Source organism: Aedes aegypti, chromosome 2, assembly GCF_002204515.2.
Source record: "Aedes aegypti strain LVP_AGWG chromosome 2, AaegL5.0 Primary Assembly, whole genome shotgun sequence".
NCBI classification, from domain to species: Eukaryota; Metazoa; Arthropoda; class Insecta; order Diptera; family Culicidae; genus Aedes; species Aedes aegypti.
Genome location: NC_035108.1, coordinates 253,018,432 through 253,090,520, shown reverse-complemented (window position 1 = coordinate 253,090,520; position 72,089 = coordinate 253,018,432).

Sequence of the window (72,089 nt, the reverse complement as noted above, 5' to 3'; positions counted from 1 at the left end):
AATTTTTGATTAGAATTATAGCAGGATTCACTTTAGTGATTGCCTTCAGGATATAGTCCTTTAAAAAAGCTGTTATATGTGGAAATACTAATGACTAACTTATCAAACGAATACTTGAAAGAACAGCCTATTTAAGAAAAAAGGGCAATCATCTGGTGAAATGTTTGCAACTATGACGTGAATGATCACTGTAACAACGTTATGATATGGCACTACCTATATTCATAAGAAAGGAAAATATTTGTTTAAAAACAAAATTGAAATATGAACACCACCAAGAAGTCCAAATACCGGTGATCACGCAGCTGTTCAGCAAGACCATATTGAGGGTTACCCAGTAAACACAAACTCGTATACGATAGCGCATAAGAGTACATAAGTGGAGATGATATACGTACATGCGCCATAAGGCTGCATGCAAAATGTACGTATATCGCCTCCACCTTTGTACTCTTATATCTTATCATATACGATCATGTGTTTACTGGGTACGGGTTCGAATTCCTCCGGTGGCGGATCATATGCATTGAGCATTTCCTTGGCGTCCCTGAAGGAGGCAAAAAATGTTGTGGGTGGTTGTCTTCAAAATGTTTCAGCCCATACACAATATGTAGAATTTCCATACAAAAAATGGTATGAGGGGGTGGGTAGGTGTCAAAAATGAACAATTTGAATGAACCCTTGAACTACGAAAGTGCCTACTGAGCTGATAAACAGGCACTGTCTCAGAAAGAATGAGAGGAAGATAGTTGCCAACAAGATATTTTGAAAAAATAACTGACATATAAAAGAAGGTAAAACATATGATGAATATTTTATCGACGAATTGTACGCGCCATTAATTACCAGTTTTCATTAGAGACGCATTTTTGCCCGCAAAATAAGATACTGCACTATATTTTATACTATTCGGGGTAATGGCTCATTTGGGGTAGTGGCGTTCGGGGTAATGACCCATTCGGGGTAATGGCTTTCGGGGTAGTGACCCATTTGGGGTAGTGACGTTCGGGGTAATGGCGTTCGGGGTAACGGCGTTCGGGGTAATGGGATGGAGCCTTATAAAAATAATTGAACATATATGGGATGTAGGGACCCAGATAGCCGTAGCGGTAAACGCGCAGCTATTCAGCATGACCATGCTGAGGGTCGTGGGTTCGAATCCCGCTGGTCGAGGATCTTTTCTCGATTCCCAGGGCATAGAGTATCTTCGTACCTGCCACACGTTATACACATGCAAAAATGGTCAATCGGCAAAGAAAGCTCTCAGTTAATAACTGTGGAAGTGCTCATAAGATCACGTATCTGAGAAGCAGGCTCTGTCCCAGTTGGGACGTAATGCCATTAATCACGTAAGGGGTTATGAGGGGAGGGGATTCTGAGATATCTTACGTGGTATACAAATTATTTATTTATTTTCTTACAAAAAATCATACCATAGAGGAAATGGGGGTTGAAAAATCACCAACATTGTCGTACTTAATCAATGGACAGCCCCTTATGTCTTTCAAATTTACATATAAATTTCTTTGATGCCATATTATATAGGAAAAAGAAGAGGTCTGTTCAACTAGGGGTGACCCATTTCGCATAAAGACGTTTCGCATAAGGACGTTTCGCATACGGCCGTTTGGCATATTGGACGTTTCGCATAAAGCAGTTTCATACAAGAACAGGTAGCATTTTAAAGAAGGCATATTATTATGATTATGCCAAATGTCCATTATGCCAAACGTCCGTATGCGAAACGTCCTTATGCGAAACGTCTTTATGCGAAATGTCCCACCCCCCAACTAGGGGTTCAACTCTCTTGAGTACGTATTCAACTAATCAAAAATTCCAGTTGTTGCTAGGACGTGGCCAGAGCATCTCTCGATTGTTGAAGGATAAGTCAATCTCGTCCTACAATCCATGCTAAGTTTGAAAACTCCAAATGATTGGTGGACTAGAAGGCGTCAAACCTTATTGAATCGTATATGACTTGACACCTACCATGTATCGTAGGTGCTCAACATTAACATAATGTCGAAAATTCAACTTTGAGGCTATTTTGAGTTATTTAAATTGCTTCAAAATACAGTATTTAGTTTATATTCCAAACATTTTGAAAATAAACAAAAATCAATTTTTGTGTGTTAATAAAAACGGAATCATTTGTTGACGAAATCGGAACGTGACAAAATCGGAGCGTGACAAAATCGAAACGTGATAAAAACGGAACATACCTGTATCAGAAAATGCACTCCGATAATACACCATCATTTTACAATCATTTTTGTTGTGGAATGATCCAATACGCAACTCAAAACAGTTGTGTAATAAGAATGCGTTGCGTAATGAATCATTACAGCACTGGTTTCAGTTGCGTAATGACTATTCCCGCACTTCATACTTCAGTGCAGCAAAGTAGGCCGTTTCATGACAGATTGGCGTGATGAAAAACAGCCTATTACGATGAAAAGTTGCAAAAAATCATATTATGTTGCTTGGGGAAATGCATTCAACTTCAAATTACTTAAAAATTAAAATTTTGTTCAACCGGTATCAAATATTTTTTTGAAAATGGTTTTCAATCCCGTGAAACATTTTTACGCTGGTAGATTTGTTGATATGCAGCTCGCTTTTCTTGAATACCAAAGCTAACTTCCGAAGAAAAAAAATCTTAGTTCCTCGCAAGTTCGATAATAAGCGCGTTTCAACACACCGCGTGATGCACCTTCCCAGACTAAAAATGCGCTCTTAACACACTTTATGACTGCAAGCAGAGGCTGACCGAGCAGTTCATGGTTTCATTTAACAGCTTGCGCATGAAGGCACATCGTGAGGTGACATCTGATTCAGTGTGTGCCTCCTCGATATGTTTTATTTTTGTGGGTCGGCAATCAAACTCGAGTAATTAAACTTATCTGTGCATGACAATTCCAAAGTGTGCTATGTAGGAATGTGGCGCGTTCTGTATATGTTTGCTCGGTGCGATTGAAACCGGTCCTAGATCGCACCAAAGCCGGCATACACTCCCGTGCAAAAGTTTGGGTTCACCCCCTTAAAAACATGCAAAAGTGTTCTGTCCATATCTCTGTGATTACACGTCCAATTGAAACACTCTAAGTCGCATTCGAAAGGGAATACTTACATACTTACTTCGTATGTATTTTTCCAAAAACATTCTTTGAACTTTGTATACTAAATTTTTACTTAAAGTTGTGACATTTTTCAAAAAAACACACTACAAAATTATATCTTATTTCCTCAGAATTGGGTCGACCAAAATTTTAAATCAAAGTGTCATTAGAATCGTAATCTTATATTCTTTGAAGAGACCCCACGAAATTTTGGTGGAAAAATCTGAAAAGTATTCAAAATCAATGAAACAGTCAGTCAAGTCATCGTGCAAAAGTTTGGGTTCACTCCTCAGTATGGTGTATCGTGCAAAAGTTTGGGTTCACCTGAAGTTACTGACTGTTTCATTGATTTTGAATACTTTCCAGATTTTTTCGCTAAAATTTCGTGGGGTCTCTTCAAAGAATATAAGATTACGATTCTAATGACACTTTGATTTAAAATTTTGGTCGACTTAATGCTGAGGAAATTAAATATGATTTTTCAGTGTGTTTTTTGAAAAATGTCACAACTTTAAGTAAAAATTTAATATACAAAGTTCAAAAAATGTTTTTGGAAAAATACATACGAAGTAAGAATAACTCTTTGCCTTTCGAATGCGGCTTAAAGAGTTTCAATTGGACGTGTAATAACAGATATATGGACAGAACACTTGTGTATGTTTTTGAGGGAGTGAACCCAAACTTTTGCACGGGAGTGTAGGTGGAGAACGTTGAATCAGAGTGTGAGAAAGCAGGAGATCATCTGAAGCAACCAGTTGAATTAATTTTATGATCAGATTGTTAATAGAACTCAATTAACTGCTGCTTCCATAAAACGTGTGAGGAGTTGAGAAGCATGCCGTACGAATTGTGAATGACATTTTACTTATGCTTTTAAGGTGAAACAGTTTGGAATCAACTTCTAAGATTGCACTGAAACTTCAAAGGCACAAATCACACGAAGAAAGCATCCAACAACTGTGAAATTTTTATTTTGGCTTTGTGCACTAACAGAAAGCTTAAAATAAGAAGATCAGAACCGTTTGCCAACTATTTCTCCAGTTTTGTGCTTTTGAAAACGTGAGTAGTGGCATAATTCGGCCATTGTGACGGCCATCTTTGGATTCCGAGATGTTTCACCTTAAGACACCGCTATCCATCTGGCATTACATCTTGCTGAAAAAAAAAACCGTTTCTCAAGGAGTGACAACATGTTCAAGCTTATTGTAGTTTCAACTATCAATGATAATCTACTTAATTAAACTTTCTTGATAAAAATGTTAAAAAATTCCATCATCACTTCCATATTTTTGATTTTATTTAAAAAAAATAGTTCTCACTTCTTCCAAATAAGTCCCACGTGAATGGTCAAAAACGTTCTCGGGTTCAGGTTTTACTTTTAGAATTGTTATTTCCTTATTCTGAAAAACGTTGTTCAATCTGCATTCTGCCATATAACTTTCTTAGTAGAATGTGAAATTTACTTCACATTAAGGTGAAAAGTTAATTCAAAGAACATTTCATTGAATTGCTTACACACAAGATTGTGTCAAGTACAATTGTTTAATATGATGAATGAAAACAGAAATTATATGTACGAAATCTGTTTTTACGAAACTACTACTAGAATCTATCCGAAAAGTTATTTTAAGTGCATGAATACACATAAACCTCTTTTTTATATAATAGGTAGGGGGTACGTAACGAAACATAAAAATTCAATCATTTCGTTACTTACGTATATGAAACTCAAACCCGCCAAATTCTTTCTGTATGAAATTTCCTAAATAAATATTGAATAGACTACAAAGCATAAATGTTTGACAAAGCTATTTGTGAAGCTATTTATTCTGTATACCATTTTTCGCAAGCGTAAGTAGTGATCTCTCGAAGCATTTATAACATTTATACTCATACAGGCTCATGAACATATATTCCGCCAAGTTTTGAGTCCAACTACCGTTCAAGGTTATACAAGAATTTTCAGATCTACAAGCGTAAATAGTAATCTCTCGATGGTTTATGAACAATATCTTTACCCATATATACTCCAACCTTTAAGACTGCTTTAAGGGGGTCGTAAAAAGAATCGTTCGTAAAAAAATCAGGATGATAATAATGTTTTTGAAAAAAAAATGCAAGATGTGGAAATACTGATCCGAGATATTCGGCAAAGTTGAAGCATGAATTGAGAACTTTCCAAAATGGCCATTTAAGTGTTCATATTCTGACCACACTGCTTGGTTAATATAAAAAAGCCAACTATTTTTTTATCATGCACGGATGATTTAGACTTTATGGTATAAATTAGAGTGTTCGGAGGTCAATTGAAGTGAAAACATCTACGACAACTAAGATTTTAGAAAACCACGTTTGAAAATTAGAGCTGACGTAACTTTTAGCTCAGAGGTCTTGAGGTTTTTCTTCCCCTACCAATGAATTTCGAAGATAATGATACCGAATGTACACCAAAATTGAAAACAGTGTTGCATTCTATACAGTCGGACGAAGCACGAATCACGTTATGTCTAAACCAGCAGAATATGCAAATCGAATGTACCTTAGATTTTTCTTCACTAGAGCTCAGTATTTGGTCTATAATTTCGTAATCGGAAGGTCACAAAATATTCAATCGATGAAATTTTTTCCATACATTTTGTATGGACTGAAATGGGTAGAAAAACATTATTTTCATTGATTTACATAGTCTGTATATGAAAAAATAGATAAAAAGTGGAAAAAATGAAAATTTCTACTAACTACTGGGAAGATTATATAGCTGAAGCTTGAACACCAGGCCATCATGCCAGACATTGTCGAATGCTTTTTCGACGTCGAGCAGAGCCATGGCGGAGGTTTTGGATAGGGACTTGTTCCGTCTGAGGATGTTGGTGACTCGGGACAGTTGGTGCACGGTTGAACGACCGCGTCGAAAACCAAACTGTTCATCGAGTAGGACGTTGTTTTGCTCAACAGAAGCAAGTAGTCGGCGATAAACTGCCCTTTCGAAAAGCTTTGATAACGCTGAGAGAAAGCTGATGGGGCGATAGCTTTTGTAAGAAGAAGGATCTTTGCCAGGTTTCCTGATGGGGACGACTTTAGCTGACTTCCAGGACGATGGGAAGTAGCTAAGCCGGAAGCACTGGTTGAAGATCACCACGAGGTGATCGTAGAACTGGACACTAAAGTGCTTGAGTTCCATGTTCAGGATGTTATCGAAACCTGGGGCCTTCATGTTTTTGGATTGTTTTAAATAGGTCGACAGTTCGTAGGCTGTGATCTCCAACTCCTCCGAGAAGTCGTTGGGAATCTGGTGGTTGTTGTTGGCATGCTCATTAACGGCAGCTTCATATGGACTGATGATATTGTGTCCGAGATTGTGTGAGCTGACGAAATGTTGACCTATTTCGGCTGCCTTCCCAGACAACCAAAATGTACGTTTGACGAAATCACCTGGAGGCTTTGTATGTGCAAAATTTTACTTATAAGATGTCGCGAAAAGGCCTTCTACGTACAAAAGTGGAGGCGATATGCGTGCATATATTATGTGATGAATAATAACATACAATGCGAGTGCATAAATATTCTACCGAAACAACCTGTGATCTCATGCGACTTAACTTATGATAACAAATGTTGATTTGACAGCTGCTACGGATTGATTCGACTTACTTTGTACGAGTGTACGTGACGAAAAAAAATGTACAAATGAACTCAGAAAATGTTTTATGCGAGAAGGCTCATTAATCTGACGAGTTTGTCCACGGTGTTTTGCGGGTTTGATGTAATTAGTATGAATAAACGAGTTGTAACGTGAACTTTCATGTGATTTCTGGTTGTCTGGGTTCTCAGCAGGCGTTATCAAGCGATCTACGGGGCTATTGTTATCTTGTGGAACCAGCGGTGAAATTGGTCTAGGCTAGGTTTTTAAAATTTTCGTGAGCTTCCAGAACGGCTGAGCACAGTCTGGGAGAGCGCGGATCTTGTTTGCGAAATTTTGATTTCTGAGGTCCAACATTCTGGCCTTGGTAATTTTGTTCATCTGATTTACATCGGATTTAAGGGCAGGCAGCCCAGTTCGCTAGTACTGCCTGTGGATGGTGTTGCGAAGTCTGAACAAATCTTTAGTAAGTCTATCGATTGATATGTTTTTCTAACCTGACTGGTTGCCGGCACGTGTTGTTCCCTGGCCTGGGAGATCGCTTCTTCGATGGCCTGCAGCTGCCGATCGACGTCATCGGTTGACTCGGGTCGCACCTCGTAGTCGACGTGGGTGTCGACACACTGCCGGAACTGGTCCCAGTTGACGCGATAGTTGCGCCGAATCTTGAAATGCCAGTTGACCGAGGACCCAACTTCAACCACCACCGGATGGTGGTCCGAGCTGTGTTCCTGGTAGACAACCGGATGGGAGATGCTTACCATGTTGGTGATAAACAGGTCGATGATGGCGTGGGCTCCTGATGTGCTCAACCGGGTGGGAGTATCCGGGCCCAAGATGTTGAAGTGGCCCTCCTCCAAGCCTTGCTGCAGGATGGCTCCATTTCGATTTCTTCGGAGATTCCCCCAGGCTTCGTGCTTCGCGTTGAGGTCGCCAGCGATGATGTACCGCCCGTGCCGCCGAGTTTGTTGATGTCCTGTCGTAGGGCCGTTGCCGACCCGTCGTTGAAGTTCGCTTGCGTTGGATAGTATGCAGCGATGATGGTGATCGGGCCGTCCGAAGCTTGCACTTCTACTCCTACGGCCTCCATGAGCTTGAGCTGCAGGCTCGGCAGGAGGCGGCAGTTCACGTTGTGGCGCAAAGCGATGGCGACTCCCCCTCCTTCAGAGCCGGTCCAATCTAGCCGCACAAGTCGATGGTTTGGAATGGAGACGCTCAGCTCAAGCTTGAGGTGCGTCTCCGTGATGATGGCGATGTCGATGTTTTTTCATCGAGAAAGTCGACGTGCTCGATAGTTTTGTTCCGGAGGGAACAAGCGTTCCAGTTTGCGATCCTGGTGATGGCCTCACGGGCCATACTTGGAAAGGAAAGCAAATACCATCGAGTTGGCGGCGTCGATCTGTTCCGACTTGGAACGGCAGGCTCGCAGCCGTTGGAACAAGTTCCTGGTGTATTCCAACATTTGCTCCGGCGTGTACCGTGCCATCGTCGGAGGGAGGAGAAGTACCGGGAGCACTGGGTCCAGGATTCGATGGCGGCCGCGAGGCGTTGCTGAATGGCGGGGGCCGGTTGGCGGGATGCCTGCCGATGGGTTGGTGGAAGCGGTGGCAAATTGGGCACCTGGTAGCGGGGAGTCGGAAAGTGCTCCTCAGTCAGCGGTGGGGGTGGTTGGCGCTGGCGTTGCCGTCCCAGCTTCTTGGCGGATGCTTGCTGTCGGATTGCCAGGAACTCCGCTCGTTTAGGGCAATTACGACTGTTGCCCTCGTGGTTGGCGCCGCAGTTGGCACACTTCGGTTCAATGCCCTCCTCCATCGGCTGGCATGTTGTCGTGGCGTGCGCGCCGGCATATTTGCCACAGCGGGGCTTCATGTGGCAATTCCTCGTCCCGTGACCGAACGCGAGGCAGTTGCCACACTGCGTCACGTCTCTTTTCTTCGCGCGGTAGCTCTCCCATTCAACGAAGATGTTGAAGAGCGCTCTCACTCTCGTCTTTCCCGCCATGGTGGTGGAACCTTTTTCCAGGTGGGCCAGGTACAGGTTGTCCCGGTATCTTCCTCCTTGCACTCGCCGGATGGGGAAAACGTTCGTCGGCTTCAGTCCGGCCAATACCATCTCCTCGATGAAAGCCTCCGGGGTGTATTCCGGATGCTACCAGGGGCATCCTGAGTGTAAAACTCCAGCACCTTTGCCTTCAGCAGCTTGCCGGCCTTCTCGTAGTCATTGCGGGAGTCGCACATGATCTTCGTGCCGGTGTGGCACAGCTTGAATAGTGGCTTGATGTTGAGCGCCGCTAGTTCCATCCGCAGTGCCGCGATCTCCGTGGTCGCCGCGAACAAGGGGGCAACCTTCGTATTCTGGGGGACTTGGTCTACTGGCAGGGACGCAAACTGATTGATTGTCAGCAACCTGCTGTTGTAAGCCGCAGGGTTGGCATCTTTATTGCGGGCTCGCTTCGGGGCGCTTCTTTGCCCGTTGTCGGCCAGCGGGACAGGGTTCAAGGCGGAATCCGCCTTCTCTTTTGGTCGCGACCCATCGCAAATGCTTTGGGCCGCGGTTGTTCTGCTGCTACTTGCTGCAGTGAGACTCGCTCGCTAGCCACACCAAGAAGGTATGATAGCGCCGGGGAGCAGTCACGATATCGCGGAAAAAATGAAAAGTGCACTTGCACACAAACTTAAATCGAACTTCGGAAACGAGCGATCGTGTTTTTTTTTTAGTAGTGTTTTTGTTTGAGTAGTCAGCATCCTAAGAAATTTTCCTGGTGGCAAACTATCAAATGTCTTGGCTCAAAAAATAATAGCGGGCACAATTTTCCCGAAGACGCTATCTTTCCAAGTGGCTAGGTTCCTGCTATATCCGCAAAACAAAAGAAACCCGAATTTAGTACTTTACCATTTAATTTCACTAGAGATTGTATTCTTTGACAAATACGCGTATTTCGACCTCAACTGTAAAGCCGTCTTCAGCGTTGTGTACTAGACTAGAAGTCGCGTCTAGTACACGACACTGAAGATGGCCTTACACATCACGATTTGCTTGTTCTATAACTTTTTACACTGAGTATGAATTGTAAATCATAAAAAAATACCGAACTTTCAGCTTTTTTATTGAAAACTTCTGAGGTTCAGCAATAGTTTTTACTTTTTACTGAACTACGGTACCTGTCAGACTCAATTTTGCAACAATACCGAACATGCACGCATGCGGGAATACGTCAAATGAGAATCTCCTGCTGTAGAATAATCCGGCGCCATCGGGAGACACGTACACGACAACCAAACTGTTCCTGTACCTATTTTGCGCTTTCTCGTGGTAAATAGTTGAAATTTAGTGACAAACTCAACTATTTTAAGCAACCAAAAATGCTCAGCATCGTTCATCACGATTTTAACTGCTTACGTTGGAAAATTCAGTTGGTTTCCATACAAGAGGTAAATTCATCTGCATCATTGAATTTGCCCCTTGTATGCAAACCATCCAAATGATAATGATTTTGTCACACATTTTTTGATTACTTCCACTGAGATACGAGCATACGGTAGATGTTTATTCTCACGAAAAATGCTTAATAAGGGGCATGTCCATGTCGATTGGGTTTTTATTTATAGGTATTGTTTTTGAGAAAACAAAAACAGAATCCGGAGGAGCAAAGTGTGAAACATGGACAACTGGGAAGCCAGTAAAAATGCTCTACAATTTTACTGACTAAGTCAGTAATTTCCATCAATCAAAACATATTTTGGTTTGCCGAGTTTTTTCGGTAATCGTAAAAATTACCAAAAAATCCGTAGTTGCAAAACCCAGTAAAATTTTACTGGGGTCGGTAATCTGAATTAGCTGTGTACAGATGAGGTCGAAATACGCGTATCTGTCAAAGGATACAAACATAACTACATACATATATACTCATTAAGATATATTCCGTCATGTTTAGTGTACAACGACCGTTAAAGGTTATACAAAAACTTCTTTGAGAACATTCCTACAAATCTACAAGCGTAGATCTTTTAGAGGAGTAAGAACGTGGATGATATTTATACGGGCCTTGATTTCGAAACTTATTCATTAAAAAAAAAAATACAAGTTGTACTTGTAGATCTTGTAGATCTTAACTCAAAGGAGTTCAATGATTACCGGGAAATGTTGAACTTGGTTTACCAGGATTGTATGAGCTCACACAAGTATAAAACTTGTTGATTTATATATTATTGGTTACATGCCTGAATCTTAAGACATGTCTGATCTGAAGACGTAAGCTCGACGGAGTTCTTGAATAACCCTAGAAAGCCGTAAGACTTAAAACTTCATAGAATATGTTCGTTTCAATCTATTTGGATAAGAACTTTATTCATAAACCTTCAAGTGATATCTGGTTATATTCAAAGATACGAAGGCCTATGCTAACAGAAGATTTTGGATAATCATTCTAATTAAGAATAAAAGATCACAGGTTAAGCTTGAAGATCTGAAGGTCTTTACTCAAAGGGGTTCAATGATTACCGGAAAATGTTGAACTTATTTTACCAGAATTGTATAAATAGGCGTTGATTTCGAATCTCGATAGCACATTTTCGGTTGAGCCTGTTTGGGTGTTAAGCTTATTCATTAACGCCAGTGTTAATGCGTTAACCGTGACCAACGGATGAAAGGAACAAAACCACTGATTCTGCTAGTCCACTGTGCATTACTACTTTATTTCACTACTATTTACACTACTGTTCACTATTCACTTTTACTTATACTTTCGGATCACTTTCGGTCGATGTAAATCACGCGGTGATTAAATCAAGACTGAATGTGCGGTCGGAACGGTCGCGTATTTAAATCAACCCGCACGCGCTCTAGAGTGTTCGCGTCATAGCGCGACACGTGTTTCAAATGCGCGTGGAACATTCGTTCGCTGCTGTTGTGCACATTATGCGTGAAGATTTTCGTGTAGAAGTTCTTAATTTAAAGGAAAACTTGAATGACCTTAGATAAGCGTTGAACTGAAAACACAAAATATCATGGTCGAATTAGAATGATAAAGCTTCCTATGTGAACTGATTATTAATATTAATTTTGCTAGAAGTCCGATGATAATGCCAATTTTCCGATTTCTATTGTCATATTTTTTCAAAGGTCCTCAGCAAAAATGTAATTGTAAAAAATGGTTATGACTATATTTTGCTTTCATTAAAACCTCTGCAATTATCGTAATGCAGCGTAGTTTTCAGAGAAATTTCTGAAGAAAGTAAGTTAATCTCGAAAAATCTCCACAAGATTCATGATGGATATTTGTAGATGAATCACTGCAAATTTTTGTATAGAATATTATAGGAAGTTCAGATTAGTTTTACCTAAGTTTTTATAAAAGGAAATACATTTTGAAAATTCCATTGGAAAATTATTAAATCATTCATAATTTATTCAAAATGATCTCATTATTTTTAAGAATCTTTTTAAGTCTTTAGCAATCATGCAAAAAATATGACATTTACAAAAATAAATTTAAGAAACGAACATTTCCAGTTATTATAACATTGTCCCATTTGGCCTCATTATTCTATTTCTATATTAACTAGGATATCTATCTATGACAATATTGAATATGACCAATGTTAATGTTGAACATATTTACTCAAACAATTCTAGAATTGTTGGCAGCCCTCCAACAATTTCATTTTGATCGATCATCTCTTTGAAGTTATAAGACGAATTCCATCCAGAATGAACCGAAAAAAATAAAAGCCGTTCTCGTTAATCTTCGATTTAGATTTAATTTAACACATGCTTCCAGTATGGTAAAACAAGTGTTTTCCATAGATAAATCGATCATTTTGAATCAAGAATAACTTATGAAAATGACCTGTAAGTTTCTGCGTGAAATTTGTTTGAAAAATTCTAGTTCAGAAACTGTTTGTATTCAAGAAAAATGATTTGAGGAGAAGTTGTAGTGAACCGTTTGGACAACAAGAAAAATAAATACACTGTAAAAATATTTTATTTTTTATCATAGATTAATTCACAAATAAAACTTAGATTTTAAATTATACTAAAACCAACTTTCAAAATGGAGACCTAAAAAAATGTTTCTCAGAGAACAACTTTTGGCGGATTGTTGTTAAAAACGTTCTAATGATTTAATAAGAATCTTGAAATTATTCTAAACTATAATGATTATCATGATCATTTCTCTAGTTCCAGTAGAAGTGGCCATTTTCGAGTTATTCCAAGTTTAATACAAAAATATTTTGATTGAATAATTAAATAGGCATTTTCCATTGGTTATTTGCGGTAATCCATCAAGCAAAATAAGTCGAAAACTTATTGTTCTTGATGAAGAATCGCAAAGATTAATAAACATGGCCTACTTTAATATTTAATTAATAAATATTTGCAATAAACTTGAATCAATTCAAAAATGACTGCTTCTAGAGAAGTTATGAATAATTTCAAGATTCTTATTTAATCAGCAAAACGTATTTATGTTGACAAACCTCTTAAATTTTAAAAACACACCAATAGTTGTTCCTGGAGAAACTTTTGTATTACAAATAGTTTCATCATGAAACTTTGTCTGTAACATCTGTTTCTTATTAAAATTCTATGGTAAAAAAAACAACATGAAAAATTTAAATTTTATTTTTGAATTTTCCATAATCAAAAATGAAATATTTTTCAGTGTATATTTTTTTTCTTGTAGTCTAAACGGTTCACAATAAGTACTCCAAAGAATATTTTTCTCAAAAATTAACAATTTCAGAACTAGAATTTTCCAAATAGGTTGCATTCAAAAACTCATAAGCCATATTCAAAAGTTATTCTTTAGTCAAAATGATCTATTAATCTATAGGAAACACTTACTCTACACATAGTGAAATGATGAAAAAAAAAATTACTGTAAATCGAAGATGGTCGAATTATGTGACTGACCGATTTGACATGGAATTTGTCATTAGCTTTCACCAACAATTCAGAAATAATATAAGACTTTCCCCAATCACAATCCCAATTTTCCTAAATATTTTGCTAGAAGTCATCAATGATTCAGATGTTATCTCAGAGTTTCATAATGTTCATACCAGAAGTTGGAATAATCCAACAGTTTAGTTTCTATTTTTGTTTTCGAATTTTCAACTTTTTTTTTCGTTCAAAAAAATCATGTGGTCATATGGAGAAGGGGGGGGAGGGGGTTTATTTGCCAAAACCAAGCAGAGCTACGGAGGGCAGTCGAAAATCTGAAAAAAATAATACTACGCGGTTTATGGAAGACCAGTAAATGAAACTTACGTAAAAAAGAGGTTTCATAAAAAACGGTTTGAATGTAATCGGTCAATGAATACTTTATTCTTTCCAGTATGGTATATTTGACGCTAGTGGTAAAAGCGCAGCGATTAAGCAAGACTAAGCTGAGTGTCATGGGTTCAAATCCTACCGAAATTTGCAGAATAATTTTAGTTTGATCGATTCATTTTTATGGGATGCAATGGACCTGTGCACGGGTTCACTATTTGACGTTTTAGCGGTGCCGTGTTATTTACGTGACCAAGACAACGAGTGACTTCGGCACCGCTCAAACGTCAAATTAGTGAACTCGTACATTGATCCATTGATGGCATTTAAATAAACTTCTTCTTCCTCAACATGTGGTTCTGTTCATATAGAATAAAAAAAACAATTTGTGGTCCTCCACCGACAAAACCAGTATAACATTTCTCCCCGACCCGTAAGAGCTGCATTTAATTGGAATTCCAAACCAAAGTGATCATCAAACACCCATATACAGCATCAAGCCAAAGAAACTCAATCTAGCAACAACGGATTAAACCAAAAGAGCGAATGTACAAATTCTTGAAGATGGAATCGCTGATCTCAACCCTGACCAAAAGTAAGCCGTTCTTCTCCATGACCACAGAACTTGTACTGTCCCTGTCATCTTCATCTGCTGTGCATATAAAAGTCGCAATAATTCAATCCTACTTATTCGTTATGGCAACACAATCCGCGTGTGGTTTTCCACAGCTCATTTTATTGCGGTACACCGAGGAGACCAAACCGGAAAAACTAAAAACCACCAGGCCAAATATAGGCTTGGAATGTCGCATTGCTGGACTCTCTCTCTGCTGAGATGGCAGAGACCTGTCTGATTGAAGATACTGGTTTTAAGATTTTTGCACAAGCCCGATCCCGATCATCAGCTGCTGGCTTTCCGATTGTGTCGATGTGATGTGATCACAACAAGGTTTCATCAAGGTTGTTGCACTATCATGGCAAGGCCATCAACGATTCGTGTCTGTCTCAACTGGATGACTTTCATTACGTTTCCTCCCGTGTGCCTCGCTTCCGAACAACTCTCCAGCAACAATTTTTGTTTGCGTCATTTTGACGGATATTCAAATGAGCTGTGTAGTTAGTTTCGGTTGGTTCTGCACGAGTGAGCTCCTTCAGCTCTTTTTTTGTGTTCTTGGTCTTCCAAAAAGCTTTCATATGAAATAAATGGCTTTCCATGAAGACGAGATAATTTATCTGATATATGTGTTGACTTCGAACCGTGCAAGTCAATTTGCAGCAAAACCTCGCTATAAGATGGAAACGGTGCAGAGCCGCTTCCCATGCGTGTTGCTTCTATGTGAGAGACCTCAGTCGATTCAAATCCCTTTAGATACGGATATAACCAAATTATAAAGGTGTTTGCATGCATACGAAAAGCCAAGGGAACATTGCCTTCCAGAACTGGATAAAATAGAAGAATGACTATTATCTACTGGTTTATTCATGATCGAAGGAGATTGTGGTGTAGAATTAGGAATGGATGGTACATGAACCATGTGATGATAGATGCCACAATTTGTTTTACTTCTCAATCTGGCAGTATGGGAGGAAACAAAAATTACCGAGAACTCAAAAGTGCTTATTTGAGGCTGTTTCTGAAAGATCTCTTAATGGAATCTGAAGTAAAATTTTAGGAACAACCTCAACAGCAAAGTTGGAAAAACTGTTGGTGAACTTATTAAAGAATTTGTGGAAAGAATCCTTGCTTGGTGTTTTTGAAAGACAATATCAGTGAGACTCCTAGATTGTTACCGGCAGCTTCATTTTTTACCACTAAAAAAATATTCAAAACGTGATAACTTTTTTGTTTCTTGATATCTTTGCACCATTTTTTCACAAACTCTCAGTCTTATACGAGCGTATAGCCGTATATGAGCGAGATAAAATAATGCTGAAAGCTCTACGAGAACTGTTGATTCGAACAGACGCTATGGAACACGTCTTGGAAATTGCGGAGAAAATCTCAGGAAATTTACCAAAATTCTCCATGGTGGTAACATACTGCTCGAATCTTCAAACAACATTGCTTCAGAATATTGATGAAATGACTCTTGACGATGTCGTAGATGATCCAATCAACCGGTCCATGTCATGTGACGAAACGTCTTTCTTTGAAGTGCTGGACGAGGTGAACAGCTCAATAGCTATGGCTCCTCATAGGTTTGTCGTCGGAGGAAATAAGCGCGTGCAAATTGTGGAAGGCACGTCTCGTATGAACGTATTTACTCCAGCAGCTTTGCCACATGTATTGAAGCGCTTGCCGAATACAATATGTGCCCAGCCCAGTCGAAGCAGTCCTAACATCCATTCTGTCGGCAATAACACTAGATCGCCCAGTGGAAGTACTCTCAAACCTAACAACCCTTATCTCAAAGTTGCAAATGGTGCGCTCCAAGCAATTGACGACGAATGTTATTATGTCACTCCTTTCACGCCAGATCAAACGGAAGACGACATCAAGCTGCACGTGTGTGACATCACTAGTGCGGATCCCTCAGTTGTCAAAATTACAAAGCTGGTTCCTCGTGGGAAAAGCATGAAGAACTTTCGTTTGTATCCTTCAAAATATCGGTTTGCAGATTCTATTCAGGTGTTGTCAGCGACAACTGGTACTGATCAGAAGTCGATGAATGTCATTCTTCTCCATCACCGGGACGCTCAGTATCAAGCACTTTGGAAGCCCTGGAGCCCCCCGTCACAATCCTGACCATCCAGCCAGCGATCATCAGACGTCCCGGTCCTGTGTTTGGGACGGGCCTTCAGTTGAGCTTACAAACTGTAGTATTAGCTTCCAAAATAGCGTTTTTGGCGACCTGTCTGTTATACATTTTGTACACCCTCATGTGAATATAATTTGGACAGGGGCGTTATCTCAATATTCATGCAATGGTTTGTTAAAAAGACGATCATATCATAAAATTTTAGGAGTTTACATGTGACTTATGCATTTTCTTCGCTTATCGTATGTGTATATTAGTGATAATCGATAATTTCATGTAGTGCAAGCAAATACCATCGGATCCACGAAAACGCCTGCAAGTATGCATACATGTAACATTCCAGTGTGTTTCATCAGATGGCTAAATTATATCAACTGAACAAACACCATAATCTATTTTGGACATCACCTGATTTATGCCATATATACTCATGTTAAGATTTTAGATGAACTTAGCTTAAATTTTAGACATATTTTATCATGTTGCCACTTTTAAACTTTTTATGAATGCCAATTCTGAGCGCTATTATTGCATTTAATGTATGTTCTTGAACTGCACATCCTCTTGCATTCGTAGGTTTCACAGATGTTCTGTTGATACTTTTATATCCTGCAAATAAAGAATAAAATAATATGTTAATCAGTCCACAGTCCGGGAAGTCTCTCTCTTCTGCACCTACGGCAGCCAGTATATATAGCATAGAAATCCAGTAGGTGCGAACTAGTAAGATGTACCAGAATAGTAAAGTAGTGTAAAAAGCTTTCTTAAGATAGGTAGATACAACAGTCCTTTCCCCTTTAGAAACTTTCTAATAACTCTTCAAAAAGGTAGTTACACGTTAAAACAACTCAACCGGAAATTTATCCAGAAAATTCCATCATTTTATCTTCAAAAAGTGCCTTTTTGTTCATTTCATGGCTACAATAAAGCATTCAAATCTTTGGATATTACTCTCAACATTACATTTGACAACTTCATCAACACTAAAGAACAATTTCATTCAACTCATGATACAGCAATCGCTTCTTAAAAGAACAACTATGTTCACAATACGACAATTTCGTCAGCTCTAAAGAACCATTTAGTTCAACTCAAATTGGCAATTTCACCATACTTTCCACAAACAAATAAAATTGGCAATTTCACCATACTCAGATAAATAAAATTGGCTAACTCGCCACCTCAAAGAAAAACAATAATCGTCAACGCACGTTTCCATGATCCTCGTCGCCACTTTTATATCCTGCAAATAAAGAATAAAATAATATGTTAATCAGTCCACAGTCCGGGAAGTCTCCCCTTCTGCACCTACGGCAGCCAGTATATATAGCATAGAAATCCAGTAGGTACGAACTAGTAAGATGTACCAGAATAGTAAAGTAGTGTAAAAAGCTTTCTTAAGATAGGTAGATACAACAGATACAATTTACAATTTTGATATTTTTGAAGCCAATTTGTAATTGTTATGGGAATGGTCATCATTAATAAGCACCATTATGTATTAATAATGCAATACATGATTTCCCGTACATATATTCCTCACCATCTCATTGAAAATGAGCATAGAACGACTAGCCTGTCCAAATTATATACATGTCCAAGTTATATACGTTACCCTACACGAACGATCAGAGCAACATGCTGCCAGTAATTTCAATCGCTTCCAGCTCCTTTGCATCATATCCCACCTTCAACGAGCTAACCAAACCAACTGGCGTGAGCAGCATTGTCCCAGTTATCGCATCAACAAAGCATCATCACTTGGCTCTGTACTACCAGAACGTCAGGGGTTTGCGAACCAAAATTGCTCACCTGAGGCTGTTACTGAGTAGTTGTTCTCGAGCTGTGAGAACCTCGAGAAAATCGCCGCACGTATAAAATTGCGTGAGAGGTTTCTCTATATAACAGCAATCTATATTCCGCCAAACTCCAGTCCCGACCTTTACTCTGCTCATGCAAATGCCATGCAGTTTGCTATAGATCTTGCTTCAGTGTTCGATGTTGTTATGTCCATTGGGGAATTCAATCTTCCCAGTTTGCATTGGCAACTAGATAGCGATACGAACGGTTAGGGCAAGTGTTCCCTTAGTTGTGGGTGTTCCTATAGTTGCGGTAGTACCGTTTTCACTGATTTCATTATATTAGCCACCGAACCGACACTGCCAATCGACGTATTGACTTGTTGATACGCGGAATAGTTGAAAAGAGCGTTCAAATTGCTTCAAAACTGATGAAATATCACTAAAATTGCTAAAACTTTGCTTACTTGTACCAATAGTTGCGGTAAAGTGTTCCTATAGTGGAGGATCCCATAAGAAAACAACGGATACCGCAACTATAGGAACACAAATTAAAAATTTACCGCAACTAAAGGAACAGTGTACCAATAGTGGAGGTATTATTTTTCATTGACATGTCGTGGATTACTGCGATGAAATCATTTTTCTCAATTAGTCAATGGTTGTTACTTCCCGTTACAACATTAACATGTGCATTAATTGCGCTTTTTGAATTTAGACGGTTTAATGAAGTTCAATCGTGCTTAGTACCTCCACTATTGGTACATCTACCCTACATTCCCTCGAATATGTCCACTAGTGTGAGATAAAGTTTAGATTTTCGCTCCAGTCCACTTTTTGGATTGCATTTAGGTTCCATAACAACGATTTTTCTTAGCAAAAGTAAGTTTTCCCATAGTAAATACAAACTTTGAACGGCTGGCGCTAAAATATAGTTTCTCCGATCGAGCTGAAATTTCGCACAGTTGTTATGGAACCTAAATGCAATCCAAAAATAGGACTGGAGCGAGATTCTAAATTTTTCATATAACCATGTCCCAGGCTAATGTCCACTGAACATGAGCGTCCAGAATTGCTTAATATCAATCATATCAGCTGATGGCTGATGGTCTAAAACTATCAATATCACTTGTGAACTATCAATATCACTTTGATTTGGCATCCAACAACGGTGATGCGACATCGCACTCTTGATCAAAATCACTGTAGATTGAATGATCACGTGGTCATTATCTATGCTATTAATGTTTTTCAGTTACCAACATATAGTTTCAATCTATCTGCAACACTGTCGAAAATATCGTACCGATGAATTGCCATTTTATCTGCTTAATTTAAAGCTAAACTTAACCCATCAGTGATATCCATACCGTGGTGAATCAAAATCCGGACGGTACCAATACACTGTGTTATATTTTCTCGTTTTCATGCGCTTTTTGAATAGCGCCCTAACCGTTGATTTTAGCGATATAGTTTGTTCGGAGAAGTTTCTTGGTATATTGAAGCGCAACTTTTGACGAAACAAGTTTTGTGATCAATCCACCAAGCAGTGAGATAGACAAACTATTTTTTCAAAACATTTAGATAGACATATAGTGTCTTCGGCAAAGTTGTAGAATTGGCAATTTGAAACAACTTTGTCGAAGACACAATTTTTCTATCTCTTATACTTTTTGATATATATGGCGTTGTGTGTAAATGACCCCTAAAAATCATATATTTTATCTTAACTTTTTTCCAAGATTTTTAACATTTTTTGTGTTTTATACAAAGTTGTTTGCCATAGAAAAACCCGTGTTTTTGCCAAACATATCATCACCCTATCTTTTAAAGTAACAAAGTTATTCATGAATTACTCTTTTTTCAAGGGGTAGTTTAGGCCTCTATAACTGGCTTTGGCGCAAAATGGCGCAGAGAACTCTTACAAATCATGAAAGTACTATATCTCCCCTGTCGGCAGTTGATAAAAACTTTTGTCTATAAGCGTCTTTGCATGGGTTTTTACTATCAAACAAATAAGCCTTATTAAAACGAATTCGACTGATAATTCTTTTACTTTAAGAGATAGAGAGGTGGAGTGTTCAGCAAAAACATGCGTTTTAAGATGTTTAACAACTTTTTAGAAGACATGAAAAATGTTAAAAATCTTGTAAAAGAGTTGCGAATTTTTTAACTTAAAGTACACAAATTTGTATAAAAATCGTTTAAAATCATTTTCGTTTATGACTTTTTACTTAAATTTTTAACATTTTTCATGTCTTCTACAAAGTTGTTAAACATTCGAGAAATATACGGTAAACATCTGTTTAAGTGTGGAAAAGTGTTCGTCCGGATTTGGATTCAAGTGGTTTTAAATCCGGACATTGAAGTGGAATCCTATAATTTTGTGGTGTTAATACATTTTTTCCAATAAAAATCAAGACAAAACATCAATTAACACCAAAACATGCTAAATAAGTGATAAGAACAATTCAACACATCGTTGAGTGTAGTAAGTGCAGTAATAATTGCAGTTCAAGACACAGGCGTTTCAGTTCAGGTAACCAAATAACAGTTTTTTTATTACATTTAAATGTTTTAGCTATTAAAGCAAATATGCATTCTTGCTATCATGTTGTGTCTGTTTCAAAACATTTAAGTGATTGATTTTCAAAATTCATGTCAAAATGTAGCTGTCCGGATTTCGATTCAAAAGTGTACGGATTTACAGACATAACTAGCTGAAAGTGTCCGGATTTAAAGACAAGACAATCCACATTGTTTTGACTATTTTAATAGTATAATCTAAATTTTTATAAGATAATTCCTCATATTTACTCAGATCTGGCATAAAACTATTAATTTGATGAAAAGAATTCAATAAATTACGAAAAAATCTCATTACAAACGGGGTTCAATTATTTGTGCTTGCTTAAGTGTCCGGGTATTGATTCACCACGGTAGTCTATCGTTATCAATGCTTTGGTGATGGAGTAGACAACTCTACGACCTTTCATAGGTGTTACGGTATGTTGTGGAATGTGGATGGAAAGGGTAGTGCCATGGGATACGTTTGGTAGACGTTCTGGCCGACAAATATAATAGTTACGCATTGCGATCGTGCGCTGCTGATTAGAACAAACTCACCAAATTCCTCTTCCAAAGGTCCTCTGTAATCTGCCGCAATTCACCAAGTGGGATCCAAACACATCCACAGTCGTCCGTTCAGCTGATCGAAATCAATGTTTGCCGTTTTTTCTTTTCCACATTATTATGTTTAAAAGCGATTCAGACACGTGTAAAACAAGAAGGAAAAAAGCTGATATTTTCACCGACCAAATTAGAAAAAAAATGAAAAAATAAGGAGCCGAGACAAAACTTGGCAGCAATAACAAAACACAGCGCACAGCCTACTGCTTTTTTGTCAGATCACCTTTGCATTCACCAAAAAACCTTAATAATTTTTGAATTTCTCTATATAGGGAGTCGATGCCGGTTATGGACCCTTTGTGTATGGACCGATGCACGGGTTCACTAATTTGACGTTTGTGCGGTGCCGAATTCACTAGTTGCCATGGTCACGTAAATAACACGGCACCGCTCAAACGTCAAATAGTGAACTCGTGCATCGGTCCATTATGGACCCCCTACAGAAAAACATAAAATTCACACTCAAAGCAACCTTATTCGTATGAAAATCCACCGGGAGAACTTCGATTGCATTGTAAGTCAGCAGTTTCAGGCAAAATATTTGGTTTGAGACGCATAAACACAGGTATTTGAACAGTTTTGTAAATGAAACCACACAAGAGGGTCCATAATACGTATTTCCAGGTGGGTCCATAATAGGCACGTCAGCAGCGAGCCGGATTACATGGGAATCAAATGGAGGGTCCATAATAGGAACCGTCAAATATGTAAACATTCCAATTATGGACCCCGGGAGGGTCCATAATAGGCATTTGGACAACAGTTTTCCAAATGCATATTTCGCTGGGAAAATCGAATGATTTTGTAAGTTTTATAGGCGTAATATAAAGTAAAAACATTGAACTTGTTGTTAGACTCCACAAATCGTATATGCGCCTGAGAATCATTGCGGAAAAGCGTCGAGAATTAATTTCAGCTACTAAGGGGTCCATTACTAGCATTGAAACCTATGTCAACTGCCCGATTCCGGTCATCATAATTTCCGAAAGATTCTCGAAAAAAATGCGACATTTGATCAGCTCAGAGTCAGCCTTCTCAGGGTCGGCACTATTCATGCTTGAAGCTACTCACAACCCAGTTCTAGGCAAAAGCGGACAAAGGGCACAAGGAACCAACTGACGTTCATGCAGACCTTTCCCTTATATAAATAATTAAAAATTTTTATTTTAGATTTTAATTCATTTTTGTTGTGTGGGTTAGTAAAAGAGTTAGTTCGCTGCGGCCAATTGTAGTGTTGGAGCTCATGCTGGCGTGTAAAGGAGGGAGAAAGCTTGTCATGGACATACCTTGCACGGGGTCTAGAAGGGTTCCTCGATGCTTCTGGTGCTCGACTCGGAGGACCTTGCCGTGCTGTGGACGCAATTAGTGGTGGCCAACGGAAGCTGTAGACTTGGTAAACCTTCTTACGATGCCACGTAAGGGTTGCAGTCCAACCTGGAGTTCGTAGGGAATGCCGGTGCTGTGGATCAGAATCGCTTGGCTACCGAAATCGAGGATGATACCTTCCGGGCCCTCCGATGCAGTACGAGAATGGAGCTAGATGGCCAGTTCGGGAAGAGTCCTCCTCATTGTAGTCTGGGGAAGCTTTCCTTACGAGGCCACGTGGGCTTGCAAAACCAACCTTCCAGCCCTCCGAAGCAGTCCGAGAATCGACAAGCGTTGAGCAGTTCGGGGAGAACCTCCGGAAGGTCGTTTGGCGAAGCCTCCTACTGGGGCGGTCGGTCAAGGCCACCGGTGGTCAAATCTGTAGGTGGAGCTTGAATGTTGGCCGACGCCAACGGGTGGCGCTACTTTGACGGACCAATCGGATGACCGATTCCTTTGGACTTCGATTGGCTCAGGTGCTTGGACTCACCAAACTATTTCCTCAAATTCTGTTCTGTATACTTAGCGGTAAAAATTACCAGGAGTGAAATTTTACGACCTAACCGTCGTCACAACCGATTTCAGTTGCGTATTAACTATTGCCAAATGAAAAATAGCTTAGTACGATGAGGAATTGCAAAATAGGAATCCAAAAAGCAAAATAGTAGTTTACGCAACAAGTTGTAGAATGATGATTTTTATAGCACGAGTCGTACATTTATCCAACCAGGCTCACCAAGTTGAATAATTACGACGAGTGCTGTAAAAATCGAGTTCAGCAACGAGTTGCGTACAACATATTTTTTGCAATTTCGTAGAAGACCACTTGAGGATATCAGAAATCATATCGGAATGCATTCACCAGCATTTTACGATTTCTGAAGAATTGGCTTGTAACGATTCATTACTCAACTCAAAACAGTTGCGTAATGATAAATCGTTCCGTTTCAGCACAGTTGCGTAATGATTATTACCGCATTGCATAATTCAGTGCAGGAAAGTAGACCGTTTCATGACAGATTGGCGTGATGAAAATCAACCTATTACGATGAGAGAGAATCACTGAAAATTTGTATAAACACAGTACGAACGAAACGTGTAAATTTCTGAGACATATAATGCACATAATTGGAGCGTGGAGTATCATGGATATTTACATGATATGTCAAGTAAACTTCAATTATATATGATGTAATCCAGCAGGATCCTCTGTGGTTACATGACATATAACACATTTTTACATGATTTCAGACTTAAATTCACATGACGTCATGTTTACACTGCATAAATGAAGTTAACATGACGTGTAATCTTCATAATTTTTAACTGTGAACATTTGTGAAGGAAACATAGATTAATTCATTGGGAAATTAGCAAATCATTCTTCATTTATTCTTAAATAATTTCAAAATGTTTGTAAATTCCAAAAAAAATTCATCCATTTTCATAGGCATCAAATGAAAATTAATTTTCTGATAATCTTCTGTCACCAACATCAGTGGGACAGTCAGAACGCATAATTTTGCAAACGACTAAAGCCAAAAACATGTTTATGTCTTGCACAAACAAGCTGGATTCTGCTTGAACATGTTCCGTGCAAAACATCATACCTTTCAATCAGGTTGAAACCATTGAACGGCGTTGGTGTGAATGGAGCCGTTGTTTCCAAAGTGCTGTATCTCAAAGCACAATTATTATGACGAGTTGTCAATCGTGCTCTCGTTCATCGAGAGTATAATGCTGCGGCGGCAATGAAATGAGACGAAAGGAAACACCTTTACCTTCATGGTGGTTAAAAACGTGGCAGTATTTGGGAAGCGTCTTTTAAACCACCGCTTGCAGAGAAATTGAGCCGTGAGAAATGTCAAGCCGTATTTGAGCATCGAATTAAGCTAAGAGCACTAATTTACGCTGGAATGTCAGTTCGTAAGGTTTGTGTTAAACGCGAGAAAGACACTCAATGGAATTCGATGGGGTATGATGTTTTACAAGCAGCTAGTGAATGTGAGAGTAATAGATACCTAAACTGCGCAAGCAGGTGTGCTATTAGTCCAAAAATTAATCTTGGAACTTTCTTCTAAAACTGATTAGGGTTTGCTCTAAGAATTTTTGGAAAAAAAACGAAACAAATTGAAAAGTTCAAAGGGTAAGCAAAAGTATTCGACTAATATAAAATTAATTTATTCTTTTCCTCTAGAACTCGTTTAATATAATTATATTTTTAAGGAATTATCTTGATAATTGTTACACCTCGTCAAATTCATACTCGAAATCCTTCATCAAATGCAACCAGGAATTCAAAAAGAAATCTTCGTTTCAATACCTCTTCCTATTTTCTTTCTGGAATTGCTAAGATTATCAAAACAATTATACAGGAATCATCTCACGAGATTTCCAAGAATTTAATCATGAATATCACTAAAAACATATTTAAGCATTGTATTGATTCCTCAAGACACTCCTTTAGAGATTTCTCCTAACATTGTTTTATTGTGGATACCCCAAGCAATTCTCTTAGAGATTTTTCCTAAGAATTCCTCGTTGAATTCCACTGAAATTTACTCTAGGATTTTTCAGTAGTTTGCAATAAGTTCTTTAAGAATACTAACCAAGAAGGTGTGGGGCCTTCCTTAGCCTTCCTTAGTTAGAGTCCGCGCCATCAGCAAAGCCATGCTGATGTTGTCTGGATTTGATTCCCGGTCGGTCCAGGATCTTTTCGTAATGGAAATTTCCTTGACTTCCTTGGGCATAAAGTATCATTGTACCTGCCATCGTAAAATGCAACTTTGGCAAAAAAAGCTCTCAGTTAAGAACTGTGGAAGTGCTCATAAGAACACTAAGCTGAAAAGCAGGTTCTGTCCCAGTGATGAAGTAATTCTAAGGAGAAGAAGAAGAAGAAGAACCTAGAAGTTTCTCCCGGAATGATTTCTGGGCCTCCTTCACGAAGTTTGCAGAGAGCATAAGATAATTTGCTCTTGAAACTTTTTCATGCATTTTCAACTGGGGCTACTGAAACAATTCCGAAAGAAATTCTTCAAACAATGAATTCCTAGAGAGTTTTTAGAGAAAAATATGCAGAGAATCTGAAATCCAAAAAGAGAAATATATTGAAGAAAATTTGGAGCAGTTTTTAAAGAAATTCTGAATGAAGTTTTAGTATGAATGGCTGTAAAAATTTCGGTGAACTTAGGTCCTCTGAGTAGATTTTGGTGTTAGGTCTGGAAAAAATATAAAAAATCATGCTCTGCTAAATTTCCCAGACAAAATTTTCTTAGAATTATTAAAGGTAAACTTTCAACTTTGGATGCAAAGCATTAAAGATTCCCAAATCTATTCCACAGGAAAAATACCAATGGAAGAATATTTGATGGAATTCACTTATACACAAAATGTTTATGGAAAACTCCCAGAAAAACTACTATATGTATCGACTAAAGAAATATCTTGAGATAACGAAATTTTGAAATTGCATGCCCACCTAACAGAAATCCTAGCTAGCTGATGGATACAATACGCTTAATTTCTAGACACTAATTCTCTACACGCTAGAAATTATTGTGAAAAGTTTGTTATTTGTGGGCTTCGTAGCCGTGCGGTTAGCGGCGTCAGTCGTTTAGGCGTATTGCGCTACGGAGTGTGGGTTCGATTCCCGCCCCAGTCGGAGAAAACTTTTCGTCAAACGAAAAATTCTTCACTGGTCCACTGGTCGTTCCATGTGTCCGTTGTCTAATGTTAGTAATGTTCAGTCTGTGCAGCCTTTGGCTGAAGACGGTGTAAATTGTCTTTTAAAACAATTCTCTTGTTTAACAGATCACTCATTACCGAAAATTTGCGCCCCTCAGAGGAGGCGGTCTTGTTGCCTTTCGTGAGCTCATAAATAAGTCGATACCTATAAAAAATGCCTGACTCAAAGTGGTTGAAAAAAGTAAGCATATCCGGACAAACGAAGGATAAGCTGCTTGTTATAAAAGGACTAAGGAATGCCACTGCAGGAGGGCCGCGCAGACGTTCTGTTTGAAGAAGATAATAGATCCATAATTCTGTCTACTGCACATTAGTGTGGTCACCAAGCCGAAACAGGAAAATTAGGTGCAATGGAATGGATGTCGCCTTTGCCTGTCGGCTCAAGGTAGAGAAACGAGCATAGGTGGCATTTTTCGAGCCTGCCATGTATGAACGTCGGTTGTTTTATCATTTTTATGACGAATGCGGGAACAGTGTTGCCAAGTGTTTCTGGTTCCTCCTTTTTAACACGAATTCACAGCGAAAGAGTGCGAATAAAATGCTATATGGCTGCTAATATATTAGTTTTCAGTGCGCAACGTACCTTCGTGCTGTGCTAACATATACTGCCCATAAACGCATAATTGTCCCATGTGGATAGGAAATCCAGTAAACATGGGACTGACATGCATTTATGGGCAGTATATTATTTCTGCCCTCGATAGTAATTTGGATGTTAACATTTCTAAACATTTTACGACAATGCTCTTGAAACTTTAACAAATTCCATTGTTGAAGCAAGGGGCATTGCAACACCTCAATGTGAAGAAAAATTCGAATCCGTGATTATAGATGATGATCTTAAACTTTTGGTCCGTCTTAAAACGTGTGAATAAGGCAATTTCAACGCACTCGCGATCCTGCTATGAAATGCCAGGATAGTACACGACACTGAAGACGGCCTTACAGTTGAGGTCGAAATACGCGTATCTGTCAAAGGATACAAACTCTAGTGGAATTAAATGGTACAGTACTAAATTCGGTTTTTTCATCTACTTATAGGTATTCTACTAAACAGCTCGAAGATTTATAATTATTTGTTCTCAATTAAGGTGAAACATCTCGGAATCCAAAGATGGCCGGCACAATGGCCTACTCACTAGACTGGCCCTTAAACAAAAAAGTTGTAAAACTCAACGGGGCACCCCCTAGATATGAGCCTTAGGGTAGGAAAAACACTCTCTCAAAATTTCAACTCAATTGATTGCTTCACCAGCTGGCGCATTCGATTTGAAGTTTGTATGGGATATTCGTCTCAAATATATTGAAAGATGATCCTATGTCACTGTTTCGTTCCGTATACTAATTGTTCGCGTTCAAATAAGCCCAGAATGACAAATACACTAGTTGATACCCTAATGAACATAATTGCAGAAGGTTGTATCTGGATTTAATCTCATTTTCATTACTCTTTCAGTTGTTGAAAGTTAGGCTTAGATCAGGACTCCCGTACAGTCACTTATATGCATGCGACATGTGCCTCAGCTCGCCCAGCGTCATAGGTGGCTATGATGCGCTTAGTGGCTACCTCCAAGCTATGTTGAAGAAATACAAGCAGTATTGCATGATATACTTCTGATGGTTAAAACACCATCTTTATTAATTTTAATCATGGTACAATCTTCTACAATATTCTTCTCTATTACATCAAATAGTGTTTTTGACATTCTGGGTCCAATTGAACGCGATCATCATTTTTCCTGAACCAAACAGTAGATGATGTGCTGTTGCTCATATGTTTGAGCTGAAAATCCCATATTAACTTCAATTCAATTGCGCCAGCTCATGGAACAACCAAATGAGCTGAATTTTTCAGAAAGGCTTCGTCTAACCCCAAGAAATAATCCTGGAGGGTGCCCCGTGGAATCATACAACTTTATTTTTCTCCCATAGTGAGCTGGGCCAGACACGTTTCAAAGGCACAAAACTGGAGAAATATTTGGTAAACGTTTCTGATCTTCTTATTTTAACCTTTCTGCTAGTGCACAAAGCCAAAATAAAAAGTTCACTGTTGTTAGATGCTTTGTTCGCGTGATTTGTGCCTTTGAAGTTTCAGCGCAATCTTAGAAATTGATTCCAAACTGTTTCACCTTAAGGTGAAACATCTTGGAATCCAAAGATGGCCGTCACAATGGCCGACTTGTGCCCCTACTCACGTTTTCAAAGGCACTAAACTGAAGAAATAGTTGACAAACGTTTCTGATCTTCTTATTTTAAGCTTTCTGCTAGTGCACAAAGCCAAAATAAAAAGTTCACTGTTGTTGGATGCTTTTCTCGCGAGATTTGTGCCTTTGAAGTTTCAGTGCAATCTTAGAAGATGATTCCAAACTGTTTCACCTTAAGCAACACAAATTTTGAAAACAAAATTTCTCAATTGGAGCCTGGTTCTAAGCCTTTTTGGAAATAATCTGAAATATTGAAAAATCCTCAGAAGCCAATTTCGGCATTGAATTTTCCTCTTTCAAATTAACACTAACTAACCACGAATAAGCTCAAAGACTTGCTATGCAGTTTGAGGCGCGCACAATTTTAACTCTCAAACCCCCAACGTCTGACTTTTCATTAAAAATGAACTTTAAAAATCATAACATGGCCAATTATTAATCAATTTTGGATCTTTTGGTCTCAAACGAACCGCATACTCCTCAAGATTTATTGTGTTCCGGAAGAAATGAGATTGGCCACTTGGTTCCGGAGTTATACCGGATTCAAATGGGGTATATTCGTTCCGGAAGTGATAGTTCACCGAGATTTTTCAAGATAAGCGGTAAGAAAATTATTCATTGGGTACTTTCTATAAGTGAAAAGCTGCCAGAAGGTCGAATGACGTTGGTTCTCATTGATTCTGGCCATTTCGGATACCCGGTCACCTGGCACCGGTTCCTGAATGTACCCAAAGAGGACATTTTCTGAAACTTAAAGAATACTACCGTGCGACAGCTCAAAATTCATGATTTTTCACCCGGAACATCATAGCTTTTATGCCAAAGACCAGTATGAGGTTCTGGCCACATCCGGATACCCCGGAATCGGTTCCGACAGGGCCTCAGTGGAATACTTTTGTAAGCCTACTCACTCATATCGTGCGACGGCTCAAAATTTATGAATTTCAACAACATCACTCTATAAAGCAATGTAAAGGTTCTATCCAGAAACTTGAAATGGATACTCTTGAAATCTTGGCGCCATACTGAGGCTGATTCGAAGAGTGACCATAAGGAAACAGAACCTGGACTAGGAGACAGAGCCTGGACGCAGAAGCAGAACCTCTTCGTGGAGATATAGCCTGGAAGCTGAGCTGTAGTCTTGTAACGACTTTTTACTGATCAGCTGGGAGATTCCATAGGAATCCCAACCGAAAATACAATTGACAGCATTTTTGAGTACTAGCTCTCAAGAAAGGGGGAGATTGCGACACTCGCGTTACGTAATTTATGGCTCCATTCGAAATTCTCTGAAATCCCAAATCAGGTAGCGTAACGGAATGAGCATGAGTGTTTGCTATGTGAGATGGCTCACGCCCAAGCGATATGGACCGCAATAGGGATTGCAGCACCTGCTCTGGAGAGGAAAAAAGAATCTCTGGATCGCGTTACACGTGGCGGAGTTTGATTGGCCACTTTTTGTTCACAACAGGATCATCCGATGCATCAGACGAGAATCCGTTAACTTGGGAATCGTTTACTGGGCCTAGATGGGGCAGTTTTGGGTGGAAGCCATCAATCAGTTTTGGAAAGCCCTAGTGAAAGCAAATCGTCGCAGAAGTTGATAGACACACTGTAGGAGATCAGTAGAAGGTTTGATTAGCTATTCAGTTTGAAAGTTTAAGGTGAGAAGATAATCTTGATGGCCGGATTATAGTTTATGAAACCAAATTGTGTAGTTTTCAGAATTTATACACCGTATGCGAAAGTTCACCAAATTTTGATCTGTGCTCAGTGAAAAAAAAAGCCTAGGTAAGCGAAATCGTGAAGTTATTTAGTAGCTGAAATCCTAATAGCGTTGATGGGTAGCTTTCCCTTCAACGAAGGGTTTTTTCTTTGATTCTGAATAACCAAATCCCCCCCCCCGCATCATCACGATCGCTCACCTCGCATCGCATGCACGCCAGCGAGAGCGACCCCTAAGTTGCATGCCCCTCCCCGTGTTAGTACGTCGCCTAACGTGCGTGCAAATCCCGACGCTTTAGTCACGCAGACGATCATAGCCCGCTGGAATTCTCGTTTGAGCCTCGACTTCAGTTTCAAGCTGAAAAAGAACGTTGGCGCGCTCAGCTATCAGCCGACGCCGTTCATCAAACTAGCTCCACTGCAACATCGACTGCCGTCGCTCTTAACCGACACTACTCATCGAGTCGCAAGGGTCACGCGATAGGAGAGCTTACGCAACAAGTTGTCGCTTCTCAAGGAGGCACGTGACACCACCGGTCAGGAAATTGTATCTTCGGGTGCAGCTAATCTGTCGCATGACGATCCTGGGTGCAACACGACATCATCGACGGCGTACATCATCAGAACAAAAGTTGTAAAACCGTAAGTCTTTAATTAGGAACTTTGAGCTCAAAATTAAATTTCTCAAAAATGTTTTTAATTGCTCTTTTTTTAATTTATAAACCAGCATCAAAGGTTAAAAAATTATATAGAAGTTCAACATATGCCTTTCAAAGACATTTTCAAATTTCTTTATTATTTAAATTTGAAGGACTTCTGCCACTAGACAAACTGATATTCTAAAAATAAAATTATACTTAGCTCTGGTCAATTGCATCAAGGTAAACAAAAAATTGTATAAGAGTATATTTGGCATGGCGAACGCATTCCAGAAAACGACATGTTGTCACAAAGGAAATTTAGGATGAAACAGTCAAGAGAATTTGTAGTGAACAGGTCTTAGAAATATCTCTAAATATTTTATTTTTTTCAACAACATCTAGGAAAGGGACTCTATAAATTTTGATAAGGTAATTCTGCCAAAATCAAACGGGCACTATCGTTTGATTTTGGCAAAATTTCAAAAAAAAAAATCATGTCGCCAATATCGAACAGTTGTTTTTATTCATACTTTTGTATTTATAATCACGGATTAAAATTACTTATTTTGAGCTCACCATGTCAAAAAGAGATTTTTGTTACATTTACTCTGCCACTGGAACCAAGCCTGCTAATTACTTCATTTTTTATGAAAACTTTAATTATTATTGATTTAAACTTAGCGTTCAAAAAGACAAGATCAAACTCAAATTTGTAAATTTAGTTATTGCGCATTATGGTCCTCCGAACATTAAGGGGGAATGGTCCTCTGGCAATCTAGGGGGTTGGTGTCGGGCCCTGCAAGCTAACCGTAAAGACACACCAGCACAGGAACGTCAACTAGAGAATACGGACCGAATCAATCGGCAAAGACCACAGTGACGGAAATGGACTAGCGATTGGAATACCGAGCTTCCGTGAAACTGCAAATCTCTCAACTTCATCGGAAGCACACGCATACTCTCTGATGTACTGATGATCCGCGGTTTTGGCATCGCAGCGCTGCAGGAGGTGTGCTGGACAGATTCGATTGTGCGCACGTTTAGAGGTAATCATACCATCTACCAGAGCTGGGAACAGCTTTCATAGTGATAGGATGTCGCCAATGCATACGCGCTGCATCTTGAGGCAGCGTTGCCGTATGAGGGCGAGCTCAATAGGGCCCCTCTTGAGGACTGCTGGAGGACAGTCAAAGCAGCCATTAACGTCGCTGCCGAAAGCATTATCGGATATGTGGAACGGAGGTCAGGAAACGTTTGGTTCGACGAGAAGTGCCAGGAGGTTTTGGAGGAGAAGAATGCAGCGCGGGCTACAATACTGCATCATGGTACGCGGCAAAATGTGGAACGATACAGACTGAAGAGGAAACAGCAAACCCGCCTATTCCAGGACAAAAAGTGCCGCCTGGAAGAGGTGGAATGCCAAGAGATGGAGTTGCTGTATCGTTCTCAAGAAACGCGGAAGTTCTATCAGAAGCTCAACACATCCCGCAAAGGCTTCGTGCCGCAAGCTGAAATTTGCTGGGATAAGGATGGGAGCATATTGACGCGAGGTGATTGAAATGTGGAAGCAGCACTACGATGAACACTTGAATGGCGCAGAAAACACAGGCACAGAAAGGTTAGAACAGCGAAGGCGATGGCTACGTCAGCACAGCAGACAGTGGAAACCAACCAGCTCCCACGATGGGGGAGTTAAGGATGCCATTCAACAGCTTAAGAATAACAAGGCCGCTGGCAAGGATGGTATCGGAGCCAAACTCATCAAGATGGGCCCGGACAGGTTGGTCACTTGTCTGCATCGGCTGATAGTCAGAATCTGGGAAACGGAACAGCTACCGGAGGAGTGGAGTCAAGGCGTTATATGCCCTATTTTCAAGAAGGGCGACAAACTAGAGTGTGAAAATTATCGTGCAATCACTATCCAAAACGCCACCTACAAAGTGCTATCCCAGATTCTCTTTCGTCGTCTATCACCTATAGCAAACGAGATTGTGTGAAGTTATCAAGCAGGTTTCATCTACCACCGCTCGACATAGGCCCAGATCGTCTCCATGCGGCAAATCCTCTATAAATGCCGTGAGTACCAGGTTTCTACGCACCACCTGTTCATCGATTTCAAGGCGGTATACGACTGTATTTACCGTGTAGAGCTATGGAAGATCATGGACGAGAACAGCTTTCCCGGGAAGATTGGCAAGATTGATTAATGCAACGATGGCAAAACTGCATGAGGATCTCGGGCGAACACTCCAGTTTGTTCGAGTCTCGGCGGGGACTACGGCAGGGCGATGGGCGATGGCAATGTTCAATAGTGTGCTTGAAGGTGTCATGGATATTATTGGGAGAAAATTTGAAACGGTGGCAGATTTTTTCATCTGCCTGAAATGCGAAGCAACAAGAGTTGGGTGAATGCGTCGAAAACAAAATGCATGCTGGTAGGTGGAACTGAGCGCGACAGTGCCCGCCTAGGTAGCAGTGTCACGATAGACGGGGATACCTTCGAGGTGGTGAACGAGTTTGTCTACCTCGGATCCTTGTTGATGGTTGACAACAATGTTAGTCGGGAAATACGAAGGCGCATCATCAGTGGGCTCCAGAAGTAACTGCGGTCAAGAAAGATTCACCCCCGCACCAAATGCACGATGTACAAAACGCACATAAGACAGGTAGTCATCTACGGGCATGATATGTGGACTATGCTAGAGGAGGACTTGCAAGCTCTTGAGGTTTCAAACGTCGACTGCTAAGGACGATTTTCAGCGGCGTGCAGGAGAACGGCGTGTGGCGGCGAAGAACGAGATCGCCCAACTCTTCGGCGAACCCACCCAAGGAACACACATGTTACAGTTGATGCAGATTAACTCTTATACGACTATATTTAGTCATATTTCAGTTAATATGCCTTAATTATAACAAGTGTGTCAGTCGGGCAGTATCCTGAAGATGGCTAAAGCTAGAAGGATACGCTGGACAGAGCATGTTGGAAGAATGCCGGACAACAGCTTTGTAAAGATGGTGTTCGCCACGAACCCGGTCGGGACAAGAAGGCGTGGGGAACAGCGAGCTAGGTGAATTAACCAGGTGCTCCAGGACCTGGAGAGCGTGGGACGAAGTCGAGGATGGAGAGAAGAGGCCATGAACCGATTGAATTGGTGAGGTTTTATCAAGATAAATAATTGATGTAAGTAAACCCTTATAAATAAGCATCAACGAAAATTCAATTTTTGTCAATGAACAGCCAAATACATTCAACAACTCGTCAACTTTTACGTGTTACAAATTTGATTCATTCCAACAATTCTGAAGGCTATTTTACTGGTCTTGCTCTTCTAGACATAGAAAAAGCATTTGACAATGCTTGGCACGAATTCTTGGTTGTAAAATTAAAAAACTTTAATTTTCCAACATACATTATTATAATAATCTAAAGTTATCTGAAAAATCGTACACTTCAGGTTAATTATCAAAACTCCAAGTCTGAATCTGAAAAAAATAAGAACTGTTACGGCAAATGAAATGTGATATGTATGTTGTTAACAAAATGTTAATAAAAGCTCAATTTAGTTTCACCAAATTAGGATGATAGTGTTTTCTAACGCCTAGATATAAGAAACGAATGTAATGTTTGGAATGATGCAAAGTTGATATTGAATTATCTGGCAACCGCTCTGTTTATTTCGGGCCACCTTCTTCCATTCACGGTAGGTAGACACAGATAAGTGACTTATCTTCCAGACCTCCTCCATTGCACTGCACTTTGTTGCCAAGGATACAAACATTGACCCAAACAGAGCGCAACATGAATAAGCTTCTTGTTACGAATCGATGACGAATCCCTGACGATTGGGTGATGTTTACGGTGGTTGTTTAGGACAGCGTAGACAAAAACAGGCCCGATTCCCTTTCCTGCTGGCTCTGCATAATTGAAACTGATAAGACGAGAACGGATTACCGCATTCGATGAGAGGAACTAGTTTTGTCCAACGTCAGAAGCACGGGGCGTGAAGAATTTCCTGTCCTACAACGTTATCCTTCAGGCAGGCGAGCAGGTCCTGTTTGGTTTGGCTGCAGGGCGGCAAGACCTCAAGTTGTTTTTCCACTTTGCATCTGCATGACAATTAGCCATGTGGGTGAGGTCAATTTTCGGTCGTAAAAGTAGCATTAACATTCCTAACACTTTTTTTTGTGCTTATATTCAAAGCGAAGGTTGTTAAGAAGTGTGCATGTACCGTGAATTGGGGTATCTTTGATAATGCGGGTAGCTATTTTAGTTCTGTATCCACAATTTATTGAGTTAGTTGCTTTTTATCTCTCTATAAATTATGTTCATAATGCATAAAATCTAACACACAGCTTTGACTATCAACAGTCTCCAATCCTGTCCCAACTTCAATGTTGGATTGTGGATTTGCATTTGTTCATATTATATGAAATATAATAGGTCCATTCGAAATTAATCGTTATTCAATATTAACAACTAAGATACCAGTACTTGTTTTTTTTAATAATATAAAGTAAAACAATAAAGATATAGTGCAGAAATAGTCAGATTTTTGTCCAAAATGCGATCAAACCTCCCCCGTTTTACGGTACTGATCCTGATCAGGGTTGAATATGAATAACCAAAGTGGTAAAAAAGCCCCGTTCCCATGAGTGCACACGATTGTCGTTGTTTTTGCGTCAGCAGTTACCGCAAGGGCAGGCCACAAAAAACATCACCTGTCCTTTTTGCGGTTCGGTACTTCCGTCGACATTGTCGGTGATTATTCCCATTAAAGAGTTATTATTTCATACTAGGCACTTCTAACTCAAGTCGAAAAAATTGGCAAACACGGTCTTCTGTATGAACTTCAATGTGTTTCATCTAAGTTGTTTAGAATAGACGCAAAGTATCTAGATTATTATTATCATTGAGTCACATCAATAATTACACTAGTTTACCTGGACGAACCGTTGGTGTACCCGATCAGGTAATGGTAAAAAATGACACATTGAAAACCTGTTTCGGTCAACACCTATCCTATAGACAACCAGTGGACCAACGGTCTACAGTTTTGCGTGGTCGGTTTTGCGATCACGTGAAACCTCGTTCCATGATGTGTGCTTGGCTTCGACAGCAGATATTGAAGAAATTATTCGTTGCTACTCTCTCAGCTGGCAAACCTGTTCAAGAGCCAAACAGCAACCTACGGGACACAGAAGTCAAATAAGCAATGTAATAATGTGATGTTTCGTCCGAATAAACAGGACAGTGAACTTTTTTTGCAAGTTATTGATGGAATTTTACCTGACGACTGGCGCCTTTTTCATGCAAAAAAACGTTCGGAGATTTTCAGAGTTTATTTATGGAAAGTTTGAAATGCACTAGATTGCCTCATCAGTAATAACTAGCTACAGTTATTAAAAAAAAACTTAACTAAATTATACAGGAAATATAGCAGAAAATTCAGGCGGAATGATCAGAAATCCCATATTTTCTTACCGAGCTTTGATAGTGCTTTGTAGCTTTTATTAACGAACGGTGGGCCAAGTGTACCACCCCTGCTTTTTGTAAAAATGATAAAACATATTTTCTTTTTGAGTTTATCATTACATTTCGTTATTGGTCTGAAAACAATGTACAAAATATGCTGAAAATTGCTTTATTTTTCCACGTAACTTCATCGACTTTCCTGAATAGTATCGTTGGTAGTTCGACTGTAGTTCCTTGTTGGTGATATATTGGCTTTTCAGTCTTTACAAAATTAAAAAATTAAAAACTGTTATTTTATTTTGTCCAACGTTTCGCTCCGTTTGGGACCTTCCTCAGGGACTCAATTGTTACAGTTCTGTCGTCCAGTGTGGTTCGGTAGAACCTGTAACTGTCTGGTGGATCGATTTTTCCCACACGACCGCAGTCAGTTTAGGGCCAGCCAGTCCCTGAGGAAGGTCCCAAACGGACCGAAACGTTGGACAAAATAAAATAACAGTTTTTATTTTTTTTAATTTTGTCAAGACTGAGAAGCCAATATATTTCCTGAATTGAACCAAATTTTATTGGATTTTTATAAGATTTCGTTGAATGGAAAATTTTGCTTTTGCTTCTGCAAACCTGGAGCGTCTGTATTTTATGTTAGGAGCGGCTCACAACAGTGTCTGTTCCCCATGTCAGGGGCAGCTGATCATCGTCCGAGTGCCACAGAAGGACTCTAAGCTGAACTTCGCACTATGGTCCTCCGAAAATCTAGGTGGTTGGTGTCAAGCCCTGCAAGCCAGCCGTAAAAAAAATCAAGCAACGAATAATCAACGAGAGAATACAAACCGGTACAATCGGCGAAGACCACAGTGATGTAAAAGGACTCGCGATTGGTAGCTCGGTACGTGGAAAAATCTCTCAACCTCATCGGGAGCACACGCATACTCGCCGACGTGCTGAAGGACCGCGGATTCGGCATCGTAGCGTTGCAGGAAGTGTGTTGGAAGGAATCAATGGTGCGAAAGTTTAGAGGTAACCATACTATCTACCAGAGCTGCGGCAACACACACGAGCTGGGAACAGTTTTTATAGTGATGGGTGATACCCAGAGGCGCGTGATCGGGTGGTGTCCGATCAATGAGAGAATGTGCAAGTTGAGGCTCAAAGGTTCCTCAACTTCAGCATAATAAACGTGCACTGCCCTCACTCTGGGGTTACAAAATGGTGAGTCGACAACTAGGAAAGAGCGTCCAACACAACTCACAAACCCCTACCTCACGCTTCCATGGGTCTAATGATGACAAAGACCGCCAGCTAAGGGTTGCGTACTTAGCTGGTAGTGCATCTTGAGCACTGTTGTCCTTCTGACATCAGCTAGCGTGAGGGGAGGTGCCAGGTGGGAGCTTGAGATTCTTACCTTTTCCAAGCGAAACTCGTACATACAGGCCCACCTTTAGCATTTCCTTCGGGAGGTGGCCGAGCGTCTGGTCCATCTGACCAGGGGCTCAAGCATGGTCTACCTAGGATGTGGCGGGGTTCAGCAGTGGGCTCTGTTGAATCTCTACAAAAAAACACACATATCTACAAGTAGCCCTGGTACCACTTTCAAAGTACCTTAGCCCTCTGGAGTGCCAACCGGATGGATGGCAGTAAAATCCTGATTATTGTATACTGGTCTCAGCGCAGAACAACGGACAGGACACGGAATACGGATTGGATACGTCGACTGACAGTCGTGGGCTGGCAGCGTACTCTACTGTTCCCTGAGTAAGGAAGGGTGACACCAACTTGAAACGGTGAATAGGACAATGAGGAAACTGCGGCCCGAAGGGGCCCAAAGGGGGGACCCAATTGGAGCAAATAATCGTTTTGGATGGAGAATCTAGTGGAGGAAATGAAGACGCGATAGTATTCGCAAGGAGCGGAAAGATGCAGAGATCGCCAGTAATACCACAGACGGTAGCACTAGCAGATTCAGCACACTGAGTGAGCCACCAGGAAACCAGTAGAATGTAGGCTTTCTGAGTCAAGTGTTCACACCAAAGTCGGGGAGAAGCACTGTTCAAGATGACCGGCAGCATGAGAAGTCAGAGTTGTCGGAAGTAAAGCGGAAGGTCAATGAACTCTATAAGTTCGTCAAGACCAAAAACAATTTTCACAGAAGGAATTGCAGATTAGAGCGGAAAAAGCCGAAAAAGCATTGATTTCGGTGAATGCAACAGCTGTTTCACAGCAGACGCCTACGAGCTATCTGACCACCCGTTCGAAAAAAAAAGATCGAGGAATACACTAGGAGAACAGGAAGATCCCAAAAAGCAGATAAGCGACAATGAGTGCGTCAGCGAACGGCAGAGCTCAAAAAAGATACGACTATCAAGATCTCAAGGAGGCAGTGATCGAATGTAGAGAACTGAATGAGATCACAACATAAGACGACGTGAGGAGTGCACTGTTGTCTCAATACAACCTGGAAGAAGCACCGCAGTCCATCAGATAAGGTCAAGGTGGGATGGTCGGTCTGCCCGCTGAAACTGATCCCAGCGCATTAATGATGATGAAGATAACGCAGGTGAACCTCAATCATTGCGACGCCGCACAACAACAGTTGTGGCAGTCTACAACGGAAACAAAGTGCGACATTGCGATCATTGCAGATCCATATCAAGTTTCTCCCGGTAACGGCAATTGGGTAACAGACAGAGCAGAGACGATGGCGATCCAAATAATGGGCCGATTCCCTATCCAAGAAGTAGTCGAACGCTGATACGAGGTTTCGTGATCGTTAAAATTAACGGAATCTTCGTGTGCAGCTGTTACGCAAAAAATTGGAGCCAAGGAATCAGCGGCGTCCTGCATACTGGTGGAACGACAGACTCAGCAACCCACGCTATGTCTAAACCAGCAGATTATGCAAATCGAATGTATTGCTGTTTGCATTTGAGATGCAAATCTTGACTAATCGTCCTCCAAATGCGGTAACACAAAACAATCAAAGGACACCTAGCAACGATTATAAAAATCATCGCCGTCCTAGCAAGAAAAATCTATCTTTGACATCGCATTTCTTGTAAAAATCTTACCGCATTGTTAGAGACGAACCAGCCACGATCTGAGCTGAAAGTCTCTTTAATAAAGATAATAATAATAATTACCGCATTTGGTGTTCCCGCATTTGATATTTGCATTTCAAACGCACACAGCAATACCTCGGATTTTTTCCGCTAGAGTTCAGTAATTGGATTATAAATCGGAAGGTTTTATAATAACCCATCGGTAAAATTTAGATGTTTTCCACTTTTTAGCTATTGTTTCATATACAGACTTTGAGAATCAATGAAAAGTACGTTTTCCTACACATTTCAGTCCATACAAAATGTATGGGAAAAATTTCACCGATAGAATATTTTGTTACCTTCCGATTATGAAATTATAGACCAAATACTGAGATTCTAGCGGAAAAAAATCCGAGGTACATTCGATCTCTATAATCCACTAGTTTAGACATAGCGTGCACCCTTCGTGCAGCCTGCTTAAGAGCCAGAAAACGCGTGCTAGATCCGAAGCCAGCATGGAAGAGCATAAAGTGACCTACCGACTGGCCAGAGCCGCGTTCAAACGGGAGATAGCGACGAGTTAAACGAACTGCTACAAGAAGTTGTGCCGGGAAACTGACGCAAATCCCTGGAACAACGCCTATTGAGTAGAGGGACACGGGCAGTATGGACACTAGCCTGGGACACGGTTATATGAAAAAATTAGATTCTCGCTCCAGTCCACTTTTTGGATTACATTTAGGTCCCATAACAACTGTGCAAAATTTCAGCTCGATCGGAGAAACTATATTTTAGCGCCAGCCGTTCAAAGTTTGTATGGGATTTACTATGAGAAAACTTACTTTTGCAAAGAAAAATCGCCAGAGGCCGCCCATTGACCTCTATAAAAATTCTGAACACAGATCTCGATAGGTATTTCTACGATGAACAACATTGCCGAAGACCGCAAAGCAATCCGATGCTTGTGAAGAAAGTTATTAAGCATAGACTATTCGGAAATTTTGCCCGATTTTGTTATTATTGTTATTCCTTTACGGGTTAATCAACGTCGCGTTGCCAATAGGTTTTCATTGAATAACTTTTTTCACAAGTGTCGGATTGTTTCGCAGTCTTCGGCAATATTCTTCATCGTAAAAATACCTATCGAGGTCTGTGTTCAGAATTTTTATAGAGTTCAATGGGCGACCTCTGGCGATTTTTCTTTGCAAAAGTAAGTTTTCCCATAGTAAATCCCATACAAACTTTGAACGGCTGGCGCTAAAATATAGTTTCTCCGATCGAGCTGAAATTTTGCACAGTTGTTATGGGACCTAAATGAAATCTTGGGCTTCATGGCCTTGCGGTTAGTGGCATCAGTCGTTTAGGCGTATTGTGCCACGAAGCGTGGGTTCGATTCCCACTCCAGTCGGTGGAAACTTTTCGTCAAACGAAAAATTCAACACTGGACTACTGGGTGTTCCGTGTTGTCCGTTGCCTAATGTTTGTGATTTGTTCAGTCTGTGCAGCCTTTGGCTGAAGACGGTGTAAATTGTCTTATAAATCCAAAAAGTGGACTGGAGCGAGAATCTAAATTTTGTCCCACACTAATGGACACCCTAAGGAATTTGCCTATTTTGACTGTAAAAACATGAATATTATACTGTTTTTTATGTGCAGTCTGCTTTTTAAAGTTCTTGAGCATTTGTTAGACATGGTTACATAATCAGGAAAAAAATATTTTGTTTTCAAAAAAAGGTTTAAAAAAAGCTTATATTTCGTAGTCGCCATCAAGCTAGCGGGGCAAAATGGACACCTCCATGGGGCAGTATGGACACCTCAATGTTTATAGGAAAATCGTCCTGCGATCGTTCTCAAAACCTCGGAAAATGAAGTACATATTCAGGAAACCATAGTGACAGGTCACTGTGCCACTGAAAATATGATTAAAATCAATTTACGACATTTTTCGTAGAGATGCTTTCAATATTGCCTCCAGGTTAGTTTTAATCAAGAATTGACGATTTTCAACCGATTTGTGGTTCCACTTCATAATTATTGCATTGAATGCTAAATATTTTTGGATAATTTTGTGTTTGAAGTTATATTTCTTCCTCTTTGAAGTGCCAGCTCTACTTTGCCACCCGGTGTCCATATTGCCCCAACAGTATAAGAAATTTCCATATAAGTTTTTCAATGTTTAAAAGTACCAGAAAAAAATCGACTATATTTTTGAATATAGCATAAATAATTGAAAATTCAATCAAGAGCTACATTATCGGTCAACTTGCAGTCATTTGTTTCTGAAACCTTATTAAGTGAGGTGTGAATGTTATAATTTTCGAACCAAATAAAATCATGCTCAATTTTTCGATTTAAAATCAATGTTTTAAACGTTTTTTTTTTCTGAAATTTTAATGGATAGTTTACTCTTCCGATCGGCAACTGAAATATTGTTTGCATTGAAAGTGTAAAAGTATTCACCTATGCAAAGATACAGGGGGTGTCCATACTGCCCCCGGTAGTGATGGCAAAGATCAAGGGCTCAGTTACCCCAGCTGAAATGTGCCCCGACAAACTGAAGGCGATAGTGGACCGTCTCTTTCCTACGCATGCTCCCACCGCGTGGCCGCTCACACCGTACGCTGACGTAGATGAAGAAAATGTCGGTATTCAAGTGTCTAACGCCGAGCTGATAACGGTTGCGAAAGGACTGAAGCTGAACAAAGCTCCCGGACCAGATGGTATCCCTAACGTAGCGCTAAGGGCAGCAATCTTGGCGTTCCCAGACATATACAGGACAGCGTTGCAGAAGTGTCTAGCGGAAGGCTGCTTCCCAGACAGATGGAAGGTGCAGAAGCTGGTGTTGCTGCCAAAGTAGAAAAAAATATGTTATGTGCTATATGTTATATGCGATATAATAATATGCAATACAGTAACCCCACGCAGTTGAATCACCCACAATTTATGAATCAGTTGATTTAAGAAGACAAAACTATTATCAAACTTATCACAAAACATCACAGAATCATTTTTACTGATAAGCAACACATAGTGTTCAGCCATTTCAAGCCTTTTTATCTCAGTAAAAAAGCTCTTGATCGCGAAATGAACCAACAAATATTACTAAATTATTTTTGTAGCTATGTGGGCTGTATTTTTGGCCAATTTTGTAAGCCGTGTGGCTTTTGACGCTTAGCTAGAAACAACGGTTTAAAGTTTGTTTCAAAGATTTTTATGAGAGATTAAGCCCCAGACATCTTTTACAGATTCAATAAACATAGCTATGAGAGATATGTTACATCCCCTCTACCTCTACCCTCTAGCTTCATTTCTTATCGCCAAAAAATATTCGAATCGCGATTAACTTTTTTGTTTCACGATATTTATGCACCATTTTTTCACGAGATCTCAAAAAACTCTTCTACTTTAAGAATCCGGGTCAATATTAATCATTGGTGATCTGGTTTTAAAGATATTCCAATGTTCTTTGGGGAACCGACATTTTCCATATAAAATGTTTTTGGCGGCCATTCAATCAATGTATCAAGATAAATAAAATGTGCACTACACAATACCAGTTAATAAGGAGCTACTCTGAAAAAATCATACAAATTGGTTCAGAATTCTTGGAGAAATCTGAAAATTACGATATGAGGATTTTTAGAGTTTTCAAGATGTTTATTTGTCCAGGGTGGTACCAGAAACATATGTAAATGATCATTACTCAAAGACGGCTGCACCAAATTGCTCCATTCTTTCACAACACACTTGCAATAATGTACCGTGGTGCATCAATATCCGGACGCTTGAGAAGGCACAAATCTTCAACCTTCATTTTTGCTAAGTGTTTTTCATATTAAATTAAAATCTTTGCATCTAGCGAACAGTTTTATGCCAGATCTAAGTATAATTGATAACATTTCCTATAAAAGTTGAGATTTTATCATGAAAATAGTTAAAACAATTAGGGTTGTCTTGTCCTTAAATCCGGACACCCGTAGCAAATCATGTCTATAAATCCGGACACTTTTGAATCAGAATCCGGACAGCTGCATATTAACATGGAATTATTGAAATTGATCACGTAATTTTCTTGAAGTTTAATTGTGCATTAAATTTATGAAATGCATTTATCCTGTTTTAGTTGAAGCTATTGAAATGTAGGATTAATATATGATTTGGTTACCTGAACTGAAACGCCTGTGATTCGAGTTGCAACCATCACTGATTTCTACAACTGTTCTACACAAAACGGTGCATCGCAATGGTTTGAACACTCATTCCATAAATATTGATAGTGTTTTATGTTTTTTTTTCGTTTTTATTGTAGATAATGTTATTACACCATTAAAATATACGGTTTATATTCAATGTCCGGATTTAAATCCACTTGGCTCCAAAACCGGACAGACACTTTTTTCCAATTTTAATAGATATTTACTACATATTTCAGGAATATGATACCACATATGATAACTATCACTTCGTGAACAAAACATGTTAGAAAACTTAACATTATTAATAAAAATTCTCAAATATTATCGTTCACTACAAGTTGTGGTTCGTTCGTCGACGCTACCTTCAAAATCACTTGCACAGCAAAGAAAAGACATTTGACTGAAGCAATTTTTTGTTTTCGTTATTATTCCCTATTTTGCAATGGTAACTAGATTACAAATGAATGTACAATGATCAGTTATGTTAATAGTAGAGAATATAAAGTAAACTGAACGTATATTCATTAAATGTTTCCATCAATCGATGAAAATTACGAGAGTGTCCGGATATTGGTACCGTCCGGATTTAGATTCACCACGGTATTGTTCCAAAGAGTGAATATCCGAATACGATAAAAATACTGTATCCTGAGACATTTACGTGGGTTATAGCTACGTTTTGGTGCCCCAAGTAATTTATTAATATCTCTGGATCCAGATGACCAATTATCAATAGTTTTTTGAGAATTTGTGAAAGAATGGTGCAAAAATATCGAGAAACAAAAAAGTTATCTCGATTTGAATATTTTTAAGCGGTAAAAAATGAAGCTAGAGGGGTTTATATTAATAAATTTAAACTCTTGTTGTAAACATCTTCATTTTGAACATTTCTAGGTAATAGTAGTTTAAACAACAAGCTGCTGCTCGAGTCGTACATTTATCCAACAAGACTTGCCGAGTTGGATAATTACAACGAGTGTTGTGAAAGTCGAGTTCTACAACGAGTGGCGTACATCAATTTTTGCAATTTCAAAGAAGACTCTAGAATGTATCATAAATCATATCGGGATGCATCCACCATTATTTTTCAATTTCTGTAAATTGTCGTGTAATGATTCATAACGCTACAGTTGCGTAATGAAAAAAACGTTGCGTAATAGTAGTTTACGCAATTTTTGGAAAGTAGGCCGTTTCATGACAGATTGGCGTGATGAAAAACAGCTTATTGCGATGAGAAATTGAAAAACTAATATTATGGAAAGTGAACCAGTTATGGCTATAGTTATTCCCTATTTGGCCATATGTGTTATTTCGACAACTTTCACATTTTTAATATTTTTGAATGTTTCAGCATCAAGATACATCCTTTATCTTACTGCTAAAACACACTAAACTTTTCAAAATGTGAATAATTTCTCGTTAACACGTATGGCGAAATAGGAAACCACTATGGCCATAACTGGTACACCTACCCTATGTGAAAAAAGACTGTAAAAAAAAACCTTGAATAATTGGAAAGTTTTTGAAGAAACTATTTTTTTTGCAGAGATACCGTAAAGACATTTACCAAAAACTTCAAGAATAAACCTTTAAACTGCATATATTTGAATTCCTATATTTCTATCCGCTCCACCCTTCAGACAAAAGTTTACAGAATAAAGTTTCTTAAAATAAATCCAATAACTGCAGTCCAATGGTGCAGTGGGACTCACATACTACCATCCTTAGCTCTTGGTTGGTAAGCCAGACAATACTGATGAATAGAAGGAAATACCGTATCTGGGGCGCATGTGTTAATTCCTCAATTTTATAAATAGAGCCAAACCGAAAGGGAAAGAATGAACAAAGTCCCAAATGGAATTCCTCGTACCCTATGAGCAGTTGTTCTATTTTTCGATTTTGTTCATATCCTTTCTTCTGGTGCCATATGCTGTGGTGATACACATTTCATCCCAACGTGCATTCACTTCCATATAGACTAGAGCAATATTTTCCACTGTTTTGGGTGCTCTTTGGAAATTTCAAGCTTTGTTATTCTATAGATGCTGGAGTGCGAGCACATGTCCTGTTCGGGGTATTTATTTTCCGGTTTGGGCTCTTGAGAGGAGGGTGCTGTAATTGGAGTTTGAAGCTTCCTGTGCTGTTGGGGGAGTATTTTCATGATTCAATCGTGACGCTAATTATAGATACGCTGCTCTGATGCCAGATGTCTATATCTTCATATTAATTTATAGCAAATCTCAGTGCGATAAGTAATTCAACATTATCAGTTTATTTTATATAAGCACTCAATTCCGCATAGCGCACTGTTTTCACATCACGTTTATATCAAACTTTCAAATGATGTTTCAATTTTTTCTCCTATTTCTTTATTAGTATCATTTCGAACATATCCCCTTATTTTTTATATTTAGGTGTTCTGTGTTCGGTAACACTTCACGCTGTTGTATTTTGTACAACACTGATGAAAAAACCTAGCTTTTCGTTCACAACAGCATTTGTGAACATTTTGTTAACAACATATAACATTTAATTTGAATTGAATTCACCTGCTTATAAGCGAAAAAATCGATTTCAATTTACTTAACCAAATTTAAACTAAATTAACTTAACGCATTTATCATGGCAATAGGAGATTGCAATTGACAATTGAGAAAGGAAGCTTCAGAATCATTTTCAATATTTTTTGATTCATCTACAGAGCTTTCTTCCTGGTATCACAGCAGCTAGTCCATATTGGTACAGCATGAAACATAGCCAACCTGAAAATTTGTTTGCAGATGGAAAGCTTGTTGTTAAGAAAAAGCTTTGATCCACCTCGAACAAATTTGTGAAAAAATCGATCTAGTGACCCGTTTGGTATAAGCTACGATACGAATGACGTCACATGTTTGAAATCCAATTCAATGTTTACACTAGTAATGGGCCTACCTTGTTAAATTTTACCATACATTTTGTATGCCTTGGATTTAGTAAATCGGCAAAGTTTCCTTTAGTACGAATTGTCATTATGAGAATTGAAATTTCATTGAGCCTTAATATTGAAATCATTTTTATTGATTTATAATATTAACATTAAGTTATTGAAGTGTAGTAAAATTGTATTATACTTGGAAAAATATTCTTTTCGATCAACCACAAAAATTTTATCTGTTTCATTTAACAATCAATTGTAAATTGTCAGATTATTTTACTAGAGGTTAGTAAAAAGAATTGACAATTGAGCCAACTCGTTACGTTTGCATAACTTGCTGGCAATTCGTTTGCAACAAGATCTAGGGCAAGCGGCATGATTCTGCACAAAATAACAGTCTCACGCAACGTCTTCCGCTTTTGTTCCGTGAAATTACTGAGTCTATTTTTTGTTTCTTCTTTCTGGGCTACAGATTGCAGTTCGCAACTTAAAACAAAAAAGGCAGTTGAATTTTCGCCTTTCCTTTTCGAAAGCCATTTTTCTTTCCATTTCTCACAGAGCTCTTTCTGGTCCGACTGGTGGTGACTCTTGTTGGATTGTTTTTATTTGCACTCCTTTCCTTCGCTAGACTAAGTTGGCCTCGCTTTCGGTCGGTATTCAAACCCATCATGCAGACGAAAACGAAGGAATGGAGAGTGTGAGATCCAGCACGGCCTTCTGTGACCTTGCCATATACCGTATAAAACTTTGGCCGCGCAACCAAGCAATACAACAAGCAAACGGAAAAAGGCGATCAACGTTCACTCTGTTTTGTGCACTGCGAAGAAACTCGATGCCAAATGTGGGGAGTGCTTTTTGCAGATTGCTTCGGGTTACCATCCATACTCTGTTTATAGTACATGCACTCTATTTTTCTCTCATATATCGTATACTATTTAGCTAAGGGATCGTTCAAATATTACGTAACGCAACAGGAGGAGGGAGGGGGTCTTACATAGTGTTACGGTCCATACAAAAATTTAAAATTGTCCATACAAAAGCTGTTACGTGAGGAAGGGAGGGGGTATAAAATTGACAAATTTTGCGTTACGTTATATTTGAATGAACCCTAAATGTTGGACTCTTTTCCCGATACTAACTATAAATTGACGACAAAATTATTAACTACAAGCTAGTACATGTGTAAACGTCGTGGCGACATGTTTGTTATGTGTGCTTTACCTTTAAATTTTATTATTAATTTTCTTCTTCTTCCCTTGCCTTCCATTCGTATGTACGGTCAACTCTCCATAACTCGATATTGAAGACATATCCTGACCAGACGGAAGAAACAAGATTATAACGGAATGTGTTCCCCTGATATGATTTTTTTATATCACCAGTTCTTACAAAACATGTACCGTTAGTAGTTAAAATAACATAAATTCTAACATAATTTGCACCAAATTAAACTAAAATATAACAAACCCTGTTACAATTACATCAAAATTATTACAGAATGTGTTGCAAGGATGTTACAAAATAACAAAATTATTGCAAACTATGTTACTGTTTATGACATCGAATGTTATTTGCAACAAACTTATAAATGCGATGTCAAAAATATAATAAATGTTGTTATAAATGTGTTACTCAAAATATAACAAGTTGAAAACAAAGCCATCTTGATAGCAAAATTTTATCAACTTCTGTTATTTTTAACTGCTGGTGATAGGAGTTTGTTATAATCTTGTTATGTGGTTCTGCTCGGGATATTAGGACAGGCCCCAGCTTTTATCAAACAGTAATATCAGTAACATTTTCCAGAAACTCTAGAGTGAAAATATACTCTGCGTTTAAGGCAAACATGGTCACCCTAGGTATGCTCGCTCTTCTGCGTGGCAGAGCAAAATAAACGGGAACGACGACGGAGTGGCGGTTATAAGCCATGAGCCCCATTTAGGGATCAATGTTGTGTTGTGTACTCCACCAAACGGTTTTTGCAACGACCTGTGCGACGGAATAGCGACGAGCCCACAATGTTATATGGCGGCAACCCCCTGACTCTACTAAAGCAATCAACGTGCAGAGACATGTTCAGCCGGGAATGGAACAGGCTTATGCTTAGACGACACACGTCGTGAACGGACTGAGAATGTTGGGTCGTCCCGGTTGTGCCATAAATGGGCACAGTCACAATCGCAATTTTAACCAATTGGTCAAGGTGCAAAATGTGTTGTGCAATTTGCATGAATATGTGAAAAACTATAACCTATCTAAATATCATTCTTCGAAATTTAAACGATTCATCTTTAAGTTTTAAAGAGATAGTTGAGATTTATTTAAATTTTTTTATTAATATCATTGCAAACGCTACATCCATTTCTTTTATCTAGGTATTTTGTGCAACTAAATTAAGTTTTCATTAACATTTTGTTAACAACATATTGCATTACATTTGCTGTAGCTGTTCAGAAATTTCACAGGTGGGTTGATTTCACCTGCTTATAAAAGAAAATATACTTTCAATTCACTTAACCTTACATAATCTAAATATATAACGCAATAATCGTGGCAATAGAAATTTGCAACGATTCTTGTCTAAAATTATCAATAGTTTTATTCGACATTTGTTTCAATGTTTCAATATTGGATATATTATGTAACTCAATAGTACATACTTGTCACGGTCGAGAAATGATACGACGGCGAAAGAGTACAATTGGCGTTTCGGAATCACTAGTTAGCATACACGTCTTTACAATAACGCTTTCAACTTAACAGAGAGTACCTTGTAGGCGGCGCTCAAAATTGTGATCGCATGATAATTGGCGCAATCCAACTTGTCGCCCTTTTTGTAGATGGGACACACGACACCTTCCATCCACTCCTCCGGCAATACTTCCTCCTCCCAAATCTTGGAAATAATCCAGTGCAGCGCTCTTGCCAGTGCATCACCACCGTATTTTAGCAACTCGCTCGGAAGTTGGTCCACTCCAGCGGCTTTTTTGTTTTTCAACCGTCTAATCTCCGTTTCTACCTCTATTATGAACCCTATGCAGAGCTTTCTTTCTGATATTGCAACAGCTAGTCCATGTTTATACAGCATACAACATGGCTGGCTCAAACATTTGTTTGAAGATTGTTCTTGAGCAGGGCTGGAAATCGTCAATGTAAATATGAAGTGTCGTGCGACTCTTACATAGGTGCTTCCCTTTCTGTCATCGGATGGCAAGAAAATTACAGAGATTTTTTTTTCTCAAATTCTCTCTAATACTTCCGTCACTACGGCTTGTTCAGAATCGAAAATTTGATAAATTTTAGTTTAATAATTGACACGATAGTTATTTATATTGCTGGAATCAAGGAAGGATATCCACTTATCTTATCAAACACATTTACTTCCCGAAATTCTCCAAAAGTAAGATAGAAATTTTAATAGAAAAACAACATTCAAATAGCTCTCATGAGAGCTCTGTCGTTGCTACGTGATGAAATGAGCGCATGAAAATGTAGCTTCGTCTGATGACAGTGAGAATACTTCGTCAGTGTCGCAAGTCCGCATACCTAACAGCCCTGTTCTTTAGCAAAGTTTTGATTTTCTGTTCAAGAATAGTCCAATCCAATTGCCTGCGTAGTAGTGCAATGTTGACAAAATTTTCTTTGTTTGCTGTGAGAACTGTCACAACATTGCTTTTGTTTGCTGTGAGAATGAAAATATAAACAGAATTGCTGCCGAGCATTTACTTCCTTGTAAAACTGACATTAACCGAAAGTTCGAATAACGTCAACCAAACATCGACAAGTTTTCATTCTGAGGAAATTGACTTGTGTAAGATTGATTGTGCGTTGGTATTCGTGGCAGTTTGCTTGGGGACCTCTATGGAAACAGACATAGGGTAAATTATGGCTTCGGCACCCTGAGGGTATTTTCGGTAGCACTAACTTATCGTTCTTGTTAATGTTTATCTACGGAACAAGAGTTACCTTTAATGTACTCAATATATTCCTTGAACTATAATCTTCCATGTAAATCTCATCTTTCACAAAAATAATATATAACATGGGTTTTATCATTAAATGAAATAAATGCTTACTAAATTATCATTTGTGAGCTGCCGAATAAAACAACACAAGAACAGCTTAAGAAAAACTCATTACTTTCAAAGGTCCAATTCTCCGCTCCAATGCCAATTTGTCACAGAAGCTATGCACCGATCACTTATGCACTATTACACTTTTGATTTGTCTATAAATCACTCGAAAATACTTAATTTTTATGCTTCAAATCACAAATTAAAATTATTGCACTTTGCTTTCCTCGGCAATCACTTTTTATTACGGAAGAAGGTTGCCAGAAAACCATATTTAATTGCGATGTATTTTTTATTCACAATGTAAATTCATAGAAAAAAATCGAACACAACTAATTAATTTATTGGAAATAGACAACAAACCATACATTGGTAATAATCGAGCCTTTCAATACTTTTCATATCTGAAGATTGTAGCGCATAAGCATGAAAATACCGAGAAACATATAAAATATACGTCTTCCAATAGGTTTACTATTTAGGCTACACTCCTGTTGTTCTACAGGCAATCAGATGATGATATGAGCCTCTGTACGTGCCATAAATTCTTTTGTTCTTTTGACTTTTACTGTGCGCCGTGTGTTGGTGCTGTCTCGCTCTCTCTCACGGGCAACTTGAAAACAGGGCACACAGTAAAAGTCAAACGTTCTATAGCATGCATAGCCTCATATTTGTGTCAAATCACAAGTGAGTTGATTTGCAAAGGGTCTATTTTGATTTTATCATACACTGAAAATAATATGAACGTAAAAGAAAATTACAAGCGTGGATTGGATTTTGATCCGAATTAGCTGATCGAACCATATTCGGAGAGTGCTATTCATAAAGGAACTGGGGGTAAGAAGAACACCCTAAGCAATTTTCAAATTTTTTTTTGTTTATTAAGCTTACAAACTCCTTTTCAATTGCTTAGAATTAAAAAGGATGTTTATGCAATGTAACAACTTGAAATATTGTGATGGAAATAAAATTTTATCAACATTATTACCGGGTACCCCCGTTGGTTTGACCACATTTAATCTGTACACTTTTTAATCTGTACCCCGCTAATTTGCACATCGTTCAGATTAAAAATGGTTCAAACGTCATTCAGCTCATGGAACGGAGTAAAGTGAAATGGAACGCTGCGGAACGGAAGGCCAAATCAAAACAAAACAGTGAAAGAGGTAACCAGAAACACGTTTCTAGGGTGATTAGATGTTCAATTAAAAAATTAACCCCGATGGTTTGCATGAGGTACCGTTCAAATTGCACGGTATAAGTTTGAAAATTTCTTTCCATAGAGTCAATGTTCCAAACATGTGGGTAAAATTATGTAACGGGGGTAATATGAACATATAATTGCAAGGCTGGTAGCGAGTCACTTTTTAGTGACTTGGTCACTTTTTAGTGACTTGGTCACTTTTTAGTGACTTGGCCACTTTTTTTAAGCCAGTCACTTTTAAGTCTCTTTTTTGAAGCCATTTCAACTAAAGTCACTTTTTTCGTGAAAAAGTCACTTTTCTCAACTTTTTTTAGCTAAATTTTCGAGAGAAAATTACGAATCGGCTTTCTTTCTATTTTTAATTTTTTAATTTATTTTCCTGTCAGTTCAAAACTTTAGTTCATGGTTTTCTTGTGAAAAAAGTTTATTTCTCATAGAATTCCACGTAATTTATAAGAGTATCTAAGTTATCATTAGTATGGTGTAAGTTCATTAGTGTAAAACTAAAGGTTGAAATGTTAAGTATTCTTTATAAAAATCTCTGAAAAACTCTTGTGGTGTATTATTAGATATTTGTCTTCTTTTATCGAACACTATACTTTAAAATATGTATCCAAATTATTCTCTTTGTCTTTGAAATTCGTCTTTTTTATCCCAACCATATTATCTTTTTAAAATTTTACAAAATCAATTATATAGGTATTTAACACTGAAACACAAAACAAAGAATGATTATTTAATGTTCTATTTGGGATTAGAAACTTATCCATACTTCTTAGGATAGTCTTTATTTACAAACCAAACCTTTGAAAATGGCCGGATAGACCTTCGGTAGAGTATAAGCATTTTTCTTCCTCTGTTTTTCTTATGCATGTATTTAAGCATCTTTCAGGAAAGTATATTATCAATTCTTTCTAGGAATAAATTTTGAAAGAACCTCTTTCGAAGCTGTTTGAGAATGGATTAATACATAATACAAAAATGCTTCTGAGAATTTATCGTTTTCATTGAATCGCTCATGAAATCATGCATGTTTTCTTCAAAGAAATGTGGGGAGTCGGATCTTATTCTTGGTACTTTTGATTCACTTCGGCGGGAGGTTTTTAGAAAGCCACGCAGTTTATGTTTGACAATAATATGCGCGGTATTAAAGTATTTTTAATTATATAGTTTATGACGATTCGACCAACTATAACCACCAATACCAAGTGAATCATGAACGTGTCTTAGTAATTTTTATTGAAATATCAGAAGCTTTGTGCTAATAACTTTTTTAAAAGCATAACCCAGATGAACGCCCTATCAAACCTATCGTCTTTATGCTAAATGTCATTTTGGCCAAACGTATCTCCCATCAAACTTGCTGATGGAAAATTTCAATTTCGCTCGGCGTTCGTAGGACGCATCTATGATACAGTCATCTCTCCCTTACTCGATATTGAAGGGACCATCGAGTTAGGGAGGTATCAAGTTACAGAACACAAATCCAGTGTAACTGCGATCCAAGGAACCATCGAGGTAGCCATGAATACCAACTTTTACTTTGGTTCTCTAACTCGATATCGAGATACGGAATATCGAGTAAGGGAGAGTTAACTGTACATTGGTCTTTAGAATCATATTCGATCTCTTATCATCGTTTTTATTGAAATATTGATTGATGGCCAAATATTATATTTTCCGTAATCTTGATCTAGTTACACAAGATAAAGCTAATAGAAAGTATCCTCACGCGCATTTTATATTTGATCCAACTTCATCTATGCGCTCATATTTTTCTAAACAAAATCTTAAATTATTATAGACTTGGTGTAATGGAAAAAAAATTGAGATCTATACAGTTTACAATGAATTCAATTTTAGCGGTTTTTAAAGAAGTCATTTTTTGGGAGCATGAATGTAAATGTAAAATGACAAAAAAAAAATGATTTCACAAATAGGTATGCCAAGTTGTTTTTAAAATTTATAATATTAAATAAAATATTTTGGTGATATAAAAGACACAAACGGTGATCTTTTTCAAAACATCTTTCTTAAATTTAGAAAAGTTTGGAAATCTGCTAAAAAAGGATTATTTGTGTAAATGCTAATTTTTCTTTTTAAGCAAATTGGTGTCAATATCTTGAAATTTTGGAAATAACCAAATTTGGTATCTACTCTACTAGACCTACTACCTACAGTAGATCATATTGGGTATTCCCTTCTTCATCGTTAAACAGTATTGTAGAACTGAAAAAAAATTAATTACTGTTTGATTTTCAAGTCACTTTTAGTCACTTTTTCGAGAATCGTAAGTCACTATTTAGTCACTTATTTACTCAAATCTGGTCACTAAAATAACTTTTTGCGGCATCGTAATTGGGGGTAAAATGAACATACAATGGGGGTAAAATGAACACCATTTAAATTGAGCGGGTTGCGGCATGATTCTCGGCATTATGTACATGATCAATGCATATCTCACAGACATTCCGGAATCGATGGAACGTTTAGCCGCGACAATTTGGATGTCTGCTCATGTCAGTCTTTGTATTTTCTCCGGAAAAACTCTCGGCACTGAAATAAAATCCGGTAGTATTCGCCCTGTCATAGTGTTCATCTCGAGTAAAGACCAGAGGACGGTGTGTCTTTCTTTTTCTCTTTCGTGATTTCTTCTGCTAACAACAAAAGTCATGAGTGTTGTTTGAATGCGGACGGATGGTGTGGATCAGGAGCGGATAAAAGGGATAATATTGCGGTGCTCATTTTAAATCAACATCCAGCGGCGGTAGTAACGCGCAGACAATATTAGGTGTTGGCCAGGGTAGACGCGTCACGCAAAGCGACGCGAAAATCCTTTGGAGTTTGAGATTTCATTACTTATAATTGTAATTCGTTTCCGTGCAATTTTCGCTTCGCTTCGCAATTCGCGTCAACCTTGGCCGCACCCTTACGCGCATGTGCGTTACTATGTGACGAGTAGCGAATAGGGGCATGCATGTAACCCATTCAAACACAACTCTGAAATTCAAGTAATCCGATAATCTTAATTTGACTCTCTGCTATCCTATTCATAACTGCAATTCTGATCTCAGTGTAGTCTGTATGTTTCTGCATTGGCCCTTTCAAAGACTAGAACAAAATGAGTGACGTTCAATTTCAGACATTGTCAACAAATACGAAAAGTTACCAATACATAACCTAGTTTTTGTACAGTTTAGGATTATCGAAGAGAACATTTTAGTTGCCGGCAATAGTAATTGAATTGCAGTTAAAAAAAAGTGCCTCGTGACTTTGGTGAGGAAAAATAGACGATTTAGAGAACAAAATAGTGTTGTGTGTATAATAAATAATAAATGAGGAGTGCTCAAGTGTAGTTCAGGTTTTCACCTGCTAATTATTGTGCTTTGTTGTTGTGTATAATTGCCTACTTAAAAGTTCAACTGCTTAGGCTGCCGACAATACGTAAGTTCCCCTATTTATGACATTTTATATTTTAGGACTTACTAGTCCAATTGAAAATGAAGTTACTCAGGAGTTCGAAAATATTCTCAATCAAGAGAACGTTTTAGAAAATGCCTGGGAGACTGATTTGGAAGAAGTGAGAACTATTATTAAAAAATTCAAAAACATGAAAGCTCCTGGCGATGATGGAATTTTCTACATCCTCATCAAGAAACTTCCAGAAAGTAGCTTATCATTTTTAGTTGATATATTTAACAAATGTTTTCAATTAGCATATTTTCCTGACAAATGGAAAAATGCTAAGGTTGTTCCAATTTTAAAACCAGACAAAAATCCTGCAGAAGCTTCTAGCTATCGTCCAATCAGTTTGCTTTCCTCCATCAGTAAACTTTTTGAAAAGGTTATTTTGAACAGAATGATGGCCCACATCAACGAAAATTCAATTTTCGCCAATGAACAGTTCGGATTCCGCCATGGACATTCGACCACTCATCAACTTTTACGTGTAACAAATTTGATCCGTTCCAACAAATCTGAAGGCTATTCTACTGGTCTTGCTCTTCTAGACATAGAAAAAGCATTCGACAGTGTTTGGCATGAAGGTTTGATTGTAAAATTGAAAAACTTTAATTTTCCAACATACATTGTTAGAATAATTCAAAGTTATCTGTCAAATCGTACACTTCAGGTTAATTATCAGAACTCCAGATCTGAAAGACTTTCTGTAAGAGCTGGTGTTCCTCAAGGCAGCATTTTGGGACCAATATTATACAATATTTTCACATCTGACTTACCTGAGCTACCTCAGGGATGTCAAAAATCTTTGTTTGCGGATGACACAGGCCTTTCCGCCAAAGGACGAAGCTTGCGTGTCATCTGTAGTCGATTGCAAAAAAGTTTGGATATTTTTTCTTCATACTTGCAAAAATGGAAGATTTCTCCTAATGCTTCCAAAACTCAACTAATAATATTCCCACATAAACCAAAAGCTCTTTATTTGAAACCTTCAAGTAGACATGTTGTCACGATGAGCGGGGTTCCAATAAATTGGTCAGATGAAGTTAAGTATCTAGGGCTCATGCTAGATAAGAATTTAACTTTCAAAAATCACATTGAGGGCATTCAAGCCAAATGTAATAAATATGTAAAATGTCTCTATCCCCTCATTAATAGAAAATCAAAACTTTGTCTTAAGAACAAGCTGTTGATATTCAAACAAATTTTCAGGCCAGCCATGTTGTATGCTGTACCAATATGGACTAGCTGTTGTAAAACCAGGAAGAAAGCTCTGCAGAGAATTCAAAATAAAATTTTGAAAATGATTCTGAGGCTTCCTCCCTGGTATAGTACCAATGAGTTACATAGAATATCCAATGTTGAAACATTGGAACAAATGTCAAATATAATAATTCATAATTTTAGGCAAAAATCGTTACAATCTTCTATTGCCACGATTAATGCGTTATATGTTTAGGTTAAGTTAGGTTAAGTATATTAAAAACGTTTTTTTTCTCTTATAAGCAGGTGAAATCAACTCACCTGTAAAAAAAAAACTGAACTGCTACGGCAAATGAAATGTAATATGTTGTTAACAAAATGTTAATTAAATCTTAAATTTGTTTTACCAAATTAGGATGATAGTGTTGTCAAATAACACAGAACACCTAGATATAAGAAATGAATGTAATGTTTGGAATGATACTAATAAAGAAATTAAAAAAAAAAAAAAAAAAAAACATTTTATATTTGTTTCATTTGATTTGAATGCACTTAATTTGTTTTTTGAAACATCAACTTTTATCTAGCATAAGCCCTAGATACTTAACTTCATCTGACCAATTTATTGAATTCATCTTGAAAACATGTCTACTTGAATGTTTCAAATAAAGAGCTTTTGGTTTATATGGGAATATTATGAGCTGAGATCGTAGTGTGCTGTGCGCGTGAACGGACGCATTTTCTCTGCTCTCGTGCTTTTTCTCCGCGCCGTATATCGCGTTTCGTGGTCAGCCGAATGTCGGCTGATGGTTATTTAATTCCCGGAAGTTTCCTCGTGAATTTCAGTGTTTTACCATTGCAAGTGGCCATACTTTATTATATTTGATATAATTGATGAAACGTCGAGTTGAAAATGCATTCTCAAGTGATGGTTGTCGCGTGTGTTGTAGCTCGGAATATCTTTCCAGTTTAATGTTAAGTTCAAACGGGAAATAGTGATATTAGGAGAATCTTTAGATAAAAGATACAATCAGTCGCTTTTCGTTAAAAGCATTGGGAATCGAAAAGGTTTCCCGCTGCCGACCGGAGGGTGAAAAAATCCTGCGAATGATCAAGGTGATGGTGTGTTGGTTGACATTTGGAGGATTGCTTCTTTATTTAAATGTGGTGGGTTGCTGTGATTAGTGAGTAAGACGAGGGGATAGTGTTCGTTTTGTGAAAATTCAAAATTGTGTTTGCTAGAAAACCCTACTAGAATAGGTCAATATTCTGATATCAATTTGCTGCTGAATAGTGCTACTGCTGCCGCTTGTGGATACATGATGAGCTGCAACTTTGGTGAGGAGTTTCCAATTTATTCTTTTCATTCAACATTGTAAATTTGGGATTTTACATACATTTATCCTATATCGCATAAATGAAAGAGGGATCAGATTTACTTTTCTTTTCGTTTCAGAGAGCGAGTAAAGGCGCTTAAGCCAAGGTTTCATGGCCAGGGCATACGGAAGAAATACCTGTGTCCCATCCCTAGGAAAGAAGTCCAAACAGCAATGGAGTGTGCATTAATTATTTTAGCTACGCCACTTCCAACAATTTTACATTTTCCCTCTAAATGAAACGGTTGGTACGGTTGTCCCCGTTTCTTCTCTTGTAAAATTGAAAATTTTTCGCTCATCATGTTATTCATTCGTGAATAATCTGATGGTCGTGATTTTTTTAATTATCTTCAAACTCAAGTCTGCACAGTAGGCCTGGCCATTTTAATATTTGTAACATATTACCGATATGCTGCAAACATTAATGTCGACAAGAAAATACAGGAATTATTTCCAGTATTTCCAGGATGCTTTTCAATACTGGCTGTGCAAGCACTTAGATTAGATTAGATTAGATTAGATATGGGAATATTATGAGCTGAGTATTGGAAGCATTAGGAGGCAGGCTTACTCCTTTGGCTGAGAAGCCCGTGTCATCCGCAAATAAAGATTTTTGACATCCCTGGGGAAACTTAGGTAAGTCAGATGTGAAAATATTGTATAATATTGTTCCCAAAATGCTGCTTTGAAGAATACCAGCTCTTACAGGAAGTATTTCAGATTTGGAGTTCCGATAATAAACCTGAAGTGTACGATTTGACAGATAACTTTGGACTATTCTAATAATGTATGTTGAAAGATAAAAGTTTTTAAATTTTACAAAGTAGCCCTCATGCCAAACACTGTCGAATGATTTTTCTATGCCTAGAAGAGCAAGACCAGTAGAATAGTTTCCAGATTTGTTGGGATGAATCAAATATGTTTTTCGTAAAAGTTGATGAGTGGTCGAATTTCCATGGCGGAATCCGAACTGTTCATTGGCAAGAACTGAATTTTCGTTGATGTGGACCATCATTCTGTTCAAAATAACCTTTTGAAAAGTTTACTGATGGAGGAAAGCAAACTGATTGGACGATAGCTAGAAGCTTCTGCAGGATTTTTGTCTGGTTTTAAAATTGGAACAACCTTAGCATTTTTCCAATTGTCAGGAAAATATGCTAATTGAAAACATTTGTTAAATATATCAACTAAGCATGATAAGCTACTTTCTGGAAGTTTCTTGATGAGGATGTAGAAAATTCCATCATCGCCAGGAGCTTTCATATTTTTGATTCTTTTAAATAATAGTTCTCACTTTTTCTAAATCAGTATCCCAGAAATTTTTGAAAACGTTCTCTTGATTGAGAATGTTTTCGAAATTCTAAGTAACTTGATTCTCATTTGACTAGTAAGTCCTATATTAAAATTGCGCGCGCTGTCCAGTTACATAGCAAGTTTTTGAGATTTTTTTCGCAATTAGTTAGTAATAATTTGTTTTCCTCTTTAAATGCAGAAATTGACTTCTGAGGATTTTTCAAAATTGTAGAAATTTCCAACAGGGCATAGAGCCAGGGTCCAATTGAGAAATTTTATTTCTAAAATTTTTATATCTTAATTGAGTAAAACGTTTTTTAATTTCTTTCTGGATATCGTTCCATATAATTCTCATAGCAGGATCGTGAGTGCGTTGAAAATGTCTTCTGCCCTGTTTTTGAGACGAATCAAAAGTTTGAAATCATCATCTATAATCACGGATCCGATTTTTGCTTCACATTTTGGTATTGCAATGCCTCTTGATTCAACTATGGAACTATTTAAAGTTTCGAGAGCATTGTCAATATCAAGTTCTGTTTTCAAAGAAATGTTAACATCAAGTTAACTATTCATATGAATTCCAGTCGGCTCGAAAATAATTGAAAGTGGAGCTGATAGAATTGAAAATCGCTTCATGGGATATTTGAAATGTAACAAGGTCGTGATCAGAATCAAAAACAGCGTGAGTAACCTGTTGGCTGCAAATGTTACTAGAGTCGATTAAGACCAAATCAATCGTATAGAAGAGGTTAAAGAAGGTAGGGCTATCAGGGTATTGAATTGCGAAATATCCTGAAGAACACTTATCAAATAAAATTCTGTAGTTGGGATTGTATTGAATTAAGTTTTAATCGTTTCATGTATAATTCAATATGAGCAAGCATGATTGCTTACACAGCTCACAAAATCGGCGGCTATAAGCAATTAGGTTATCAAATTTGTCAAATAAGGAAGTTTCGCATTATGCGGTGCGCATTTACAATTAGGATATTTCGAATCAAGACTGTCTGTGTGTGTTACATGTAAAACAACGACTGGTCGAATGTCCAGTGAGTCATCTACAATAGCGTTACTCTGTGTTTGGCGAGACCCCTTGGTTGGGCTCGAAAGAGGCACCCCTTAAGGGTCCTCTTCTTCTTTTTTGAGGCACCATTTCGGTGACCTCTTCTGACGAGTGTTGAACTAGCTTTAAGTTAAAAAACACTAAAATAAAGAAAGAAAAAAAAATTACACAGTTTAACAAAAAAGACATTTTTGCGTGTCTCAAGGATTAAATTATGTGTCTCTAGTAGATTTGGGGTCGCTGAATCCAATGCCGTTCTCAGAATTGTCCCTGCACGTCACAATTTTTAGCTACAGGTCGCCAATGTTGTATAAAATAGTGGTTTAATTGATGTACACATGAAATTTAAGTTATGATTTATCAATTTTTTTGTGATCTAATCCACCAATCATGCAAAATAGGACTTCAACATTCATTTCATATATAATTTGGTTCAAATTGCACGATAAAATTGAGATAAAAACGATTTTTTCAACATGCTCGCAGTCTCCATACAAAACTCTTCGTTTCTCTTATATGGCAAAATACAATACTTTTCTAAAACACCAAAAAATAGCTTTAGAGCATCGATAGTAATATAAACTTTGTTGATAAGTATTGTTATACACATAAAGTTTGAATTCTGTAGCAAATTAATCAAATATATTGCCTTACAAGCTGGTAAACTTGCATGCAAGTTGGCTGATATGGCCAAATTTTGCATTTTCAACAGCCAATATCTCAAAAACTAGACGTGCTATGATATTTTTGAAAACGGTAATGGATTCAGCAACCCTTAATTAAGTAAGTACTGGTATGTTGGTGCTTGAGACAAAAACGTGTTCCGCAGTGTTATTGATGACTTTCAAGGTAATGGTTTCTGGTCGATACTATTCGTAACATAATGTAATTAACCTCCGACCAATCTTTCAATCGATGTGTCTCGTATTTCGGAAAAGACTTTCCGTTTTTGCTGTATAAGCAAACATCCAGTTCACTTTCTTATGCAGCTGCTCTTAGTTAATACCTATTGGTTACGCAGGTCCAACGATGGAACGGCAGATTCGTTTATGTAAGCCCAATATTAAACAACGGCGGATACCAATCACTCAAAAAGTCAAATCGACTCGAGTGCATATTGATGGGATCGCAGTCATGATTCGCATCAACCAAAACAATCACCACTGGTCGAAGAAGCCGAAAATCATCATAGGCAGCTTTCCGTCGGAACTTGTATCATCTTTTTTTCACACTTGAAAAATTACTCGTTCAGTCGGCTTTGCTACGGTGTTTTGAATAAGTGAGGTGTCTGTTAAAATCACTGCAACTGGTACTTCAACGGCAAGTTAAAACAACCAAACTCTTCGGGTTCGCAATCTGAGGATGGACTATCTAATGGTCACCTCCCAAAACAGTGAAAAACTCTTCATTATTCACATCTGCAATTTTGAAGCGAAAACACAAACATTAAATCGAAAAACTCATCCGGGTCGTTCCGCTTTCGATAGCATTCGTTCATTGTTTTGGGTAGATAGGTTCCCTGCCAAACATGCCTATTTTTTCATTGATGGGGCCCAAACCGAAAAGCACACTCGTAATTTAAATCATACGATTCGCAAAGACGTTCATCGTTTGTATCTTTTCCTTTCATTCGCCATCGAGGAAGCATCTCAGAAGAAACAGTTGGACGTTTCGAGGTTTTAGATCTGAACAGTGCCGATTTGATCTATGCGAACTATATGCGAAACAAATGAGAAAAATAAAGAATAAAAGAGATTTAAATGATGAGTCTAATATTTGCACGGATCTTTTGAGCATCTATGTGATATTTTTGATTCATGCTCTTATTTTTATACATCTAAGTTCAAGGGTCTTTCCTGTTCTACTGTTTGATGCTAGTGCCGTTGAAATCGACAGATGAGTTAGCATGTTTTGACCGATCAATTCAATTATTGAAAAGTTAAATATGAACGGCGAAAATGATCAAACCAGGCGAATTCTTCTGTGTGTGCTGAATTTCAATGTTCAATGTCTGACTTCAATGCCATGAACTTATATTTAAGAAAATTATGTTGAATTTAACTCTATATTACTGTTCTGTGCGTTCTGTTTCTATCTGTCGTTAAGTAACAATTGGATAGAGACTACTTCTTCACTTTGTGTTCTACCTGCACTGTTACGTCAATTCATCCATATGTCCATATATCCATATATCAAACTCAATGAATGAACGGAAAAAATAAGTTTCCGTTAGCAGATGCATCAGAAATTCATCAAAAAGTCTTTCCAGTCAGCATTTACATAAATTTCAACCTTAAGCAAATGCACAGATTATTTGATCGAAATTGTTGAAAGATACAAAAATATAGCTGGGAACACAAGGACGTATTTTCCTAGCATTTATAGTGCTGGTGGTCGACCATGCGAAGATGGCACTATGGGCAGTTTCCATATAAACATGCGGCAAAAAATATGTTTACCATCTTATGTCAAATTTATCAGTATTGTGATACAAATTCAAGTCTAAAACAAGTTTTCAAGTTTAACTTTTGAATAGGGCCTGCAGTGAAATTATTTTCAGAAAAAATAATGGAAAAATCACCGGATAAAATCCTGGAAGCATTAGCTCTTGTTAACACTTTCTTGAAAAAACATCCTGTGATTATCTTTGGAAAAAACCTGGGAGGGAGGCACCGATACTACACACGAAATATTAGACAACGTTATTTTGAACTGCAAGATAACTCCAGCTTGCCAACAACAATCAAGGCAGGCTTCGAGAAAATCGGTAGTTTCCTTTTGTTGTGCACCTTCGATCTTTCCTGACAAACACGAAAAAAGGGCCACAGTTTTCTATGCATTAAATATTCATTTTCATTGGAAAATATAATGATGCGTTTTTCAATGCTTTATGTTCAATCAGATTAAATGGTGCTCACGTGACATCACTTGCTTTCTTTATGCCCAAAAATGCCTTTTTGCATCATCGGCTCGCCATTTTGACTCTAGCCTTACTTTTGAGAAGGGCCTAAGAAAAAAAATCCTTAATAATTTTCAAAAAATTATAACTTAGAAACGGTTTGTCCGATCAGTTTGGTGCCTTCCGCAAAGTTTTAGGTTATTGTTGGGACTATTTGGAAAAAAATATACACTGTAAAATAAATGTTGTAATTTTTTATATATCGAAAATAAAGCTTAAAAATCAATTTTCTCAAAAATCGTATTTCTGATTTTTTTAATTTTTTCATATGTTAAAGTAGACAAAAAATGAAGTCTTTTGCACAGTGGGTCAAGATGGAGAAATCATGGACAAAAAAGTTATGATTTTTTGAAAATAGGTGAATTTTTGAAAATGGTCATAATAAACTTTTTAAATATTTTTCAACTCAATTTTATGAAAGTACGCAAAATTTACAACAAAAAAGGTATACAGAAAAATCAGGCTAACTTTTACCGTTTAAAGATACAGCGATTTTAATACAAAATTATGATATAATTTTCAATTTTCGGTCATTATAATATAACTTAGAAACGGTTTGTCCGATCAGTTTGGAGTCTTCCGCAAAGTTTTAGGTTATTGTTGGGACTACCTGGAAAAAAATATACACTGTAAAAAAATATGTTGTAATTTTTTATATATCGAAAATAGAGCTTAAAAATCAATTTTTTAAAAAATCGTATTTTTGATTTTTTTTTTATATGTTAAAGTAGACAAAAAATGAAGTCTTTTGCACAGTGGGTCAGATGGAGAAATCATGGACAAAAAAGTTATGATTTTTTTAAAAATAAGGTGAATTTGTTGAAAATGGTCATAATAAACTTTTCAAATGTTTCGGTAGCAATTAGCAAAATTTTCTCATGTAGGGTAATTTACCCATTATTGCGGTATTCCCTATTATTGCGGTATAAGAATTAAACCCTCATTATTAATCGAAAACTCTATTTTCTATGGATATTATTGATGATGATGAAAGCTTATAGTATTCCCAAGCTGTACCAGATGAATGCTTTAAAAATTAAACGATTTTGATCGTTGGAAGAACAGTTTTAAATGATGCATTAAGAAAAGCCTATATTTTTAACCAGTCTCTCTATCTACGGGCGGGTTTTCATAAGCTTAAATTTTTAAGTTTGGAACCAAAACAATTATATGTAGTGGGTATAACAGTTCAGTATGGATGTTGTTACATGATAGATATTGAATTTTGAATAGAAGTTCTTTATTTTTGAGAAAAAGCATATACCGCAATAATAGGACAATGAAAATAGCTTTATGCCTATTATTGCGGTATCTGTAAATCTCATTCAAAAATTCGATATTTCAATAGTCATTTTTAATTGTAATTGCTGGAAACATTAATTATATAAATGGGATACTAACTAGGGACATAATTTTGAGTTATTCATACATTAATTTAGTCAAACAAAAGGTTTATGTTTATTTTTACCCTGTAGTTCCTCTTATTTACAAATATTCTGTAAATAAACACAATGTTTTACCAAAAAATCACGTAAACTGACTGAAAATCGGAACACATGCCAAAAATACGTTGAACAACTAAGGTATAAGATGATCAAAAGAAAGCAATCCTTTAAAATTGTGTTGCTAGTGGGAAATATTTTTAAAAGCATCAACATTGTAGGTTATACTTAAGTCAACAAATTCATTTCTTATATAGCGACTAGTGGTCTCAGATGTAAGAACCTTGTCTATTCACTTTAACATAGTCCACCTACGACGAAAGAGGAGACGAAACCGGCAGAAAATCATTCGATTCTGTTGATTTGTTTTCGAATCGTGACATAAAGTAATGAATTAGTTTTCCTCATAGATAGGTCCAAAGTCACACAAACTGACAGTACCGTGCAGTGTCATTAACATGGAGGAAGCATAATTTCAATGCTCGAACATTGTGTGGTATTGAATGTTTATTGAATGTAATAAAATCTATGATTTTTGGTATACCGCAATAATAGGACGGCACTACCGCAATAATAGGGCAAAATACCGCAATAGTAGGACAGAGGAAGAGCTTCAGATTTATGTCAAAAAAATGTATGTATGATTCCAAAAATTACTCTTTTACTTCACTATACTCCAGATAAAGGATAGTTTTAACACTTAACATTGCAAAATACCATAATAATTAGATTTTGGACACCGCAATACGATTTTAATTTTAACACCGTGCTTAAGTCCTCCATAATAGGACGGATACCCTACCTTTTTTGTTGAAAATTTTGCGTACTTTCATAAAATCGGGTCGAAAAGCATTCAAAAAGTTTATTTAGACCATATTGAAAAATCAACCTTTTTTAAAAAAAATCATAACTTTTTTGTCCATGATTTCTCCATCTTGATCCACTGTGCAAAAGACTTCATTTTTGTCTACTTTAACATATAAAAAAAAATTAAAAATACGATTTTTGAGAAAATTGATTTTTAAGCTTTATTTTCGATATATAAAAATATAGAACATATTTTTTTTACAGTGTATATTTTTTTCCAGATAGTCCCAACAATAACCTAAAACTTTGCGGAAGACTCCAAACTGATCGGACAAACCGTTTCTAAGTTATATTATAATGACCGAAAATTGAAAATTATATCATAATTTTGTATTAAAATCGCTGTATCTTTAACCCTCTAATACCCAACCCCGCCTTTAGACGGGGTACACTTTGGAATTTGTGTATTTTTTCGTAGCTCGGAAATCAAAATGATTTTATTTTTGGCTTATACCTTGACTCATAACACGTATATGAGAAAAGTTTTTTATGACTTTTGAAACTTTTTTGTATTTTTAGAAATTGTTTGAAAAATTGCATTCTTATATAGCCTACAAATGCCTGGGGTTCATTTAACGTGTAATATAAAAAATCGTACCTTTTATATTTTTCTATGATTAATCTATCACAAACGAAGAGCCTGGTGGTATTAAAATCATTTCAAACCTGTTTTTTCCGTTATTTACTCGGAAAATAAAATACGCTCCGAAAAACAAATAAAAAATTATTATTTTTAAAAATACCGTAACAATTTAAATTTTTAATATTGCCAAAAAACAACAACTAGAAAAGACTTCAAGAAAAAATTAAAAAAGCTAGGGATTTTCAAAAATAAAAATTATAAAAATCAAAAACCAAAATTTAAAAATATATGAATAAAAATAAATAAATGCCCAAAACGTGTTTAGAACGATTTTAGATAACGAAAAATAATACTTAAATCGAAAATAAAAATTTGGATATTAGAGGGTTAAAACGGTAAAAGTTAGCCTGATTTTTCCGTATACCTTTTTTGTTGTAAATTTTGCGTACTTTCATAAAATCGAGTTGAAAAATATTTAAAAAGTTTATTATGATCATTTTCAAAAATTCACCTATTTTCAAAAAATCATAACTTTTTTGTCCATGATTTCTCTATCTTGACCCACTGTGCAAAAGACTTCATTTTTTGTCTACTTTAACATATAAAAAAAATCAAAAATACGATTTTTGAGAAAATTGATTTTTAAGCTTTATTTTCGATATATAAAAAATTACAACATATTTTTTTACAGTGTTTATTTTTTTCCAGATAGTCCCAATAATAACCTAAAACTTTACGGAAGGCACCAAACTGATCGGACAAACCGTTTCTAAGTTATAATTTTTTGAAAATTATTAAGGATTTTTTTCTTAGGCCCTTCTCAAAAGTAAGGCTAGAGTCAAAATGGCGAGCCGATGATGCAAAAAGGCATTTTTGGGCATAAAGAAAGCATGTGCAAAATTTCATCCAAATCAAAAAATATAAAAATGAAAAAAAGTCGTCATTTTCTGTGGAACCGCTCTACTGTGACGTACTTGATTCACGAACCCTAATACAAGTATCGATACTTGTCATACGAGTAATACCTGGCTTCATTCCCAAGAAAAACTCGTAGAAATATCGTTAGAGAAATGTCTGGACAGATTCTTTAAAAACTATTTATAAAAAGTCTGTTCTCCTGATTCCTGTTTGAATTTTTGTTGTTTCTTAGTTTTTCTTTAGTTCTGAAAGTTCTCATTAGCATGGTGATGAACTAGGAAAAACGATAGGAAATGAAAAGGAGTTTTTATCATTGTCGACTAAACATATCGATCAAAAATTATCAAGAGATGAATTTCATCCAGAATGAGGCGAAGCAAAACAGAAATCGTTCTCTATAATCTTCAATTTCGATTAACTTTTGCACTATTATCAGTTAAGTAGGATAAATGTTTTCTTAAGAATAACTTTGGAAAATGGCAAGTTTCAGCATGCATTTTTTGGTGGTAAAATTCTAGTTTCGAATCTGTTGATTTTAGAGAAATATGTTCTATTGAGAAGTTGTAATGAACCATTTAGATAAAAATGATAACATAAATTAACTTATATCATGAAAAATAAAAATATAACCTAAATATTAAATTACACTAAAGCCTCATTTTTAATATTTTATAATTTTTTTACCATATTAACAGACCCAATTAATCATGCAGCAGCTTGCGTGCTAATATGATATTATTATAGAACTGGCATGCCCTATATTAGCCTTACAATAGCCCGATAAGCCCAAAAAAGGCGAATTAGCAGGCTAGTGGTTACTTGGGGATGCTTGGGACAACATTTCACGATGGAAACTTTTTTGAATAGAAAGTTTTTTTAAGACCAACAAAATAAATATGTGTTTATGATACAGTAAGAATCTTGAAATTATTCTAAACTAAAATGGTTTTTATGATCACTTCTCTAGAAATATCCATTATCGAGATATTTCAAGTTTAATGCCAAAATATATAATTTAAATTATCAAATATACCAAAGAAATATCAAAATATGGAGAACCGCGAATAACAAATGAAAAGTTATTCGCGATTCTACATCAAGAAAGATAAGTCAGAAGAGAGAAATGTTCCCTATACTCTCGAAAACCAATTGCTCAAGATAAAGAAGCGCGAATATGACCTATTTTGTTATCTAATTAAAACATTAAAACCTGTACACCCAACCCCCCTCATAGAGATGAGTCGGAAGTGGAACTTTGACCATGTATATCTCTGTCGTATTCGAGGCGATTTTCAAAAAAAATTCGGCGATGGAACCTGACACTATTTAAGATTGATGTTCGTTTTTAGGTTTTTGAAATAGATGCGTCTACCCTAAGCTATAAAGCAAAAGGCACTTCCTATTTTTTTGGGAAACGCATTTTATTCACAAACTTAACGATAAAACAAAATTTAAAGCGATGACATCCCAGACAACCAAAATACACGTATAACAAAATAACCTGGAGGCTTTGTTTGTGCAAAATTTCACTTATAAGATGTCGCGAAAAGCCTTCTTCGTACAAAAGTGGAGGCGATATTCGTGCATATATTAAGTGATGAGTGATAGCATAAAATGCGAGTGTATAAATTGTCTACCGAACTAACCTGTGATCTTATGCGACTTAGCTTATGATAACAAATGTTGATTTGATAGCTGCTACGGATTGATCCGACTTACATTGTACGAATGTACGGGACTAAACATAATGTACCGTTTTGATTCATATTACGGACAGCTTCAAATTCCGGATACTCTACTTTGTATAGGAAACATTTCACACGAAATGTTTCAATGTTTGCCGTTCAAAAGTTCTCAATTTCGAGGCTCGTTTAAGTAAGCTTTTTCCATGAATATCGTTGAAAATTTATAATGCCCAACTACCTTAGATGTCTCTTTAGTGGTTTGATGATTTCAATTGATGATTTGACTGTTCCATTAATGATTATCACGAGCTGTCCGGAATACGAATCAAAGTGTCCGGAATATGAGGCAAAAGTGAGGAAGCGTCCGAAATAAGAATCATGAAAAGGCCACACATTTTGATTTATTTAAAAATATTCAAGCTTCGGAAGCGTATTTTTATCCACCATTCGAAAGTTAAGGGCTTCCGACGCTCGATAACGCCAAGGAATCATACAGAATGATTATTTTGTATGCTCTAGGGTGGGTTATATTTCACAGAGGCCTTAAGTGTCCGTAATACCGTTTTGATTCATATTACGGACACTTAAGGCCTCAGTGAAGTATAACCCAGCTTGGACCATACAAAATAAATCATTCTGTATGATTTTTTAGCGTTATCGAGCGTCGGAAGCCCTTAACTTTCGGATGGTGGGTAAAGAATACGCGTCCGCAACTTGAATAATTTTAAATAAATCAAAACGTGTGGCCTTTTCATGATTCTTATTCCGGACGCTCCTTCACTTTTGCCTCATATTCCGGACGCTTTGATTCGAATTACGGACAGCTCATGATAATCATTAATGGAGCAGTCAAATCATCAATTGAAATCGTTCAACCGCTTAAGAGACGTCTAAGGTATTTGGGCATTATAAATTTGCAATGATATTTATGGAAAAAACCTAATAAAACGAGCCTCGAAAATGAGAACTTTTGGAAGGCGAAAATTGAAACATTTCGTGTGAAATGTTTCCCATACAAACGAGAGTGTCCAGAATTTGAAGCTGTCCGTAATATGAATCAAAACGGTATGAATCAAAACGGTACAAATGAACTCAGAAAAAAATGCGTTTTATGCGAGGAAACTCATCAATCTGACGATTTTATCCACCGCGTTTTGCGGGTTTGGTGAAATTTGTATGAATAAACGAGTCTTTAAGTGAACTTTTTTGCGACTTCTGGTTGTCTGGGATGTAGTTTTTACGACATTGATTTGCTTGTTTGAGTGTAGTGAACAAGTTTGAGCAGAAATTGAAATGTTTGATTACACTAAAAATTTCTTTCACTCAAAATTTTACGAAAAAACTTACTTTTGGACCCGCTGGCCTGTAACTCAAAATTAAAATCGTAAAAAAAAATTGATTGGAATCAAAAATTTCGATTTCTACACAACCATGTTCACTTAATATCTACAAGTAAATTCATGCTGAAAAAACTACATGTCATAGACTTGAGTTTTCGTTTAAGGACTAACAAACTCGGAAAATAAACTGTTTACGTTGTTTTGTAGGTAAAAACAATTTTGAGTGTAGTCAAGATTTTTTTATTCTTCTCTACAATACTCACTTGGCCGCTGCAAGTAAATTCATGTCGTCAGACTACATGTCATAGCTTTCAAATTCATAGATTCACAAACAAAAAAGCTCTTGAAATACGCTTTTTTTGTGATATTCTGGGTAAAATAAATTTTGAGTGTTATCATTTTTTCACTTGAACATGTTCACTTGACTCTCACTATTAATTTTATGTCGAAAAACTATATGTCATCGCTTTAAGTTTTGAGTTACAGGCAAACGGGACGAAAAATATGAATATTCTTGATATTTTAAGTAAAAGAAATTTTCAGTGTAATCGAAACTTTTTTATTTCTGCTCTAACATGTTCACTTCACTTCTACCGTTTTGATTCATATTACGGACAGCTTCAAATTCCGGACATTCTCGTTTGTATGGGAAACATTTCACACGAAATGTTTCAATTTTCGCCGTCCAAAAGTTCTCATTTTCGAGGCTCGTTTTATTAGGTTTTTTCCATAAATATCATTGCAAATTTATAATGCCCAACTACCTTAGACGTCTCTTAAGTGGTTGAACGATTTCAATTGATGATTTGACTATTCCATTAATGATTATCATGAGCTGTCCGTAATTCGAATCAAAGCGTCCGGAATATGAGGCAAAAGTGAGGGAGCGTCCGGAATAAGAATCATGAAAAGGCCACAGGTTTTGATTTATTTAAAATTATTCAAGTTGCGGACGCGTATTCTTCACCCACCATCCGAAAGTTAAGGGCTTCCGACGCTCGATAACGCTAAAAAATCATACATAATGATTTATTTTGTATGGTCCAAGCTGAGTTATACTTCACTGAGGCCTTAAGTGTCCGTAATATGAATCAAAACGGTACAATGCCGAAAAAACTACATGTCATAGTCTTGAGTTTTTATTTACAGACGAACAAACTTGGGAAATAAGTTGTTTATGTTGTTTTTATGTAAAAACAATATGAAGTGTAGTCACACAAATATTTTTCGGCTGTACAATATTCACTCGACTTCTACAAGAAAATTCATACCGAAAAAGTTCACGCCAAAGACATACGTCGAAAAAGCTATAGGGGCTCCTGGGGTAATATGCACTGCCGAGGCAAAACGCACCCTGTCAGTTTCTCTGAAATAAACGAGTTTTGAGAGAAAAACACTATGCGGATCGATGAAACGTTGCAAATTGTTGACACCCTGAGAATTTGATACATTTTGGAAAACTTAACAAGGAGATAGAGCAATAAATTCGAAAAGCACGATTCTGATGTAACTTTCCAGATCATTTCACTTGTTGTTTTGAAAGCGA